Source organism: Acomys russatus, chromosome 11, assembly GCF_903995435.1.
Source record: "Acomys russatus chromosome 11, mAcoRus1.1, whole genome shotgun sequence".
Lineage (NCBI taxonomy): Eukaryota > Metazoa > Chordata > Mammalia > Rodentia > Muridae > Acomys > Acomys russatus.
This window is the reverse complement of record NC_067147.1, coordinates 49,686,485-49,758,573: the sequence shown is the minus strand read 5'-3', so window position 1 is coordinate 49,758,573 and position 72,089 is coordinate 49,686,485. Positions and strand designations below refer to the sequence as shown.

Here is a 72,089-nt window from a genome sequence, read left to right as displayed (position 1 = left end):
ACTGAGCAAAAGGAAGGACCACAGAAGTGAGATAAAACTATGACTAATTTCTTAAAGAAAATGGGAAATGTAAACATCTTGGCTCTATTTTTAATCAATAAAAACATAAAAATTTAAGTATAAGTTAGCCTTTGTGAGCTAGAATCAGCTTAAATTGAAAAACAATGTGAACTTTAATGTTCAACTTCTATATCTGTGTTGATAGCAAAATGGAAAAATAATGCTTTAGCCACAGTTGGCAAAGGATAGACCTACATAGTGGCAAAGAAGTGAAAGTAAATACATGTAAAGGATTTGGGAGATTTCTCACTGTTTTATAGTAAGATTGGCACTCTTGCAGAATTTTAAATTAAAGCTATAGAAGTTCTTTGGAACATGACATTTTTTATATAAGCATGGCCAGTTCATATAATAAGTTTAAATAATATCACATTGTATTTTTATTATTTCATTTTCTTTTAAAAAGCTAACAAGCACTGTACCATGGATATAGAATATAGCTTTAAAGGACAATTGTGATACCATCTTCATTTGGAAGAATAATAGTAGTCACTTATGGGGCCTCTGAATGGCCAACTATGGGTTCTTGGCCAGATTTACAGAACCAGGCATGTTTCCTCCTGTGGAGCTGGCAATCACAAAGTGGTTGGTCACCTTGAGAAATCAACTTCCTGGGCCCTGATCTGGAAACTTCTTCCCTGTGGCCTAGCTTTCAGAGCATCTGTTCTAGTTACTTTCTGTTATTGTGATAAACACCATGGCCTAAAGCAGCCTGTAGAGGAAAGTGTTTATTCGGCTTACATTTACCCATCATGCTCTCTCACTGAAGTAGCCCAAGGGAGAGAAGCCTGGAGTCAGGAACTAAAGAAGAGACAGTGAAACTATGCAGCTCAGTGGCTTGCTTCTTGTGGCTTGCTCAGCTGGCTTGCTGTTTTAACAGCTCCCTGGATCACTGACCTGGGCACCACCCACAGTGGGCTGTACCCTCCCATGTCAATCAACAAGTTAAAAAAAAAAATGCCTCCCAGACATGCCTATAGGATGGAGGCATTCTCTCATGTTGGAGGTTTCCTCTTCCAACATGACCCTAGCTTGTGTCGAGGTGAAAAAAAAAAAATAAATAAATAATGATCACAATACTAGAAGTCATGGCTGAGGCAAAGTCATCCATTGTCTTAGGAGCTGTGAACTTCGTGAACTACAATAATGACCTTAGTGCCAAGGCATAGCCATGGGGCAACAGGGTCATGGATGGTATATGCCCTGTGGACATAGTGTGTGTTGTCTACAGCATTGGGTCTTAACATCACGATTTTTTGAGGGGGGGAACCAAGAGAAATACCAATAAGTTGTATTGATTATGGGTAGGGGGAGTCTCTGGAATATCCAACAACTCAAGGGGTGTTCTATACTTCCCTGGCCCTGGTCTATTTATTTGACAACTCATGACTTCTGGGAAAAGCGTTATTCCCTGACCTCGTCAAAGACATTTCTTTGTACAGCTGAGGGTGGACTCACAACTACTCAAAGTGAAGAGTGTGTGTCCAGGGAGCGCTCAATGCTTAGTCACAAGTGCAATAGCTATATCACACCTCTCCTTGTGAGGCTCAGCGGCCATCTTGGAAATGGGGACACAGAGACTCTGAGACCATAATACAGAGTAGACTGGAGTGAAACATGGACTTCCAGATATCTGCAGCAATCCTGTGCTCACAACTGTGGTGGCTAATCATGGACACCTCAATCAACATTCCAGCATGAAGAAGACAGACGCTCAGGGACGCCCAACTGTAGCAACTATTGACAGCTGGTGGGTCCCCTGGTAGGTTAACAATGCTTCAGTGGACAGCCCTACACATGTGACCACAGGGGCCGCACAAATCAGAATAGCTGAGTTATTAAAACAAAAAGATGCCCTCAGGAAGTTAGAAGAATAATAGAGACCTGGGAGGAGTTAGGGTATAGGATAGCAGGATGAATATACTCAAAGTATATTGGACTGTTTGCCTTTTTCAGAACATTAAAATATGCATTAAAACAAAATTTCAAAAAGTTAACATGAACATTTTTACTTTCTCTTGCATTACAGTCCCTATCAATCTTCTTTGATTATCTTTGCCATTATTTGGGGGTCAGTTTTTCTTTCTTTCTTTCTTTTTTATTTATTTATTTATTTATTTTGGTAATGAATTAATTTCAAACTTTATTAAGTAAATGATGTATCCATGAAAGAGGTTGATGTAAGAGACAATGAAGTATGCGTGGGTTATGTCATGTAGAACAAGAATGTGGGAGACAAGCCATTAAAACTCTCAAGCGATGAGTTCTTAACAATATCGCCCTACGTGTTGATGTGTATAGGAGACTCAGCACGGGTTCAGGAAAATGTCTGCCAGCACTTTGCAGAACAGAATATGGGTGTCAGCTACAGAAAGTCCTGTACTCCCTGGTTCAAATCTTCCAGTGTTACTCTGTGCTCAGGCTTTTATTCTAAGGACCTGATTTCCAGTGAGAATGTAGTTAATTTCAAGGACTTACTGTGTCTCCTCAGCCTTATTAATAAGATCCACTGACAGATAAACGGTCAACCTTCCTGAATATTTCCATATTTATCACTTGTTATTTTGTGATTGAAAAACACATTTCCATACCGATGAAATTAAGACACTTACACTTAGGGGGAAATGCTTTCTTTGTCTAAATACTGGTTAGACGTTTAGTGGCGCTGCTGTGGCTAAGGGTAACCATGTGGATCTACTTGGTGCTCCCGTCTAAATCTTGCTCCAGCTGAGAACCCTGATGCAAATGCCTTTTACAGGAGAATTTGATCCCTGGGCATGGAGAAAGAATGGAAAAGGTCAGCCCCAACCGTTCCATCTAAAACTCGAATCCAAAACCACACAAAAGCCAGCAAATGTCACTGTTTAGAGTGCTGGTGGTAGGGTCCTTCTTACTCAGCTGTGATCACTTGTAGGCTACTTTTATACACGATGTATATTCTCAGCTTCTGCCGTGCAGTATCCAACCATGAATGCTGTTTGTTGTATTCTACACCCCAACATCTCCAACAGTGGCCCACAATGATCATTTAAATGCATCAGTACTTTACAAAAGGCAACAGCAATTTTCTTCTTCAGTTGCTTACTTGGGGTGAAAGCATTGCTTAGCAAAGAGCAAATGAGAAAAGAAAAAGATACGCAAAGATTGGAACTGAATATTAACATTTCAGATCAAATAAACAGTTAAAATACTTTCAGATTTCCACAGACCTCATAAATAAAATAAGTAGTAATTCAAAATCAAATGACTGTCCTTAATGTTTTGTTCATTGGAAATCTTGGAGTGCTGGTACTGAGTCTATTTATATTATGGAAAAGTGGGTATTCAGCAGTTATCTGAATTCACGTGTAATATTTGCAAATAACAATACCATTTTAAACTAGCTCAAGGATTTGAATTGTTTGAATAAAATTTTGGTAGCTTATTTTTTTCTATTCAAGTAGATATTTATGACATAAATAACCACTATAAGGTAGGTACGGAGTTCTGTTTGGAGTATCAACAGTAATAGTTTAAAGAAGTCACATTTTTCATTTAATTCCAGATGTGATATAATTCTGCCTGAGGTTCAGTATATTTGTGAGAAGGGAGGAGCCCTGCTGAGACTTCACAGAATGGAAAACACAACAAACTATGCTCATAGAACTTGAGCACTCACAAGTGGATAGCTTTTCACTTCATTTAATTTTTCTTTAACAGATTTTAGTCTTAGCATCCTCCTCTGGAGGTGTTGCTAGAAGCAGGCCTCAGCCTGTCATGAGGCAAATCAGCTGCAAAGTCCAGCATCCTGTGGGGAAACTTCATATCCACATGACTTAGGAGTTTTGTATGCCAGCTTCTAAGGCATGATGGGATCTGAAACTTGACACCCGTGTGTCACCCGACCACACCCGGTTACCAATACCCGAGTTGGTAAAAGGAGTTGGGGAAGGAGTGCTTTGTATCTGTGGGATGGTATTCCCCCAAAATAAGCCCCGATTTCTCCTTGTTCCAGTTGCTTACCTAAAAATAGAGTTAGACATATAATTGACAACGTGGTTATCATAGAGATTTATGGTTCTTGGATCCAGTAGGTGAACCTTTATAAGCCGATGGGGATGAAAACTCAAAGGGGCAGGGGCAGCAGGTCACGTGATTGGAGTTTGGAGATACAAGTTGCAGAAGGCAGGGTGTAGCCTGAGCTCCAGGAAGCGTCCCTCTTTCCTTGTCAGAGCCTGCAGAGGGCGCCTGCTTCAACCTACACTTTGGCTTCAGGTTTTATTTGGTTGTTGTTGTTTTTGTTGTTGTTTTACTTCTAAAAAATAAATCACATAAAAAATAATTGTGTTTTTTTGTGGTACTTTCTTCTATCTTGTGCTTCCCTCACATGCCGAGAGAACTAACAAATGACGAGAATACTCTCCCACACGGAGAATATTGTCCGATGTTATGAAAACAACGCATATCGTGTTCATTGTATCGAGCATGCAGCTTATTGCCCACGTGCAGTTTTCAACTAACACAAGCCTATTGTCAAATTGATACCTACATTACGGATCCCCAAGCCTTAAGTGGATCTGGTTTACTGAGCATCGCCCTAAGTGTTATGAATGTTTTTGTCTCTCAGTTTTTATCTTGAAGTCCTAAAACTTAGTACCGTGGAATTAGAAGGTAGGGTTTTGGAGGTGATGGTTTTCAAATAAACTCTTTGGGAGTGGTCTCAGCAATAGGAAAGCAGGGGACTACACTTCTCTTTACAGGTTTTTGAAAGCTATAGGTCAGATTTTACTTTGAAATAAGTCTATTAGCACCTTGGTCTTAGAACCCAAGCTTTGAGAACTTTAAGAAATAAATGACTGTCATTAGAGCTACCTGGTATTTAATATTTCATTACACAAGCCCAGATGATTAATGTAGTTCTGAAAAGAGAGAAAGTAGAAATTCAGCACACTACAACTAGTAAAAGTGGGAAGACCTCATCCAAAAATCATTAACTATTTTCATCTTCTCCATTTACCTTATTAAATTAAGGAAGTGTGTATTTTAATCAAGCCTTCTAAATGAGCACATTCTCCCCGAAGAAGTAATTAATAACCCATGAATGTTAATTATGCTCGCCAGGTTAATTTTCATCCAGGATTGCATTGCACAAGAGATCTGAGGTTGATGTATCATCTTCCACTTGGAGTGCCACCTGCACTAACTGAGTGAATCTTGGGGATGGATCCCAAGGCTAGGCTGCCATCTTGTGATGCTTTCCAATCTTAAGATTAGAGTTCATAGCCAGTCAGACATGCAGGAGTGAGCCTGCTTGAGAGTGAGTTCCAGCCTATGTCATTCTAACCAGTCTTTAAGGAGACTTTGTTGGGGGTATCGGGGGCTGGATCTCTGCTCCATAAACGTCATTAAATAATATCCATAATGACTACTTAATGTTGTCATCAACCTTAATCAAACATTTCCCAATTCACGGCTAAGTTAGATTAAGCTTCATAACTAGCAGAGGGGTAGACAGACTGATGCATGAAGTAACTCAAACCATGATGCGCCTTAGACACCTATAGAAAACCCTGGCTGGCAATCGCTATTTTGGTGGTTAGCCTGTTCAAGGAAGGAAAGGTTGAGACAGTCCTGGCAAACGATATCATTTGGAGATTTCTGGGAAGGCATACCCTGTCTGTCTGCCACTCATTGTGAGCAAGGATTTTGCCGCCAAAGTACTGCTACCAACCAGGTCCCATGTATGTGAAGCTAGCATTAGTAGGAAGCCATGGCTGATTTAAATGGGCAGAACAATGGAGCAAAGCTGGCTCACTGATGACATCATTCAATGTCTCTTCATGGTGTAATGATGTGTTATCTATTCAACTCAAGTCTGTTACAGCAATAGAAAAGCTTAATTCCTTGGGATGGCTGGATAATAACATTACATCACATCTATCTACTGTACTCCAAAAAGTCTGGATTTGCTCTTCCCTACGGTCCTCTAAATTTCTCATCAAGATCTCAATACATTTAATTTTTAAAACTGAACATAGGATTTAAAGATAATTGTCACTTCCATTTCAGCAAGAAGCCAAGTGTTCAAGGTCATACGAGTTATTTTAAGTGGTTCACATAGTCATATTGCAATCATATTAGGCAGAAATATGGTTTCAATACATTCAGCATTAGAAGACGGCCATGGTTTTCTACTCAATATTTGAACAGATTAATTAATACTAAGCAAAAATTTAGTGGTGTTTTTTTTTCCAAAAGATATTTTAAATTCACCATGTTGAAAAATAATGAATAAATTACTTAGAAACAGAGCTAGGTCAAACATTTCCTTGTGTTGCTGTATAACTGTGTAGTTTTAAGCAAACCAAGTAAAATCGTGGAACTTTAATTTAAAATGAGGGCTGACATTACTGAAGTAAAATTTACATGCAAGGCTATTAATCACTTATTACTAACTTATACAACTTTAAATTTATGGTGAGTGTTAAAAGAAATACTTAATCTTAAAGCACAAGGACTTTTGTTAGAAAATGTAAATATAAGTTATCATTCATATTTCAATAAACATAAATAGTGAATTATAGACTCAATAAAGGGTGTTAGAAGTAAGTTATTAAGACTAAATTTATAAAACTATAAATCATAAGTGCTGTTGATTAACTTTATGTGTGTATAGTGTACACGGTCCCCACACTTCCCCTGGCAGGTCAAGTGATGCAGTGATAGAAGCCCTTTCTCCTGCCTCTAGGTGTTGTCCCAAGCTTCACCCCGTTAACAGCCATCGGTGATAATACTGTTCAGACCTCTGTGATCCTGGTGTGTTTCTTTTCTAGCCTATTTCTGAACATGTTTTAATCAGTGGGTTCTGTGATACTTAGATTTATTGTGGCTGAAAGTTTGCTCAAGATAATTTTAAGATCTATCATCTTTCTATCTATCTACATGTATGTATGTATGTATGTATGTATGTATGTATGTATGTATTTTGTTTTTATTTCTTTGTCATGGTGGTGGGAATTTATCTCAGGGCTTTATGCTTACACATGAAGACACTGTTAATGAGACAGATTCCTTTCTGTTATTATGTACTTACAATAGGTATAAGTCAGAGAAAACATGAAGACCTAATATCATCCTAGGAGAAAGCTAGTGTTTGTGATTGTGTAGAAGTCCCTAACAATACAACACTATAACTCGCATGGTATATAGAAGTTCCTAACCATATGACCCTATAACTCACATGGTACAAGTAGCTGTCACTTGTGCATTACCATCACAGATCACTGCTCTCTACTGAAAACATCACCTATTCCTACTGGTTATCTTGATGCTGATAAATGCAGAGAGAGAGAGGTACACACTAATTGCACATCCCAATTTATCACTGAGGCTTGATCGACAGGTGTTGAGAGGATGTTAGATGACTTTAATTACTAGGTCAGTGCTCAGCCGCACCCCACACTAAGTATTTCCTGCTCAAAGAAAACATGGCATGTTTCTGTTCATCCATCATCGTTAACCCACTAAATCCGGAGGGTGCATCCTTGAGATCGTTCCATTATGACGGAAGAAAGACTACACGTAAACAATCAGAAGATTTACCTGCTCAGTGCTTAATACAGAGGGGGAGAGCGGGTGGGGAGGAAGGAGGAGAGAGCGGGAGAAAGGGAGGAACAGAGAGAGAGAGAGAGAGAGAGAGAGAGAGAGAGAGAGAGAGAGAGAGAGAGAAACGTGTCTGGATCTTTGAAAGTTTTAAAAAAAGAAATCCATTGGCCTAAGCTTAGTATACGACTTACATCAACCACAGAAGAAATAAGTTACCGAGCAAGTGAAACAGAATGTTTCCAGATGTACATGTGCCTTCTCCTTGGAGCTTTCTGAAGATGCCTGTCAAACAGCAGGACTGAAGCTGGCCCCATGGCCTCTCTCTAGACTCAATGCTTGGTGTTGCAAGCATGCTAATAATGGGTATTCCTTGGGAACCTAATGAGTCATTAGAACAGTCCATCAGACACCCACAGGCAGCCCGCCAAGCGCTCGGCTGTGGCTGACAATCACGCTGATGTAAAGAAAAAAGAAAGATGATTTTTCAGCAGGCTTCTATTGATGGTAAAGTTCAAAACCCAGAAAATCTTCATTCATCACTAAAAATGAAAGGGGGGACACCACAGACCATATGGCCTTGTACCTGCGTGTTTGAGCAAGTACATTCAAGACAGAAAAGAACCAGACAACTAGCTGCAAAGGACCAAGCTCTCCAGGGGAGGTTTTGCTGCTGAGCCATTCCCTGTCATTTAGTGTCCTGACAAGAACACACATGGTTTCTCTCAGTTAAGTTTCCTTTCTTTTTCTCTGTTTCTAATCTATTTTGTTCTTGTCCACCAGAGAAGTAACATTTAAGATGATTTATGGAAAGTTTATGCAAACAAACCATATATAATATTTGACATAGGTGAATAGATGTAATATTAATTTGGGGTGAGGGGTTGTCTCTTTTAGGGACACAGATAGGTAGATTCTATTATATGCCAAACTTTACATCTAAAAGGCATTTTCTTCTAAATGTTTTAAATATTATTGTGAATTTACCTTCCTGGGATGTTTTTTTTTTTTTCTATGCAAGGATGTTGAAGATGAGTCTGGATGAATGGTGCAGTTTGATTATAATTCAGGATCTGATCCAGTTTTAATCCAGCATAGTCTTTGGGGCTCCACACAAGCTTAGACATGCTCTGTAAGAGGGACTCTCAACAGGTTCCAACAGTATGCCCTGTAGACATATTTGTGGGACATTTTCCAATGGATGTGGGTGGATCCAAACCACTGGGGCAGTAGCATCCTGGGATAACTGGTCCTGGGTTGTATTAGAAAGTAGGCTGAGCAAGGCACGGGCAGCAAGCTGGTAAGCAGCACTCCTCCATTGCCTCTCCTTCAGTGCCGGCCTCCAGCTTTCTGCCTTGTCCTCTACTGTTGACAGTCTATAGCCCAAAAGCCAAACGAACCCCTTTCTCCAACATATTGGGTTGACTCAGCATTTATCACAGCAACATAGAAACCTAACTGCGTTAAAATGGTGACAGGGAGGGGCTGGAGATATGACACAGATGACAGAACATTTGCCTACAATACAGAAAGCCTTAAATTTGGTCTGCAGCATTGTGACAGGCCTGCAAAGTAGAGGACTATAATTGTAACACTTGGGAGTTGGGAGGAGAAGGATGGGACTTCAGAGTTATCCTCGGGTACCTAGAGAATTCATGGCCAAGTTGAGACACATGAGAAAGCTGTTTCGTATAGATAGATAGACAGATAGATAGATGGATAGATAGATAGATAGACAGATAGATAACTTAAAAGAAAGAAGAGCTTGGATGTGAAAGTAACAAAGAGAAGCAAATGTGTGGGCTGCTTATCGTGTGTCTTGTACCCCACACACTTCTGAAGGTCTGTGACCATTTTAGTTGATGGCGTTGTCATCACCCTTTGGAATTCTGACATAAGGATGTAAAATAGTCTGTACAGAACAGCTACATCAGCACAGGACATGTAACTGATTAGCTTCACACTGTACTAAGCCCGTGACCTTGACCCCTTTGGTTGGAAGGTCCCAGAGAGAAAATGGCATATCCATCAGACCATATTTTATCTTCCACCCCCAAGAGCTTACATTATCTATTAAATGCAAAGGCAGATACAGCAGGAGAAAAATATGTATCTGAAAAGCATGATCCAAGGAGAAGGTGCCAATCTCAGGTCAGAATTCTGTTTAAAGAGCCTGGCTTTCAGAAAACAAAGGTGGTGAGACAATGTAATTTCAGGGGGGAAAATGTTGAGAATCGCCAATGACCTTGAAAAATACAAGGATCTTAGTGAAAGGACATGGTGTTTGTTTCAGCTGTCGGTGGAACAAATTGTTTATTCTACCTTGAGTCACAGGCCTAAGAGACAATCACAGCTGCTTTAATGGCTTTATTGTATTCAGGAAGAGAGGATGGGCTGCCCTTCAGAGCGAGTAAGGAAACCTAAGAGAAATGGGCTGCGCCTTTTTAAATGCTAATGGTGCATCTGCAAGCATCATGCTTAAACATTATTTACCTCTTAATAACTACAGTTTTCCAGACTAAACTGAAAGAAAATTAGTTTAGTGTGGCAAAAAACAAAACCAGTGCCTAGTCTGAATAATCAGTTATTTTCATAAGCACAAAGACGTTTGTACGCAGCAGCGTTTGTAGTATATAATAAAGGTGTGAACACTCCCAGATAAGGCTGAGCGCCACAGTTCCAAAATACGGAAAGATTGTATTGTCTTCAAGGAGCACTTTGCATGCGGAAGAAAGTCCAACCCTCGGCAGAAAACTGAAGGAGAGAAATAAACACTGAGGAGAAGGGGGCACAGTACAGAACAGACTGATAAACGTTGATATAAACACTGCTTTGTTACTCTATTGAGAAAATCCACGCAGTAAATTCAAAATGGATACGGATGACAGAGTGGTATGGATGGCGACATCTGTGCTTAAATAAATGCTATGGCCTCCTAAACTAATCAAATTAGTTACCAGATACAAACGTGGAACATTTTACATCAATGTCTTCAGACTACACAAAAATCCAGCCAGGTGTTATCCCTACTCCACCAAACAGTGCCCTCTGCTGGCGAGTGTCATTCACTGCATGCTGCACCAAACATTTCCAGAGCCCAGTTAGCAAACTTCATTGGTTAAGTTTCTTGGTTTGCTGTTGCAATTCCATCCTACTTATTCTCTTGTAGATGCAAACAAATCTTATTGCATAAAGAAATTTCTTCTCTTTCCACTATTAGCAAAAACATTCCTTCTAGATGAACAAAGCCAAATTAATAGCCCTGAACTTACACGTCTACACTCAATCATGGTTTGGAAAACAATACATATCAATTAAGAAAGAATAAAGCAATAAACAATGACCTCAAACTCATATCTAATGAATTAAGTAAAATTTTTGACCTCTCACCACTGGCTGTAGCCCCAAGGAAGTGGAATCAGTTGACAAAATTAGGTTATTTTAATAATTATGGCAAATAGATTAATATGCAAATATTATTTATATACTTTAATATCTAAATTAGCTATGATATAATAAAATTACTTCAGCTTTAGCTCCATTTGGGAGTGAAGTGTTTCTGTGTGTGCATTTTATTTTTACTATGGTGGTAGATCTTTTATAAAGACATTGCCACCTAAACCTAGATAGAATTTTGAAATGTAAAGTGTCATTGATCTATTCAGGGGTTATATTTGGTAATATATGTTATCAATTTAAAATACCATTGTTGTGGGAAGCTTTAGGAAGAGCTCTATCTGAACATACTGTGCATAGTATTATGAGGGCAAACGTGAGTTAAGGACATATACGTAACCCTCAGAAAACACCAATAGCTCATCAAACACTTTAGATCCTTTTATTCAATGAACTTATCACGAATATTGTAGGGCTACAGGTTTTCTTGTTGTGGAACTGAGTGTGAGGTTAACAGGATTTAGGACTCATGAGAAGATAATTTTCTAGGCATGATTGGGTTAACTGATATAGAAAGGCATGCCCTCAGCAAGAGCAGCAGCATCTTATGGCCCCTGGGTCTGTGAAAGAATAAAAAGATGATGACAAGCATCCATTGTATCTTGCTTATTGACTTTATCTCAGGGTCCTGTCTCTTTACTTGCTCCTCCATGATGCAAAGTACCTTCTGTGAACCCAAACAAACCCCTTCTTAATTTCTTCATGACAGGTATGTGGTTATAGAAATAAGAAAATTTATCAATACACTGAACCTTTCACGAGATTAAGCAAAATTTCCAAAATCAACAATTAATAAGGTTCCAACCTTTCCATATTTATAAACTAATTGTGTTTCAGTTTGGTCTGCTGTAACACATTATCACAGACTTGTCAAATTAAAAAAAAAAATCTACTTCTTCAGGTTTATCATACTGTAAAACCAAAGTCAAAATGCCTTCATAGATCCTTTCAGGAGAGTCTGCTTCCAGGCTTAGTGATCACCATGATGCCCTTTGTACTCTTGTAGAGAAGAAAAGAGAAGCAAAGCTGCCCCCCCCCCCAAGATGTACACACACTTCCTGATCTCTTCATCTTCCCTGAGGACTTCATCTTCATGACTTCCCTCCCTGCAAAGGTCAGCATTCAGAACTACATCAGGAATGGAGGATTGTATTTTATGACGTCACAGCAACTGGTAGAATGAGCCTTATGCCACCCTTTTGATCAAGCACTTCCTTTCAATAGATTCCTGAATGGAAGCAGGCAGATTATTCTCAAATACCCACTAGGGAGTATTAGTGAGAAAGGTTGGACAGAATTTGAAAAGTGGGTCCTCCTGGTTAAAATCTGAATGGTAGCTCCCAAGCTAATATGTCAGTAGGATTAACATAGTAAAACTGGCCATCACACCAGAAGCTTTCTACAGATTCAACGAAATCAAAATTCCAATACAACCCTTCATAGATTTTGAAAAGACAATTTTGAGCTTCATATTTAAAAAAAAAAAAGACAAAAATAACAAAGCAAGCAAGCAAAGAAACAAACAAAACAAGATAGTTAAAACAATCATGAACCATGGAAAAACTGCTGTAGGTTTCACCAATTTTTGACTGGAAATTATACAACAAAGCTAAAGTTTTTTAAAAATCATAGCATTGGCATAAAAATAAATATATTGATCAATGGAATCAAACTGAAGACACAGACACAAATTCATACACCTATGGGCATCTGAGTTTGTTTGTTTGTTTGTTTGTTTTTTAACAAAGAAGCCAGAAATAAAAGTGGAATAGAAAACTGCACTTTTAACAGGTGGTGCTAGTCAAACCAGATAGCTGTGTGTAGAAGAACGCAAATAGATCCATATTTACCTACCTGGACAAAACTCAATTCCAAATGAATCAAAGACCTTTAAAATAAATTTTAAAAAAACAAAAAGAAAAGGATACACTGAGCCTGATAAACGAGAACATGGGGAATAGCCTTGAACTCATCCGCACAACAGAAGGCTTTCTGAACACAACACCATTAGCACAAACACTAAGATCAACAATGAATAAATGGGATCTCATGAAACAGAAGCTTCTGGAAGGCAACAGATCAGTAAGACAAAACGAAAAACCTACAAAACGGGAAGCACTATTTTCCAAGTCCACATCACTTAAGGAACTCAAGAAACTAGCTATTAAAACTCTAAGTGATCCAATTTAAATGGGGTACAGATTTAAACAGCACCTTCTCAACGATCTGAACACTTGTATGGGTCACTTTCCAGTTGTTCTGACAGGGCACCCTGACAAACTGCAACTTAGAGAAGAAAAGGGTTGACTTTGGTTTACAGTTCCAGGGGGTTAGAGTCCATCATGGCATGGACATCAAAGCAACAGAAGCTTGAGGTAGACAGGAAGCAGAAAGATTACAAACGCACACAGGAAGCAGACACAGAACAGGAAGCTGAACCTCAAAGCCCGTCCCCAGTGATGTCTGACTCTACCTCCTAAAACTTTCCATATTCTTTCCAGTCAGCACCACCAATAGCATGCCATGTATTCAAATACACACGCCTTTCGAGGAGATGCCTCAGTCAAACCACCACACCAGTGTTTTGTGATGTTAAGTTAGGATGTGAGCTGCTCCTGTGCTTTTAGTCTTGGTTTTCATTTCTAAAAGTCTTAGGGACAGGAAGACCGGGTCTTAGCTAACCTGAGTCCAGAGAAAGAAAAAGTGAGTGTAAAATACTCTTCTAAGAGCCATTCACCCATGTGTGCACATGCAGGTATCACTGTGAAGGAATTTAATTGAACACATTCACCTCTGAAGTTCAAAACTCAGTGTGTTTTTGCACATGTGTGGTTACTGGCACTGTCAGTGGGCTTTGATAGCACATTCAAATATGGAAATACTGTATTGACACCGATATTGCATAAACAACCAACAAGTCACTTAAATAACTTTGGCAGAAATGTTGGAAATCAGTTCAGAGAATTAGAATTATATTTAGAAAGGGAATGCGTGAGTGCCTTACAGTACTGAAAAAAAGTAATTAAGTGAAGAAATTTGCTTTCAGAGCTTGGAAGGATTTGAAGTATCACCATTGGATTTTTGCTCCATTAACAAAACATGTCCTAGCATGCAGCAGTCCCAAGCAGTCAGTCATGGCTACTGCATATTTGAAGGACAGGTTTCCATCTTGGAATTATTACTGCTAAGAAATGTTTCAGTTCTCACTTATGAGCAGCTTGCACTGGAACCCTTTGGTAATAAAGTGATTGAGTCTTTGTGCAGTTTAGATAAGTGTATTTCCATAAGAGAATGACTATTTTGCTTAAAAAATTAAAATTGCTCCATGTCAAGTTTCATAGGCACATATATATGTGTAACAAAGTTTTATAGAGGATATATATCTTATATATATCCAAATATATAATATATGTAATTTCATTGATTATATATTATATTATATAATTTTGTTGATTTTATCATAATTATATAAATATAATTTTAATAGTTTTATTGTAATTATATATAATTTTGTTGATTTTATTATAAGTATATCTCTTACATATACAATTTTGTTGATTTTACTGTAACGATTCTTTCTGCCTTTCACTAATCTATCAACTCTCTCCAATATCTGTCATTTATCTCACTCATTTATCCATCCATTAATCCCTGCCTCTATTTTCTCTTCCTTGGATTCAATTTTCTATTGCTTTTAATTTTTACTGCACAGGCTGCTGCCTTGATTTGTGTTGGTGTAGACCTGGTGTGTGGTTGAAGGTACGGACTAACATTTCTTCACGTGGAATCTACTAAGATTTTTTACTGGAAATGTCTATCTGAGGTTGTGATCTGTGATCAGGCAGAACTCTTTCATCCTTGCTCTTGCCTTCAGTTGACTATGATTTAGGTTGGATATACTGTGTTTCCTCAGTTATAAACAGTATGAATAATGACTGGCTTTAGCAAATGTTGCACTATCTCAACTTCTTCAGGTACTCAAAGAAACAAACAGATAGCCATTATGTTGGACCTTTCTAATAGAAACTTGTGATCTCATGAGGATACAAATTCAGTGATGCTTATGTGGCTGCTGGGGAGCCAGGCTGCTGGGTGGTCATGTGACACTGACTCCCTCCTGGCCATGTTCTTTCTAGGCACTAAAGGCAGACTGCCTAGCTGCGAATGTCACGTGACTTATGTGTAACAGCTTCAACAGTATGACATAAACTAGGGAGAAAATAACTTCCTACTGATATCTGTTCCTCAGATTTATGAACAGCAGGAAGCCTCCAACTATGAATGAAGCTCATGAATAATGAGAGGTTGAGGAGTCAGTCGTAGCCACTCATGTCTCAGGATTATGTGTAACGCACTTGTCAGGCCTACCATTGTGGCTTAATTATGGAAGCCACCAGGAACCCACAGAATTCATCTTTCATACAGACACATTCAAGAACACATCCATCCATCTTCCTTTTAAATCAATAGTTCATCTTACAAACTATTGTTTCAATGGTTGTTCTGCCACATCGCTCCGTCGACCCTTTCTCTTCTCTCCTTAGTGGTAGGAAGTGTCAATATCCCTAGCCTCTGATGACTGAGTCATTTCATGTTTCCAAGAGTCATTTTGTGAGGCCAATAGGGACACTTATTACTAGAGTGATTATGGGACACATTCGAATTGTAAACTTCCAAATCTCCATTTTCTACAAATTAATTCTTCTGCAGAAAGTAAGGTAGAGTGGATGCATTCGATGTTAAGTTTTCCTTAGAATCTTCAGGGTCAATCTCAGCAGTGATTCTGGATTTTCAAACTAGATTTTGGAAGTTTTGAAGGTACTTTTGATATAAGTTTTCTTGTGAGAGTTAATCATCTGGCCTTAGATTAAAACTAGACAAAATAAAATTATTCTCTAGTGTATTGCTTTTTAAAATTGTATGAATAGTATTTATGAAGGCCTATGAAATCCTGGGGGATCCATATCTGCACAAAACTGTAGATACATACATTTATTTACTTTAACTCTTTAGGATTCAAATAACTCAGTGGCAACATAGTAAATAATAGTAGAGCTGTGATATCCTAATAGCATTTTATGCCCACAACCAATGGTAATTATAAACCAAGTCCCTTGTGATGTCAATTTCACCCAAAATGTATGTTTAAATTGATTAGAACTTTTCCTTCAGATCTATGTTTAAATATTTTCTCTAGGGCTGCCCTAAGCCAATTCTGAGCTTTCACAAGAACAAGATCTTTTTTCCTATTTAATTAATTAATTAATCACTTTACAGCCTGATCCCAGCCTCCTCCTTTCTCTCCTCCCAGTCTCACCCTCATGTTTCCCTCCCCCCATTCCTGTTTCTCCTTCTTCTCAGAGAAGGGGAGGCCCCCAAGAGGTACTAGCCCACCCTGGCACTTCAAGTTGCAGCTGGACTAAGCTCGTCTCTCCCACTGAGTCCCTTAATGTTTCAAAAGTAATAATGTAGAGGCGGACACTCATGGAATTTGACCATGTAATCAGAACAGCAAAAGCCTAAAAATGGTCTTCTAATAGAAATCTTTAATATACACCTTTAATCACCCATAGTGTATGTCAGCAAGCCTCCTGTAATAGACTAGGGGTGTGTGTGTGTGTATGTATGTATGTATGTGTATACTTCATGGGCTTTACAATACTTGGATAATTCAACTCATCATAACCTAAGAGTAATACTAAACTACAAGTAAAGTAGTTGGCACTAAAAGAAAGGAAATAAATTAAAAATACATAAAATGAAAATAAAACAAATAGGACTGTAGATGCCTGAAACCAAAGATTACACTTGAATTGTACAAAAGACATCTAAGATATAGGAGGAGAGCATGATGTATTTACTTGAAGTGTATAACAACTGAAATGATAAAAACCTGTTAAAATATTAAAATAAAACACATTAAGCAAAATAATTAAAAAATGAAAAGCCTAGGATCATTGTAAACTTCCTTCCTCAGAGCCAGCCTACCTAGTACTCAAGGAGTATACCAGTGAACCAAGCAATAGCCAGGGAGAAGGTGGATAGTTGGATGCTTGGTTTTATTTAGCTCTTGGTGGTCAAGCATTACTCAAACACTAATCTAGGCAAGCAAATAGCAAAGAAACTCCATTAGCCTCATAGAATGAGAAATTCACACTCTATAAAAACCAATAAATAACACCATTTTGGGAACACACTCGTACTTCACAATTTTAAATTTTTCTAAAAGGCTATAGCCATCAAATAACTACTGATAAAATGAGAGGTAAAGAGTTGGATATGATTCCCTGAGCTCTGTCAAATGTTTTGTCTGTGGGTCTCTGCATCTGCTCCTATTGGTTGCTGGATGAAGCCTCGCTGATGACAATTATGTTAGGCTCCAGTCTATGAGTATAGCAAAATACCATCAGGAGTCATTTCATTGCTCCTGTTCACCCCCTTTGCCAGTCACTTTTGGATGTACTCTAGGTCTCTCAAACTACCCAGCCTCTCGTCACTGGCCTTCCAAGCAGTGTCAGGCATGGGCTGCCTTTTGTGGCAACATGTTGGTCTCAAGTTGATTGGTTGGCCATCCCACAAGTTCTGGGTCACCCTTATCCCAGCACATCTCGCAGCCAGAACAAATTGTAGATTGAAGGTTTTTCGGATTGGGTTGGTGTCCCAGTCCCTCCACTGGAAGCCTTGGCTTGTCACAGAAGATGGCTGGTTCAGTTCTGTATCTTCCACTACTGAGTCATAACTGGGATCACTCTCTTAGATTCAAGGATACCAAAGAACATGGCCCACAGAATCAACTGACCAGGGCTCACAGGGGCTCATAGGGGCTTATAGGGGACTGAAGCAACAAATAGGGAGTCTATATGGTACGACCTAAGTCCTCTGTACATATGTTACGGTTATGTAGCTTGGTGTCCTTGTGGGACTTCTAACAGTGGGAACCAGGGCTGCTTCTGATTCTTTTCCCTGCTTCTGATTCTTTTCCCTGCTTCTGAGACCCTTTTCCTCCTACTAGATTGCCTCGCCGGGCCTTGTGGGTTTGTGCCTGGTTTTATTTCAGTGTTTGGTTGCTATCTCTGGGAGGCCTGCCCTTTTCTGAAGGGAATGGAGTAAGAGCAGATCTGGGGGATATCCAAGGCAATAGGAGGACTGAAAGGAGAGGAGGGAAGAGAAGCTGCAGCCACAGTGTAATCTATGAGAGAAGAATGAATGAATGAATGAATGAATAAATAAATAAATAAATAATAAGCAGCTCTTCCCGTCACCACCACACAGGAGTAATGACCAGAGGAGCATCTCTCATTGATGATATGGCGATGGGCCACTAAACCTTAATTCAAATAATTTCTACCATATCTAAAAGTGAATGGCATTGGCTTATTAAGTATTCATTTAACAAAAATAACAAAAAGATTTTACTCTAAGAAACTTAGCATTTCCTTATGCTAAATACTGTTTTGTTTTGTTTTTTTTAACACATTGGAATAAATACTTTTGCCTTTAAAGGGGAAGAAAGTGTTATTTTCCTTTGGGTTCTTTGCTGCTATTTCAGCTTCTACGCGTAAGTTTCCCATATGCCAAGCCACCCACAGCTGCGCGGGGGGGGGGGGGGGGGGGGGGGGGTAAAAGAGACTCATAATGGTAATTATGCAAATGTTCCTAAGAGAATCTCTCTCTTTACAAATATTGTAATTGTGCTACTCTCTACTCAATGAATGACTTCAAGTGTGTGGGTTTCTCTCCCTTTGCTAGACCACCTTGTTTCCTGTCACTCTCCTTTCTTATCTATAAGAAAGTTAACCTGTTCCCTTACTTCCTTTTCTGCTCTGCTGTTAGTAATAAAATGCTGCTACCACTACTGATGATGATGATGACGACGACGACGACGACGACGATGACGATGACAATGACAATGATGACGACGACGACGACGACGACGATGATGACGACGACGACGACGATGACGATGACAATAATGATGATGACGACGACGACGATGACGACGACGACGACGACGACGATGATGATGACGACGACGATGACGATATGAATGGGATTGAATTAGCCCAGAAATAAACTAGTATGTCTATATTTAATGTTTAAACGAGGATAGCAGGTATAGTGGGAAAAGACAGAGTTTAGCAAATGCTGGACAGGATTCACACAGAAAAAGGACAGAAGCTGTTCTCACACTGTATAGTGACAGCAAGTTCCACCCCCTGCAAGAAATAACTCAAGATTTACAAAGGTTCAGGCAAAGAATTAAAACTCTCCCACAGGAAAATAGGAAGCTTGACTTGTCATGATGACTTTTGATAGTTGAAATAAAACAGACCAAACCCAAAGTCTTGCATGATTCCACAGAGATGCAATACTTAGACCAGGGAATTCCACAGAGGCAGAACATGTTAATAAGGTTAACGAGCATTGAAGAGAGGGCTAAACTGGAGTTCTCTCCTCAGGAGCAGGGCTACACAGGAAACTCGCATCTACAGAAGGTGGTTGCCATGGCAGCATTCAGAGTGACCAGCCTGATTGCAAGCAGGGTTGCATATGCACTCTTGTTTCCATCACCATAAAGTTTAAGACTAGAATGATCTGGCACAGCTAAAATGTTTGTTATATTCACACAGTGGTTGAGAAAATAAAGAAAAAATGCACAAAAAAAAAAAAAAAAAAAAAAGACAGTCTGGGTGTACTCATTTTCTTCCTTTTTAAAAAAAAATGTATTTAAGTAATTTATTCAGATTACATCTCAGTTGTTATCCCCTCACTTGTATCCTCCTGCTCCCCCCTCCCTCCCTCTTTCATCCTATTCCTCTCCTTAGGTCTGTGACAGAAGGGGACCTCCTCCCCCACCATATGATCACAGTCTATCAGGCCTCATCCTAGTATCCTGTTTCTCCTTCCTCTGAGTGCCACCAGGCCCTCGCCACCAGGGGAAATAGTCAAATAGGGGGCAGCAGAGTGCATGTCGGAGTCAGTCCCTACTTTCCACACAACTGTGGAGAATGTGCTGTCCTTTGGCTAGATCTGGACAGGTGCTCTAGGTTTTCCGCATGCATTGTCGTTGGTTGGTGCAGTGGTTTGAGCAGATCCCCTTGGGTCCAGATCCTCTAGGCTTAATGGTCTTCTTGTAAGTTTCTAGGAGGGAAAATGGGGAAATAGAAGGTGTACTCATTTCCAATCTGTCTTAGAGCTGAAGCTTGCATATTTTGGGACTCATACATGTTCCATCCAAAGGTCTCCAATTCAATAAGATTTGTGGGATGGGACCTACAAAGGACAGTTTGAGATCTACTAGACTCCATACAGAACTACCCTACTCTTCGGAGGAGAAATTGCTTATTTTCTACAAATGACCTGGTTATGCATTCCTACTACAGTCTAATCGAGTCCAATCTCATCTTGGTACCAGATGGTCATAAGAAAACATTATTTAACATCTCCCTGCCTAGGGAGAACCCATGTCCCCAAGTTCAAAGGTGAGTTTGTATGTCTGCCTTGGATTAAATCCATTTCTGTCCCTTTTCTCTTTCTTGACCATTAGAGAGTGAGGAACACTTGCCCAAGCCTCATCATCTGAATCCACCCTCCAAGAAGACATCACAAATATTAAATGAAAGGCTCACAAAAACAACAACAACAACAACAAAAAAAAACTTCCAGTACAATTGCTGGCACACAGACATCCTGAGGACCATTCACAGAAAGAGTGAAGAATAATTCAAAGTCAGTCTGGACAATGACGACAGACCTCTCCTCTAGAATTCCTATGATCCCTTCCCAGTTTTGGTGTGTTCACATCAGCTCAGCCTAGACTCTTAGGTCTAAATCTTAAAAATGGGGGAGCCAGCAAAGGACTAACAGGCAGTAACTAGTAAACATTGAGTTTCAGATTATCAGCCTGTACAATCTGGGCTTATTAACCAAAATGGCTTAAGAAAGAGTCAGGCTTTTCTCAGTAAAAATGCTACGAAGGCAAATAGCTGTAAACTACGAAGGGATGAAGAAGTGTGGGTTTTTGTTGTTGTTGTTGTTGTTGTAAAACTGTGGGTGTGCACACCCACACCCACAACAAGTGAAGATGATCAAGAGGAAAACAGAGATACCGGACAAAGGATAAAAATGGACCTTTCTCAAGAAAGCAAAGTAGAAAGTGAATCTTGTTCAGGAGCTACGTTATTTTGGGAAGAAGTGAGCCACAGGAGAGACAGGTGCATATGTTAACAGAAAGACTCTGTGTTTTAATTAAGCAGCATTTCCCCACAGAATAATTACACGTGTTGTTTACTCAAGTATTTTCTAAGGGGCATTAACACTTCTGTAATGTACTTTCTTCCCTACAACATAAATGTTTTAAGAACATTTGCTTCCATTATAAAGGGAATACCTAATAGGATCTTTGCTTGTTGAAAATACTCACTCCCTGAAAAACAGTGTTCAAAAGAATTAAGGTAAACATATGTATAACATTCCTTTCATCATCTGATGATCCTTGCTCCCTAAAAAAACAGTGCGCCAAAGGATGAAGATGTACATTACAATCTTCCATTTGTCATTTAGAAAGCCTGTTGTGATTTTATCCTGAGGAATTTTACCTCAGAATGTATCCGTGAAGATCCGTGTATTCTTGCAGATGCACTAATGGACACAGAGCACTGAAGGAAATCTTGAAGCCACTGTTCATCCTTATGACTGCTGCCTGGAAGAGAAGAGGCAAGGAAAGCTGGGCACGCATAGCTGGAGACTGTCCGTGCATGCGCCTTTGAAATAGGTCTCTCTCAACAGAACACTAGGCTCCCATAAGAAAACAGCCAGAATGGAAGGAGCCGTGCTTCTTCGGAAAGCCTCTTGAGAAACCATTGCAGGATTTTCTTATAAACAGAAGAAACCCAAGATGCTTTAAAGCTGTGTAAAGGGCTTGACAGAGAGCAGAACAATTTTCTAACCCTGACCATTAAGACACCTACAGCGCGTTTGAGAGAGACTTCTTGAGATTGTCAGAAGGGACGGTGATTTGATTTTCCAAAAGACAATGTATAAAAAGTCCATTGGAAAAAGGCCTGTAATACCGAGCATGTGTTTGGTATACATATTTGCATTGTTTTGGGGTTTCTGATTTAAGTTTCATGCCGAGCTAGTGAAACAGCTGAATAATTCAGTATATTCACTGTTGGCCAAAGGGTCTTATGGACAAAAGGAAAAGTAATTTATTGGATTTAATTGGGAGATGGAAAAGAGATGTGTGTATATTTTTGTCTCTTCCTATAATTATTTATCAATACTTGTCAAAATAGTCATGACTAGAGGAAAATGCTGGGTACAGAGGCAGGAAGCTGTCCTCAATAACCTGCTTCATGTGTCTTTTTTAATCCTGTTGGTATATCAGTGTGTGTAGCAGGAATTAACTGTCACCCATTTTGCCTTTCAATAGCAGAATGAGACAAACACCTGGGCCCAGGTTGGGAACCGCTGGGGTAGAGAGTGTAATGACCCAAGAATAGAGTGACCACAGTGCTTTGTATACAAGTGAGAAGTATCTCCCCAAACATAAAGCTTGTTAACATTTTAATATTTGGTGATTTATTCTCACTTCAAGTGCATATTATTATATAAAAATTGTTTTGAAGATGTCATTTTAAACTAATACTTTATTGTTAGTTGCTCTAGGGTAAATCTGTCTGTGCATCACAGATTAGTAGTATAAAGCAATTTCTGAAAAGTTGACTTTCAGGATAATGAAATAATCTATTATTATTTATAAATTAATATTAGACATTCCAGTCTATCAATACAAGACATCGGGTCCTGAGAAAACATTTAGGAGTTTACACCACCATATATCTACATGAGTGGCTTATGAAAGGATTGTTCTACTTTGGCTTCCTTGGTTGTGATTTAAATAAATAAATAAATAACATGGGGAGGAAAGGGTTAATTTTAACTTCCAGGGTTCCTCATCAAGGAAGCCAAGGCAGGGGTGTGGGAGCAACTGCTGGAGGAAGTAGAGGAATGCTGCTCTGTGTCTTGCTCCCAGCTCTATGCAGCTTCCTTCCTTACACAATCCAGGCACATTGCTTAGGGATGGCACCGCTCACAGTGGGCTGCAGCCTCCTACATGAACTAGCAAGTAAGAAAATGCCCCACAGACATGTCCACAGGCTAATCTGGTGAATGTGCTTCCTCAACTGGGTACACCACTTTGATCAGGAAGTGAGCTATTTTAAGGATAACTTGAATATTGTTTACCAATAGTAAAAGTATTCCATGTGTTCCACCCCAAGAATTCTCCATTTGTGCCACTGGACAGTTTAGGAACTGAACCAGTTTTAAGTCACATATCGTATTTTATGTACATTTGAATCATGGGATCTTACTACAGGGCCTAGGTTGGCTTTGAACTTAATCTCTTGTCCGCAGTGTCTATGAACTTGTGACCACCTGCTTCAGCCTCCTGAGTTCCCTGGATCACAATGAATAGTCACAGGCATGCACATGTTACGATGCATGTTCACTTCCTTTTTGTTCCTTCAGTGATGTTAAGACTCTCACAACTTGCTTTTCTTTATGTGTGGCATGATAAGTACAGACTAAATGAACAAAAAGGGTAGACAAGACACAACATGAGGTCAGCAGTTTGCAGGACTTATTATTTCTTATTTAGGTCAAACGTTGCTTTATATTCGCCCCACTGGACATAGTTGTAAAAGGCTGCTGCAAATGAATGTGTAATTTGGTGTGGGAGCAATCTTCTACAATAAAGTCTTTCTAAATTCATGGAAACAAGTCTTGTGTATTATAAGTACACACACAAAAAATGTTAAAACAAAGCAAATAATAAAAACCAAGTATCTGAATAAAGTATTGAATAAAAAATTTAAATGAGAGTCAGGAGACCCTGGATCATGGTTTTCTTTTGAATGTATGTATGTTGCATGCTCTGAAGTAGAATACTGTTACTTGAAAAAGGTTTTCTATATGTCTCCACTACACTGAGGTTCCTTCCAGAACACTATTTTCTTCATGTGAGAACAGGATAGGAATTCATCAACTCCCTGCAAATCAAGCATTGAACAGGGGAAGTAGCTGGAAGGACTGGGTGGTCGACGAGGGCGGGGAAGCTTGGCCTTGTAATTTAGTTCAAGTAGCTTCAAAACCCAGCTCACAGCGGGAGCCCAATCCTCTATGAAATCTTCTAGACATAAACGCAAACCAAATTTAATTGGAAAAGCCTTGAATTTGGGAGCCAGTCTTCCAGAAAACGCCAAATTAAATGGAAAAGTGGTCTGGTTTATCTTGGCGACAGCCTCACACTTCAGGAAATCGCCTTGAAAGGCAGCTTCCTCCTGAAGAGATAAGGCAAACTCCATGGCTGTAATAGCAGGGACTACCATTATATCCCCCACTTACAATAATAAAATATTGCTGCATGCTGTAGCCACAGAAGGAAGTATAAGAAAAGCTTGAGTAAACCCAATGCGTTTTTCCTCAAATATGAAATTACAGAAATGTAAGCATCCTTCCATTCCAGAATAGGCAGCTACAACAGTGTTGCTGGTTTGTTTTGTCTCTTAATGAAACACCTTTACAAACTCCAGTACCAACTGTGTATGAATGGAGCAGAGGGCACGGTTGAACCATTTTTTCATTTTTGGGGACACACAGAAGTTTGACCTGTCCATGAATTGACTAGTTTATAAGAAAGAAAAAAAAAAAAAAAAAAAAAAGAGTTTTCTTCCCACTGGCATATCCCAGTTATCTGTTCTTCATAGAAATTTGAGATAGCATGCCTTCTCTGAAGCAATCTTTTGTTCCTCCACAGAATCTTCTACTTCTCCCCCACCCTATTTCCATGACCTGTCAATAAGGTTTTTATAACACACATATTTATCCATACAGGCTCTGCAGTCGCTTGGACAACGTAGATGGGAGTCTTCCATCCCAGTTCCAGGTGAGAAAACAGCTGTTTATAAAGCAGTAGACTCTCTGTAGACCAAGAATCACATGTCTCCTTTTGATTCCCGTGCTTCCCCACACACACCCCTCTTCCTTCCCCCAAACATCCTTCCTGGTAGGAACATGACATTTTATAGTCCCTCCATATTGCTATGTATTTGAGAGAATCTGTGGTCCTGCCTCTGGCAGCAGAGGGCCTGGGCCCCACGTCCAGCGAGTCAGTCCATGTGCTGCTTGTCTCAGAACGAGAATGGATGGACCTCAAGATCAAAGGTCTCAAGGCCCCATTTCTTGCTCAGGGGTAGATTAAAGCACTCATGGCCTGGACACTAAGCCAGGTTCCCAGCCTCCTGGAGGAGGTGGAAAATGAGTTTCCACGCAGTGTGATTACAGTTACCTCTTTTTAGAGGGAGACTGCAAGTCTTGAAAGGGAGTGGGGACAAGGGAGCTCCACACGTGTTGCAGCTCCTTGTTTGAGCCACTGTGCCAAGCACAGCAGCGGAAGCAGGCAAGTGCCTGAACCCCACTGGCAGACAGGTTGAGACGCAGGCCCAGTGGTGCTTCACAGGGTCAGCACCAGGCTATCGGTAGTGGTGGAGTAGGCCCCAGACGCTGCAAAAGCATATCTGCCATTGCTGCCTGACCACGAGGTGTCCAATAGCGGTTCCACCTGGAATAAATGGAGTTCCAGACAGTCACGGCGGAGGAATGGCAAGCAAGAAAGCATGAGCCCAAGCATGCATGCACGAGCAAGCACAAGTGTAAGCCACAAGCCAGCCAGCCTTTATTTATAAGCCTTGGGCAGTGAGGAGGGTTTTTGAAGGTGAGTGTGTCTAATTCGATGGGGCTAAGGGTGCCAGGATACTTAATCTACATAAGGCGGCACAGTAGCTTGTTTAATGCAGTAACATGGGGCCCTATCACAAGAAGGAGAAAGCAGTAATTATCCTATGCATAAGAGATGACTTCTAGGACTATGTGACGCCCCTTATAAAATCTGGGCTTACCAGATCAGGTAGAGTGACAACCCGGCTAAGAAATGGAATCCATCTTCATAGATTGAGGGGGGAAACAGCTATCCAGAGCAGCCAGACTTCAACCTTATCCAGCAGAGTCTCACAAGAATCAACTTTACAATTAATTCATCTTTGTCTATCTAGGGCAACACAGTAGATAACGCAGGAAAGTTGCTAGGATGTCATTGTAAGATAATTGAAGAAGACCAAGAGAGCCCACAAATCTGAGCCCAGGAGCACTGGAGGAAACTGACACATGGAGAGGACCTAGGCTCCACTGAGCCCAAAGGCTTATATAAGTCTCCATAGGGGTCACCTAGTTAGAGAAGCAGGGGCTGTCTTTCCACGTCCTCTATTGCCTGCTCATTGATCACTCTCACCTCCAGGTGGGGAGTCAAGAGGATGCTGACAGTCCTGATGAGGCTTGGTAGGCTGGGGTCAGTTGATAGGGAAGGGCTACCCCCCACCCCACTCTGAGGACTACGGGAGGGGCATGGGGGGAAGAGGGAGAGAGGGTAGGACTGGGAGGAAATGAGAGAGAGAGGACTTTGATTGGGATGTAAAGTGAATAAATTTTTAAAAATAAATCTAAATTTAAAAACAAAAGCAAAAAAGACAGTTGATACAACAGACTAAAGTTTTCAAAATGGAAATAAGAAAGCATAGCTTCACCTTACATAAACACAGAAATAACTGACAATTAAAGCAGGGAAATTAATACAAGAAATTAAATAAAATGTATGGGCTAGAGAAATGGCTAGTGGATAAAGGTGCTTGCTACATAAGCCTTGCCAACCTGAGTTTGACTCATGAGACCCAGTTAGAGGGGTAGGAAGAGAAAGATACGTCCAAAAGCTGTCCTCAACAATCTACATATATACTGTGGCATGTGCATGCACTCCAATAAATATAAATGATAATTAAAATATATAAAGGCAGTAAGTAAATAAAATATAAGAAGATATTATGAATCAAACACACAAGTCATTTATGAAATAATATAACAATGAGTAAATTAAGAAAGGATGTAACAGAAATGTTTGAATCTCTTAGCTGCTGAGAGGCCTGTGAGCAGCCATTCAACATAAACACTGAAGCGATCGTGCCTCCTTCTCATTGGAATCTAGACCTGACACAGGAGTGGTTATGCTCAACATTTCATCATAAACACAAGATTAATAAACACGTATGATTAATTAACCACAAACACAAGAAAGCAGGTTTTGAGAGACATAGCACTTTGCTTCTGTCATGATGAAGAAGAGAACTCAGGCCATGATTACATGCCTGCCAAGTCTCAAGCTGAACCACACAGCAGATAGGTCTCAGGACAAAAACCAACAACAACAAAAAAAACCCCTCACAATGCAAATCATTTCTGAAGATGTCTTTAAGTTAATGAGGCAAAGGTGTAGAATTTTTCTAGAGACCAAAATGTGCTGTAAGGAGAAAAACTCAAGAAAATGTTAAAGAATTATTTTATTATGGAGTTGGCCTAGAGTAAAACATTACACAAGTATGCAGCACAAATACCTGGTAAATTATGAGAATTATGGTGAGAAAAAGTGACTCGTGGGTTTAATATACACATTTTATTTATACAAAACAATTTGTGTGACCTATATACAATTGCTTTTTGAAAAGAAAATGATTTTTAAAATTAAAAATATCTGAATAGAAGAAATATGAGGCATGGCAGAGACTTTAGCTTGAATATTTTAAGACTGGGTTTTATATCTATCTATCATCTATCTATCTATCTATCTATCTATCTATCATTTATCTCTATAGATTATATTATCTATATATAAAGATAGATAGATAGATATATGTACATATTTATATATAATACCTCTAATGATTCATATCATATGCATTGTGCTATCATTGTTAGACAGTGTATCATTACTACAATGGGCTTAATTATATTCCACTTCAATTCATATGCTATTTGTTTATGCTTAATGTTTCTATATTTGGAGATAGAGCCTTCAGAAGGTAAGAATAAAACATGTCACAATACCAATCTGATAGGAATAGTGTCTATACAAGAGGAAAAATCACTCATAATCTCTTCTGCACACAGTTTGCCTTGAAGACACAGCCAGAGGTCACCTTCTTTAAGCCAAGCTATATTTCCTAGGAAAGGGACTTTGATCTTAATCTTCCAGCATATAGAAACTAAGTTCTTATCTGACAACCTATTGTTTCTGGGAGAAGCATTGTCCCCTGTATAAGGTAATTCCAATTAAAACCTTTCATGTAAATAAAAACTCTCTCTTTCTCTCTCTGTCTCTGTCTCTGTCTCTCTCTCTTTCTCTCTCTCTCTCTCTCTCTCTCTCTCTCTCTCTCTCTCTCTCTCTCTCTCTCTCTCTCTGTGTGTGTGTGTGTGTGTGTGTGTGTGTGTCTCTCTCTCTCTCTGTCTGTCTCTCTGTCTCTCTCGTATGTATATACGTATGTGTATATGATCTATATGTATCCATATGGTTTTCCAAAAGTCCTTACTGCTAGTTATCTCCTCCAATCCTTTCTTCTGCCCTACCCGACTCTTCTCACTTAACTTCCCTCCCTATTACAGAGTTGAAGGCTTCTGGGAGAGCCAAAGTAGACATTTTTAAAGGGTATGGTCCCTAGTAGGTTTACCATGCTCCAGTGGTTGGCACCAGAAGTATACAGATAGCAGAAATTAGAGCCAATGAGTTATTAAATTAAAATAGTAAAAAGAGCACTAAAGATGGGGAGGCAGGAAGGTGGGGTGAAGAGGATCAAAACTTGTGTGGAATTATCAGAATTAATACAGTATTTCTTTTAAAGGGAATTGAAAGGAATTAAAAAATAACTTTAATTAAACTTGGCATGGGGTAAAATAGATTAATTTACCAAAGAAAATTATCAATGTCCTGATAAATATAATATTAAACACAGCAGGCTAAAAAGATTTATAATGCTTTTCAAAGATATTGCAAGCCAACAACTCATATTGAATGACACTCATTTAGGAAAAAGTCGACTTCTCAATAGAAACCATTATCAGAAGACTCAAGAAACAGAACTACAGATTTATAACGCACACACAAAAAAAATCTCAAAAGTCAAATTAGCTTTGTGGAATGTTGTTAAGGAGACAGGGCTGTATTTGAGTTGAGTCAAATGACAAAATTTGCTTAAAAAAGGAAAGAATGCACTCAAGGGAGGTATCATGCAAAAAGCTGACAACTGTATCCCATGACAACGTATGACACCCTTGTCAAACGCTGACAGTGAGCTTACGTGTGCTAATTATCTGCAGTTAGAAGTTCTACAATGTATGTGACCATATTTCATAAGTTTATGTTGAACATAGTATATACATGCAATTTTGCCTACTGCTGTGGAATAATTTAAAAGGCCAAGGTCACACTACAACTTTGATTAATTTATTGTTTGATAAGTTGCTTGAGCATCTTTTTTATAAACTCACAGTTTTATGTATTGTTAACCTGTTTGTCAATTATTTTTGACACCTTAATCAGCTATGAAGTAAAAAAGTAACAGGATTTCAAATATTTTCTTCTTGAACATGACCCAAATCTATGAAAATATCTATTAATTCATTCATTACTAGAAATAATTCATGTACCGGGAATTATTAAAAATCAAGTGGATGAATAGTCTTTGTAGGCTTTTTTTTTTTTTATATTACCCAGTTTATTTTGGGACCTATACATTGCTGATCAACTACAAAATAAGGGTCTGAGCTACCATTTATTGGATAGTCACTTGGAGCTTAGTGTAATGCTGGACTTGGATTTTACTCATAACTTGAAGAGCTCAATAGCCAGAGAATAAATTTGGAGCCAAGAGTATCTACATGGGAAGCCAGATTTAAAACATAACATGTAATGATACAAATGGCCCTATATTTTAATAATATTTTAAATGTAGGCTTCTCTTAATATTCCATATAATTCTGATGATGTGTCAATGGCTGATAACACCTTAGTTTCTGTGTGAAAAAAAAGTTATAAAGGGGCATGCACAGCATTTATCTTCTTTAAGATATAGCTCTTATTCAAAGACTCAAAACTAACCTTATGTTTTTAACTTAGAGAAAAGTTGGAACACAGCAGCATGGCTACGTTGGCACCCATCTGTCGGCTAATGCCATTTGTTCTTGGCTTGTCTAGAGCAGCCATAAGCTCAGACATTCACAGCCTGTTTACTCTGGATCCACAAGACAGTGTTTAATTCTCATCTTATTTTTAGGAACATGTTTATACTCTACCAGTAACATTAGTTTTCAGATTATAAAAATGAAATTTAGAAGGTGTGAGGGAAAAAAGCATTTTGAAATTTAAAAAGTGCTCCAATTAAAACAAGCAATTAAATAATAAGATGGATTGTACTCACATATGCCAAGTACTGAGTGACATGTTTCAATAAATACTGTCACTGTTATTTTTAGATGTCAACTTGACACAGCTGTGACAAAGGAGCCTCAATTGAGGAACCGCCAATATTGGCTTTTGTGGTCATGTCTTTGAGGCACTTGCTTAACTGCTTATTGGTGTAAGAGCTCCACCCCTAGGCAGGTAGACCAGGCTATATAAGAAAACAGGCTGAACAAGAGGGAGGAAGCAAACCAAGTAAGCAGCATTCCTCCACAGTCTGGCCTTCAAATCCCGACTCTAGGTTTTCACCTTTGAGTCTCTGCCTCACCGTCTCCCAGTGAGAGACTGTAACTTGTAAGGCAAAGAAACCTGGCCCTCCCCAAATTAATTTTGGGTGTGGACATTTATTGCAGCAAAAAAACCCCAAGCCGATGGAAACACTAAGTTAAACGTAAAATGCAGACACCTTGTGTGCATTGTTGCTGTGGTTCAGATGTGTCTTCAACTGTGTGGCCTATTGTATAAATGTCATTTTCTACCACATCCGTGTACATAACAATTTTGTTCAAAGACATTCAGGAATGGTCTGCAATGTGGAGGTATGCCCGGGATGAAGGAAGTAATTAAGTATATACAGTGGTTTGCTGATTTTTTTTTTACCTAGTGAGTTTGAGAGTTCTTCATTAACATTCAGGCTCTTTGAAAGTTTGGTCTAGAATCCATTTTCTCCTTTTGCACTTTAAGGGAGGGGGAAGAAATTATGGTCCTTGGGAATTTCTATGTCTCTTTCCCTCCCCCCAACCCCAGAAATAAAACATGAATGAGAGCAATAGCACATACCACCCCTGCTTTTCTCCTAATGCTATTGTCCTTCAACCCGGCCATTTGCATTTAAGACAATCAACTTTTCTTATCTCTAAACTTTGCTAACCTTCTTTACATAAGGGAAGTCCACTGATGTCTATGGTGCTGGGACATCCTGACACTCTGACTCCAGGGACACTGTCTTCTAGCCACATCTTTTCAGTGCTGGTCTCTCTGCTCTGTGAATGCTATTTCCCCAGACTGTTCGGGAATATGGAAAAAATATTTCACAAAGTGCAAGAACGAATTAAGTGCTATGGAAAAAATATTTTGCCAAGTCCAAGAATGAATTAAGTGCAGCTTTTGAGATTTATTTATTTTTTTAATAAACACAGCATATATCTTCCCACCGTTATCTACTTTTATTTTTTTTCCTACTTATTTTTTTTATTAATTTATTCTTGTTACATCTCAATGGTTATCCCATCCCTTGTATCCTCCCATTCTTCCCTCCCTCCCATTTTCCCCTTATTCCCCTCCCCTATGACTGTGACTGAGGGGGATTACCTCCCCCTGTATATGCTCATAGGGTATCAAGTCTCCGCTTGGTAGCCTGCTGTCCTTCCTCTGAGTGCCACCAGGTCTCCCCCTCCAGGGGACATGGTCAAATGTGAGGCGAGGCACCAGAGTACGTGAGAAAGTCATATCCCACTCTCCACTCAACTGTTGATTATATTAATTTATTGTGTTATTATCATCGTTTTGAGGTTGGACTTCATGTGTTCTAGGCTGGCCTCAGAATCGGTGTGTAATCACGAGCAGCTGATGCCCACTGCCTCTCCCTCCTAAGTGTGAGGATGGTGGGAACGGACCACCAGGCTCAGCTGATGCAGTGGCGAGGACTTAGTTTAGCTTCCTGCGTACTACCAACTGACTAGATCGGGAGCTCTCTCTTTACATGCTTCTGTAACACTGTGCTTCAAGTATCACAGGTAGGCGTGAAGTAGGTTCTTTAATCTTGAAATGCAAGATTGGAAATCATTAATGTCGTTAATAACTGTGTGGAGACTTAGACGTTTTCCAAACTGTGTGACAAAAATTATCAAAGTATGGGAACACCCTGCTTGTTCTCCCAGAACACTTTTAAGGACAGGTTCGTGGGCCTCTTGTGATGATAAGCTGGGACTGGAGTGTAAAAGCAGAACTAGTGAAGCAATTAAATTTACATAAGATAATTCATAGAGCTCGAATTGTGGAAAATAGTACCTTCTTAGATATATCTGTTTATCTATTTTATTATCTGTCTATCTATCTGTTTGTTTATTTATGGAGAGCTGCATGAGTTTATGCACACTATGTTTCTGCAGGAGCCCTCAGAGGTTAGAAGATGTTGTCGGATCCCCTGAGAGCGAAGTTACAGGCACTTGTGATCCACCTCTTATGACTGCGAGAACTCTGGTCCTCTAACAGAGCAGGGAGCACTCTTCACTCTGGAGGCATCTCTCCAGTTCCCGGAGTGACCCTTAACACAACAGGAAACATGGGAACACCATTTGGAAAACTATGGGACATGGGAAGGCAAGCAGAGGAGTGTGAAAAACATTTCCCAGTGAACTCTGCAGCAATTTACTCCAGGCCAGCTCTCAGAAAGGCTCATCAGAGGCGCAGGGCTTAGCAAAGCTCTTTAGTATGTGGGTGACTTTACTTTGAGTTCCATGTCCTCTGGCATTAGCACAGATCCAGTTTCACTAACACTAATTGTAGGACACATTTTTGTAATTTTATTTTTTTTTACATGTACTTTCTAAGCTGTGACCTTTTTATAAGGTGCTTACAAACATTGGTAGGTTTCCGCATCCAGTGCTTTTCTTTGATGCCCTATGATTCTGACCATTTGTTTCTTGTTACCTCTTGATCTACTGAGATTCAGTATCTGAAAAACAACTTTGTGGCTCAGTCATTTGTGTTCACTGTTTCTGAAATGTCTTCTTTTCCAGTTACCTACCCCCTTGGGCCTTGTTGATCCCACGAGGAATTGCCAGGCACACAGCAGACAGCCCCTTTACTTTATTTTGAGAGGTTTAGGCAATGTCTAGTTATTAAGAGGGAACATTTTCTAACCCTTATAACTAGTGTTCGCTTTGTAAATTTTATGATAATAGCACGATATATCTTCACAGGTAGATTATATACCATCAAGAATAAGGCCAAGGAAAGCTATGGATTTGGGGATTTAATGGCTTGTCAAGCCTCATAAGTTGTAATAAGTGCACCACTGTGGTGAGGTATTTTGGAGCAAAGTTGTATATTAACGAGGGCAATAAGAATAAAAGCACTCTCAGTGCTTGTCAGTTTTACTATGAACCAGGAGGATCTTTAACGTAGTTTTACATACCAAGCTATATTGTAAACCATTTTCTCTTATGTAGGCTATTAGATCACACAGCAATTCCTTACGCCATGTTTGTGATATACCTCTTCTAGTTATTGTCAGTTGTTTCAAAAATGTGATTCCCAGAATCCTCTCAGAAAGAAGATATCTCACCGTGTTATCCCTTTCTATCTATAATCCAAATTCTAACCTACAACTTTGCATGGTCCAGGGCATATTTCAGGTGATGACAAACTGAATGCTAGCTCCTCCTGTCCACAAATGTAAGCTGACCGGTTTCACAAACCACTATTTTGAGTATTGGTTTTATATGAAGAATAAGAGTACACACAGAAATCCTTCTCTTTGGGGGAGTTTTTCTAATGAATTGACTTTTAAAAGCTAGAATAGTAACTACACACATGCCTACATCCCAGTTGAAAGAGTCTGATAAGGAATCCTGAGTCAGAAATGGTGCCTCATGACTGGACAGTGAGCTATCAAATTCTTCTGCGCCACATTTAAAGATAAATTACTATACTGAATTTCTTCTGTTTAATAGAGTTGGAAACTCATCAAATCAATAGTTTAGTATTTTAATTCAAAATTCCTCATTGTTCCTTGTTTTGTGGATTTGAGCAAGTCACTTAATTGGCTAGTTCAAGTTTATTAGAAATACTGAACTTCATAGTTCTGTGAGTAGAAACTTCCCCATAAGTTGGACATTTTTATCTAAGTAGTCAATGTCCTCAGATGTTTTCCCTTTAAATACATATTGCAGCAATACACACGCTACTCATTGTCAGAATAACATACATGTTACAAATGCTCGTGGCACATAAACAAGACATAATCTATTAAACTATTACAAAAATATGAAAAGTTCTTGTTTCACTCGTGTTTTAGTGTGTGTATGCCAGTGGGTGGTGAATGTGTTTGGGATAAAAGTATGTGTGTGAGTGTGTGTTTGTGTGTGTGTGTGTGTGTGTATGTGTGTGTGTGTGTGTGTGCATATGTACATGCACATGGGGTGGAGGGCATATGTAGCCAAAAAGCCCTTAGGCTCTACATGTCTCCCTCTTTCCAGCACTACAATTACAGATGTGCCTAACTTTGCTTTTCATGTGGATGCTCAGGATCAGAAGTCACGTACCCAAGATTTGTGCAACCTCACACAGCTGATTTGTTGTGCCATTCACATCAAGGACGTGGTGACGAATCTCAGTGGACAACATGATGGCATCTAGAACCGCCTATGAGTCAGCCCTCTGAGAATGTGAACGGTAAACCTGATTGATGCAGGAAGACTTGCCCATTATGCGTGACACCATTCCCTAGGCTGTTATTCTAGACAGTATAAATGGCGGTGATCTGAGCATAAACATCCAACTTGTGACTATAGATGTGATGTGAAAGGCTGCCTTGAGTTCCTGGTGCTGTGACTTTCCAGCATAACAGACTGTAACCTGTGAACCTGTTTTCCCATAAGTTGCTTTTGTCAGGGTAGCACAACAAAGGAAAAATAAATAATACGAAAGATGGAGAACATGCTGGGTGGTTTCGTTTTAAATTTGAAAAAATCCTTCAAAAATAATTCATAGTGAAAACAAATATATGTATATCCCTTAGAACTAGTAGATTTCTGAAACTGTAAGTTCAGTAATTAATTACCAGTATAGGGTGAATTTAATGAGGATACAGGTAGCATCTTATATGCTGGTGTATATGTGGATGCATACAAGCATATGTATATACACAATTTCTTGAGCATTTCCCATTTAATGGAAATTTCCGTTGTGTCCTACACACTCATCATTGTAACATTGTGCTGCTGCTGCTGCTGCTTGGTGAAACAGTATGTAGACCTCCAGGAATCTATTCTGGAGAAAGGCAGTGACTACTGCATTGATTTAAGCATAACTATTTTAACACGGAAGAGTTGGTTTGTTTGTAAGAAATAAAACAAACACAAAGACAAATAACAATGAAATTCCTTCTGAGGGTAAGCATTTCCTGGACCCCTGTGGCCAGAGTTGATATAGACAGACACTGTTTGATCATTGATACACCAGAGGAATCATTTTCATCACCAAGATGCCTGAGTAACAGCAATCTCTGAAGTTAGTTATTCTGGAAAACCCAAAAGCACTGGTTTTATCTGTCAGTGCTGAAACTTAGTTTATGACACCCACTAAGTGCACCTTGCATCAGTAGAACAGTGTGGAATTACTCAGTCTAGAGCTTATGGGGAAAATGTGACATCAAGTGTCTCAGGGAAAGGAGCTTAGTACTGTAGGTAAGGGTTGGAAAAGGACCTCGGACAGGGCAAACGGATTAGGAAAGCACAAGTGATTCCTAAAATGGATGAAATGTCTTTAGTATGAAACTCTAATCTGCTGGAGACTCTGGTGTGAATGCATCATTTATACCAAATGAAACAAGAGGAAATTAGCAGGGGAAAATGATCCTGAAATATTCATGGCTGAATCTCTAGCTGTGCTTTATTACATACTTTTGTGAGAGTTAATTTTATGGACAATGTTATTTATAAAATTACCTTATGAATAACCAGAAGCATAAAAAGCATATGTGTGTATGTATATGTGTGAGTGTATATGTGTATATAATAATTAATGTGTTACTTCAGTTTTATAGTTTGATCTGCTTAATTTCTTGTAGAGCATTGACGAAATAATTTATATATCTGATATCAGGGCTAATTATTGATACCTGTGATTTTTTTCTCTTAAAATACATATGCAGAAATCCAAAGAAGATAAGTATCAAGAAGGATCCAAGGGAGGATGCTTAAATCTCATTCAGAAGGGTAAATACAATAGACAGAGGTAGTGGTTGAAGAGGGAAGGGAGGGAGGGAGCACAGAAAGATATGAGAGTGGGCATCAGAGCTGGGGAGAGTGGAGATAGGAAGACCAAAGGCCTGTAGAAAAAAGAGAAACTATGGATCCAGGCATCTCTGTGACAAGCTGGAAATCAAAGTCAGACTAGGCCTCTGGGAGGATCTGGAGACAGAAGTGGACTCACCCTAACTAGACAAGACTCTTAGTAGAGGGAGGGGAACACCAACCCAGCCACAAAAACTTTGACCCAAATGTTACCCTGCCTACAAGACGTGCAGGGATAAAGATAAAACAGATAGATCAGAGATTGAGGGATTGTCCAACCAATACCTGGCCCAACCCAAGACACACTCCATGGGAGAGAGCCAACCCTTGACACTATTTATGAGAGTCTGCTATGCTTGCAGACAGGAGACTTTCAGTGTTGTCCTCTGAGAGGCTCCAGCCAGCACCACTTTTAAAACAAATGCTGAGACTCACAGCCAAACCGGGAAATGCACAGGGAGTCTTGTGGAAAAGTCGGGGGAAGGAGAAAAGGATCAGGAGGAGACAGGAGGCCCACAAGAAGCCCAGCAGAGCCAACTAACCAGGGCCCAGAGGGGCCTGCAGAGTCTGAAGCACCAACCAATGACCAGTCATAGGCTTGACCTAGACTCTACACTTATCTACCCAATGGGCAACTTAGCCTCCATGTGGAACCCCCAGAGAGGGGATAGGGGCTGCCTCTCATAGTTACATACCTTTTCATCACTTCACCCTGGTAGGGCTTCCTTTCTAGGACACTGTGAAAGAGGAAGTACACAGTCGTGGTGAGACTCGAAGTGCTGGGGTGGGTTTTTTTGGGGGGTCTCCTTTTTTCTGAGGGGCAGGGGAAGGGGGAATAAGGGAAGAATAGAGTGGAGGGACAGGGAGGCAAGGAGGGAGAGTGCTACAATTGAGATGTAAAGTGAATGACAAGTTAAAAAAAATTAAGTGAGGCAAATTCCAGGCCAGCCCGGACTACAAAAGTTATGTTAAAAGTGTATATTATCAAGTCATTAAGTCTTTATATCTCTCTTTTAATTGATAGCGCCTGAATTAGAACAAGTATAGTGATGAAGAATTCTTCCTAGAATTTAGAGTTAAAGGTCAAGGTCAGCAGGCAGCTCAGGGCAGCTGAACCTGTCCCAGGGCTGCAGGTGGGGCAGGGGTCTTAGAGGGAAGAGGGTCTAACTTAGATGAAGCAGGGGTATCCAGGGGACGGCGAGACAATGGAGGTCGGGGACAGTGCACAGCTCAGGGCAGCCTCTCAGGGCCACAGGAAAGCAGGGTGCTTAGAAGGGGAAGGGTCTAACCTGGATGACTCAGTGCAGCTGATCCTGTCCCAGGGCCACCACTGGGGAAGCCACCCAGCCTGATAGCCCAGCTTCATTCAGAAGCAGAGAACTACAGCCAAACAATAGGCCAAGTTTGGGGAGTGCCAGAGGGGTCAAGGACACCACTAGAAGACCTACAGAGTAAGCTAACCTGGTCCCATGGGGGCTCCCAGAGACTGAACCACCAAGCAAAGGGAATACTCAGACTGGGGTTATACCCCCTACATATATATAACAGATGTGCAATATAGTCATCAGGTGGGTCCCCTAAAAATACGAGTAGGGGCTGTCTCTGACTCTGTTGCCTGCCTCTAGACCCCTTTGTCCCAGCGGCCTTATCAGGCCCCAGTAAGAGAATATATGCTTAGTCCTCCTAGGGCTTGAGGTGCCAGGGTGGGTTGGTACCCCCCACCCCCCGTTCTCTGAGAAGGAGGACATGAGGGGTAGGGGGGATGGAAGGAGGGGGCTGTGAGGTAGAACTGGAAAGAGAAGAGGAAGGCTGCTGGGATCAGGCTGTAAAGTGATCAACTAAACAAACAAGGGGGTGGGGACACAATTGGCTTGCACGGAGTAGCAGAGTCAAGCCATCCTTCTTTACAATCAAAATGATTACGTTAAAAATCTAGGCGACCCTATGGCAAACCCAATCTGACTTTCAGTGAAAGTCCTCAGAGCCAAACACTCTGTGGAGGCTAATGAGGATTGTCAACACCACAGAGTCTAGAATCACCAAGGAGACAAACCTCTGAAGGGAGTTGCTAGATTGGATTAAACGGAGGGATAGGAGTCCTGGCACGTGTGAGTCAGGGGCGGTGGTCCAAGGCTAGAGAAAAAGAAGAAAAAGGAGCTGAGCACTCATTCTCCCTCACTATAGAAACAGTGTAGACAGCTTCTGCCAGCAAAGACAGACTGTAATCATAAGCTGCGACCTCGGTAAACTCTTTCTTCCTTATAACATCAGGTAGTTTGACAAAGCAATTAGAAAAGTAACTAATTTAATTATCTAAGACAAATTATGAGAGAGGAGGGGCCTATTCTGAGAGTAAGCCTCTATACAAGGCTTTGGGATAAAGAGGACGTGTTATACCCTTAGGACTAACCGTATGCAAGAATGGCCAGCTGTGCATAAGGGCTAGATTAGACTAACCTAAAAAGAGACTAGACTAAAACGGTTCTCAGGCAGCAGGGACAAAGTGCATACATCCTATGTAGTCTCTACTGTTGACAATGACAGGACTGAGATACACCTAGGATTAGTGGAGGCCCTGGGTGTGTCCATTGTGGGTTTCCAGAAAGGACTGATCTGTGTGAGGGTTCCAGAGTGGAAAAGCTCCCCTGAACGCATGCTGTAGCATCCAGTAGGATGGATGTATGGATGAAAAGAGGAGGAAAAGGAAGAGGGAGCCAGCTCATGATGGGAGTTCCGTTCTTGCTGAACAGGCCCACCTATCACTATGAAGCAAGGGCATGAAACAGCAGCTTCTTCAGTCTTTCACACACAAGTGACTAAGCGACAACCAGGGACTTTCCAGATCGGCAGCTTTGCACACGCGTGCGCGCGCGCGCGCGCGCACACACACACACACACACCAGACTATTGATTCTATTCCTCTAGAGAATCTCAACTGATGCATAAGCAGGCTCCCCAAATCACACCACACATGGAACACCCTGATAGCTTATAGCCCTTAGCATGACTGACTGACCTAGGAAAACACCAAGGTCATGTTTATCATGCTCACAATTTCCTTCCTTTTAGCTTCAATTCCTTTTATTATTTTTTTCCCATCTGTTGGGATAGAAGCAATAGCAGGAACTGAACCTAGGGCCTTGACCATGTTAGACAAGCACTCTCTTACTGAGCTACCCAGCCCCAGCTTTGTTGTTCCGGAAACCTATACTATAGGTTATCTGTGCTAACACTCACATAGGAAAGGCTGCAGCTTTCCCAAAATAAGACAGAGACAGAAATTTAAAAAGTTGACTGCACGTGGAAGTCTTTTTCACTCCAAAAACTGACTACTGTCTCCCTTCCACACCAAGGGAAAGTCATAGTCAGCTGCTGATTCAGGAGACAAATTTTTAAAAGCCTATTTAGAATCCAGTTTTGAAAAATAAACTTTACATCTTCTCAAAGAATATATGAATAATTAAAATTCACTGCATAGACATGCCTGTATGAAAATTCATACCAAGGATACCATCTGTGGTAGAGTAAGATTTAACCCTTATTATATGTTCATCTTGTCTCAAAATTAAATATCTTACATGGAAAGTGAAAAAAAAAATCAAACAAAAGAAATTTAGAGTTAGAAGGAGTGGGCTACAAAGGAGAAGCACAAGGGAATTTTGGAAGGTGATGGAACTGTACTGTGTCCCAGTTGCAGAAAATTATATTATGTGTTAAATTCATGGAAATGTAACTCCCTAGAGAAAGTCAATTTTAGTGCATGTTAATGAAAAAAAAAAAAAACAAAAAGGAAACTCTAAGTAAATAGGAGAACAAATGTCTTTGATAAAACTGGAATATTTAAGAAAAGTAACTTTCCAACCTATGCCAAGAAAATACTTGCATTAGCCATAGAGTTCAGAGTTCTGACCTCTATAATCCAACTATATCACTTGTAATCAGGAAAAAGGTCTAATTACATATTTTCTTAGTTATTTAAATTATATAATTATTCTGCTAGTCCCATGTGATTCTGAATTGTGTTCCTTTAGTCTAAAATAATAACTTTGATGTTCTAGTTACAATCCAAGAATAGTGGTTAAACATTAAAGAGAAAATTGTTAGTCCTAGTTGTTTTCTAAATTAATTGTAATGGACAATGCTGCTTTCAAATCTATGTTTTTTGTTATTCTAACTTATTAATGTTACTATATAATTAGATTCAACATTAAATTACTTATCTAAGAACTACAAATAAGAATCTGCAATTATTGCTGAAGAGAGAACTAATACATAATGTTTGAGACAATGTAGAATACCATAAACTAAACCACACCACTCACAACCTTGGAACCAGTAGAAATTCAGAATGACTAACATTAGTAAGAACCAAAATATAAGCTAAAGGCTGGTACACGCTACAAATGCTACATCTTTATAAAGAGGTGTGCCTCACAGAGTGACTGTTTGCTTTTGCCAGTTCATGATTTTAATTACAGTAGGTTCTGCCTTTTGAGGTCAGGCCTAGGTAGACTTTCACCAGTGTTTCTGCCGTGAACAGAGATTAAGAGCTTTTTGAGAGTAGATTTTTGTTAGAAACCCATATTGAAACAATGGATTTATATGGCCGGTCCCCACTGTGTATGTTCAAGTGGTCCTGAAATGTGCTTTTAGCGATAAAGGTCTTCAGGCACACAGCACACTGAAAGGGCCATATAACCCTATGTCCTCGAAGTTGAGATTTTTTTTCCTCCGTGTATTTGTTTTTTCAACACTGCTAGCCCAAGAACAGCCTATGCAGCTTAAGGTGGCACAGATAGTTTTCTACACACACACATACACACACACACACACACACACACACATACACACTCAAACTCCTGGGTCACTGCTACCTCCATGAGATGTTCTCACCCAATTTCTGGATCTCACTTACTGTACCACGACTTCTATCAGCATTCTCACAAAAATAACCCTTAATTTTGACATTCAGGAACTTCTGCCACATTGCTCTCAACTATAGGATGGACCACTGTTCTGTTTCAGGAAATACATACATGCTCTGGATGAGCCACAGTGCTGTGGAACTGCCCACTCTCAACACCATCTGTACTGATTGATTCTACACGGAGAGTACAAATGTAATTCTCTTTAAAGCTATTATCTACCGTAGACCTCTGGTGACATCATCCTCCTTCGCTCAATGTCAGCCTTTCTGTAGCAGACACGGAAATCTAGGTTTACAGGACTGTCTTTTGAAATTTCAGTTATCTCATAGTCTTTACCAGAATCTTCTTCATAGTTTTTTAAGGCCTGTATTTGAATATTGACACAAGTCAGAGTATTGGTTGTTTTTCACAGAAAGATCAGTTTCCAGATATTTTGATAGAGCGTCTGGGCATTTTTCCTACAATATGATAGATCTGAAGGTAACTGTCAGCAGTCAAATGTTTCAGAAGCTCTTTTCATTTAAGTTGCTGCAACATAGGACAGCAACAAGTTATTGCCAACTTCTGCACTCTGCAGACCAGGGATTCTGACGTCTTTTGGTTGCACGAAGAAAAACGATCCCTCATGAAAATGGATCAAGCTGCTCAAATCACCTTGTGCCCCTGGAACTCAGAATCGTTAATATAAATTGACGTAGCACAAAGTAAATTCTGCTGCCTCAGCATATCAATTTTCTGTAAGACTGTCTCTTTTTACTGTTTGAACCGGAAATGTAGAGCATCAGACTCAGTAGCTATGGTCACACTCACTAGCAAAACTGGATTTGAGGCTTCCTCAAAAATGGCAGCCTAGGCCAGAGGGAGGAAACTCGTCCAGTGTCAATTAGTTTTATTCTTTATGGAGCCTGACTGGATGCCCCAGAAGGACATCCTAGGACTCTCGTTTTCTTCATGTGTTTACCTCAGTAGTCTCACAATTGGCACCGAAGGCTTTGCTTTGGCTAGTTCCTGCCTTTGGCCTCAACTCCAGTACTTTTTACAAAATACCAGAGTCTGGCTTCATGGCCAGCCACCAGGCCCTAGATAGAAGGGACTGGGAGGTGGTCCCTGGGTTTTCCCAAGATTCCTCACTGTAGATTCAGGGAGGAGAAGAGGGTGGGGTGCAGCATGGGCCTATCTGGTCCAATAGCTCAAGTTCCCTGAATCCTAGACCAGCTCTTTAGCTCCCATCCTAGGCCAAAAAATAAACGATCCAGGTTCCCACGGGCGCTCCATCTCCAGAGATCCCACTCCTCAGCCCCACTCTCTGGTTGCCTTCAAATTTACAGACCCAGGTACAAGGCTACCATTTGGATCTCATTAATACATTCTTTTTATCTTGTAAAATATTTTGTATATTTTAGTTGTATAAATACATGTTGTATGAAAACTGTTTCATTATATTTTCAAGAACTTTAGCCAGTAGAGGCTAATATTTTCACAAATTGCTTCCATAAACATATTATTTTTATTGTCTAATTTCTCCAAGAGTCTTTTGAGTAGCTGTCTGAATATAGACAATGAGATAGAATATTAAAATTAACTTTGGAAATTTTGTTGTTTACATGTATAAAAAAGAAAAAATTAAAACTAACTTGACTCTGAAAATATCTCAAGTAATAAATCGTTTGGTGGAATTGTATATGTTCCATGGTTTTATATTGTATGCTTTTTAACTATTTTAAACAAAGTGATTATGTTATTGTTATATTCTATTATGATATAAAATGATTTAAAATTATTATATTATGATCTAAATAGATGATATCTCGTTATGATCTAAAATTAATTAAAATTTAATATTATATAGAGGTGAGAAATAGAGTGGGATCCTTAGACGACCATGACTTTTGAAAAGCAAAATAGAGGTGAATAGCAGGATAAATATAACTTGAATGGAAAAATCAGGGGAGCATTCCTTAATAAGAATTGGGGAGATAAATGAAGAAGGAGAGAGTGGGGGTAAAATAACAGTAAGGATGACTGACAAAGCCATACAGAATCATGCTTAAATACCTACCTAAAATACCTATAATTTATATAAGTTGGTGTATACCTATACATATATAGTTTAAATGAAAGTTTCCCATCTGCTGACAATGCACTCCCTTTAAAATTATTTACCTAAAAACATGTCAGAAAAAACAACAACAAAACTTCACATGTCATATTCTGCCTATGTCTAAGACACACTACAACACGACAGAGCCATGGCATGTTCCTGGCATAAAAATGTTAAACTTTCATTAATTTAAAAACATGAGGAATCTTTAAAATGAAAGGTTTTTTTTTTTTTCTGTCATAACCAAAGCTAATTCACACATGTAAGTGGAGGGGTGTAGACTTGGACTCTTAACCATTGGCCCTGGTTATCATTTCCCTCGATCTCAGCAGATGAAAATCAAAGGGTAAATCCCAGGTACAGGGCTCCCACACACCCATCTTCTCAACAGTGCTGCTTATCCATGAAATCATCCCCCAGGTGGTCCTTGGTTCAGATGAGAGAATACAACTGACTTCCCATAGCATCCAAGTTTTAAAATTACAATAACGCTTCCCTCAATTAAAAAAAAAAAGTTACATGCTATATACCACATTAGTCCATGTAAAAGACCTAAATTCCTCCTGGGCGGCATCCTACAATTACTCTTTTCACAGTTGATTAACTCAGGTGCAGAGACGTGAAACAACTATTTAAAATACAGAATAAATGGGTAACAAAGTGTGGAAATGGTCTCCATCTGATATGCTAAACTGGGGAAGTTCATTTGTGTTGATGTAGCCACTGGCCTCAGGGATGGATATCTACCATGTGTGCAAAAAGGTACCAGTAAAATCAACCCTGCACACAGAACACTTCGCAGACTTTGAGCACAGAATTCTTCCTAGATTACTGGGACACCAGAGAGAATGATTTGTTGATGTAAAAAAAATGCCGATGTTTCACATATTGACAATGGGAACCGTTCCACTTTTATGCCAACATTATCAGTAAAGCAGCCATGTGGAATGCTTCATCTTGGATCCAACTTTTTGTGAAAATTCACACTTCTACAAATCTTCGGTAGACCCATTTTTTCATGTGGGTAAGTGCTTGGGGCAGAAGCCTCTGAGCGGGAGAAAGTTTGGGCAATTTTATAAATGACTGGCAGCGCTTTTGCGTGGGTGGGACTACACGCAGTTTTTAAATACGTTTTCTGACGTGGCTGCGCCTCTAACTTCTTTCCCGACCAGCTCAATGCCAGACTCCTCTTGTTCTGGATTCATAACCACTGCCTGATCAGTTCCTGGTTTCCAGTTTAACCGTTGTAGTTCATTCATCTTAGAGAAACGCATGGGCGCTATTTTCTATTTGGGTGATGGTTGGGCCTCTCCTGTTCAGAGACGTGGGCAGAAAAGATAAAGAGCTATGGAACACTGTTCTGAGCTTAAAATTCATTTGCTCTAATCTTGGTCCAAATTCAGTCAGGTGAGAATACCCCCTTGATTAATCAGCACTAAGCCGTGCATCTCAGTACTTACATTGTTTTGGCATCCATGGACTTGGCATTCCTGATACATATAAAATAAAAAGAACAATTTCTGTAAAACACCTGCTACATTTTAACTAGAATCATATTGAATCTGTAAATTGTTTTGGGTTGAGTTAATATCTAAATAATGTTAGATATAAATGCAGCATAAGCAAGTCAGACCTTAATATAATTTAAAAGAAGAAAGAGAAAGGAATTTGATTCTAGTAATCAACGATAATTGCTGGAATATTTCAGTTTTAGAAAGGTGGTTAAATAATAGCTAAAATAAACTGAATTAGGTATTTGTTTTGCAAGTGAGCTTGTACATTTTTAAAATCAATGGTGATAGCAAATTTTCAAATGAGTTTTTGTTTTGTTTTGTCTGTTGGTTGAGCACGGCTGTTTAATGGCTAAGGAGGCTTGCTGCCCATCTCAACACCTGTGAAAGTTAACTATATAATCACTGCTTTTCCCTTTTTGGGTTTTCTGTATATGAATGTTTTGTCTGCATGAATGTACATGCACAATATATGTGCCCAGTGGATGAGGGAGTCATAAGTGGGCATCAGATCCCCTGGTACTGGCATTATGGATGACTGAGAGATGCCCTGTGGGTGCTGAGAACCATTTGCATGACCTGTACATGTCACCGTGTCACTCATGCACCTGATCCGTAACATATAAGAAGCATAAAGTCCCAGGTCATGTAAAATCCGTCATGGGATATAAACATCCGTCATGGGAAACATGTTGAGATGTTAGAATAAAGGTCAAGCAATATGAATATAGCTGTTGTGATAATGTAATTAAGAAAGGCATTTCCTTTAAAGTGAAAACAAAACAAAAAAATTTTTTTCCTTTTAATCTCACTTTGGTGACATAGCTTTACTGATAATCATGATTTTATAATGACCAAAAATAAATAAATAAATAAATAAATAAATAAATAAATAAATAAAACCAGCAACAGGGAAGACATTTCAGGGGTTCATTTTACATTTCTTTGGCTCTATACAAATGTTTCTGCAACAACAACTTTCACTTTGGCGAAAAGCAGCACCTCATCCAATCTCTCATTTCCAGCAATGACAAAACAAATGGAAAAATATTTTGGGGTGTAATTCAGCTATCACTGGCATCTTTAATACCACAGAGCCACAGAAAACATGCAATAGAGCTAATTTAAAAGTCTAAAGGAGAAAGATAGTTTTTTTTTTTCTTTTTAATTGTAACTGATAGGACAAATCTATTCAAAAGGTTAATAAGCACTTTAAAACTATTGAATCAAGGAAGAGGGATGTGCAGCTGTAATTATGTGTGGTGAAGGGGCAGGTTCACTTTTATATGTTAAAATCTATTTATTCATTATGCACAAAAGAGGTGTGGAAGATTATATTATAAAACTCTGAATTAAGGTTTTAATTTTATTAATTTTTCAAATTAATTTTATGGCTATATATATATTTATATAAATTCTTTTATGAATAACTTTTTAAAAATGGATCTTATACAGCAAACCCTGTATTAGACCCCCAGTGTCTAAGTCTATGACACTGTTTTCAAATGGATGCAATGTCAGTGATGATGTGGGGGGGATGTGGACATATATTTTTACATACTTATTTTATGATTAGTTTTCTAGGCTCATCTCTGCAAGCATGGCAGAGTATCACTAATAGTGTCAGGGGCTGGCTCTCTCCCATTGGATTTGTCTCAAGTTAGGGCCAATCATTGGTTGGCTATTCTCTCCATCTCTGCTCCATCTTTATCCCTGAACATCCTGCAGTCAGGACAAATTTTTGGTTGAAGGTTTTATGGAGGGTTTGTATCACCCTCCCTTCACTGGAAGTCCTGCCTGGCTACAGGAGGTGGTCACTTCAGTCTCCATATACCCCCACTGCTAGCAATCTCATCTGGAGACACCCCTCTAGACTCCCTGGAACCTTCCTCATCCCAGGTCTCTGGCTCATCCCAGAGATGTCCCCCCACTGATTTCCTTTTTCTCTTTAAGGCCTCCTCCTTCCCCACACCTGATTCCTACCCCCGTTTCCCTCCCCATTCTTCTCCACCCCAGTTATTTCCCTATGTCTACCTCCAATGTCCATTTTATTTCCCCTTCTGGGTGAGATTCAAGCATCCTCTCTTGGCCCCTCCTTGATACTTAGCTCTTTTGGATCTGTGGATTGCAGGATGGCTACCCTGTGCTTGATGGCTAATAATATCCACTTATAACTCAGTACATACTATCTTTCTGGAAAGGGTTACCTCACTCAAGATGTTCTTTTCTAGTTCCTTCCATTTGCCTGCAAACTGCATGGTGTCCTTGTATTTAACAGCTGAGTGGTATTCCATTGTGTACCACAGTTCTTTATTTATTCTGCATTTGAGGGATTTGAGGTTGTTTACAGCTTCTGGCTATGATAAATAAATCTGCTTTGAACATAGTTGAGCAAGTATCCTTGTGATATGGTGGAGTCTCTTTTGGGTATATGCTCAGAAATGGTATAGCTGCATCTTGAGATAGAACTATGACAGATGATATAATAATATACACAAGTGACCCCAAAAATTCTCTTAGAGGTCTCCTACAACTGATGAACACCTTCATCTAAGTGGCTAGATACAAAATTAACTGAAAAAAATCAGTAGCCCTCCTTTATACAACTGATAAGTGGGAAGAGAAAGAAATTAAGGAAAAACACCCTTCCCAATAGCCACAAATAATATGAAATATCATGGTGTAACTCAAACTAAGAAAATGAAAGACCTGTTTGACAAGAACTTCAAGTCTCTGGAGAAAGAAATTGAAGAAGATATCAGAATATGGAAAGATCTCCCATGCTCATGGATTCCTAGAATTAAAATAGTAAAAATGTCCATTTTACAAAAAGCAATCTACAGATTCAATGCAATTCCCATCAAATTCTAACACAGCTCTTTATAGATGTTGAAACAGTAATTCTCAACTTCATATGAAACAATTAAAGACCCAGGATAGCTAAAAACCATTCTGTACAATAAAAGAACTTCTGGAGGTATGACCATCCGTGATTGCAAGCTGCACTATGAAACAATAGCAACAAAAGCCACATTGTATTGGCATAAAAACAGACAGGCTGATTAATGGAATTGAATCAAAGACCCAGAAATAAGCCCACATTTTATTTTGACAAAAAATTATGCAATGGAAACAAGAAAGCATCTTCAACAAATGATGCTGACCTAATTGGATATATGCATGTGGAAGAATGAAAATAGATCCATATCTACTGCCCTGCACAAAACCTAAGTCCAAGCAGATCAATGACTTCAACATAAAGCCAGATACACCAAATATAATAGAAGAGAAAATGGGAAATACCTTGAATGAATTGGCACAGGAGACAACTTCCTGAACAGAACATCAATAGGTCAGGTACTAAGATCAACAAGTAATAAATATGACTTCATAAAACTGAAAAGTTTCTGCAAGGCAAAGCACACTGTCAAAAGGATAATAAGGCAGCCTACAGAATGGGAAGAAATCTTTACCCACCATACATCTGACAGAGAGCTAATATCCAAACTATATAAAGATCTCAAAAAATTAGACACCAACAAACCAAATAACCCAAGTGAAAATAGGGGACAGAGCTAAACAGAAAATTCTCAACAGAGGAATATCAAATGGCAAAGAAGCACTTAAAGAAGTGTTCAATGCCCTTAGGCATCAGGAAAATGCAACTCAAAAGGACTCTGAGATTCCATCTTATACCTGTCAGGATGACTATGATAAAAAAACTCAAGTGACAACACATGCTGAGGATGTGGAGCAAGGGGAACACTCCTCCATCACTGGTGGAAGCGCAAACTTGTACAACCACTTTTGATTGTGGTTTTACAGCCTGATCTTATGCAGGCATTTTTAAATAGAGTTCCCCTCCTATCCAATGACAGGAAGAGTCAATATGATATAAAACTAGCCAGCACAGGCATTGATTGATTGATTGATTCATTTGCATCCTATTTAGTTGAAAATGGTTTTTCATATAATATATTCTGATCATGGTTTTTTTTCTCTCCCAATTCCTTTCAGATCTTTCTCACCTTCCTACCCATCCAACTCCATACCTTCTTTCTCCTTCTCTTCACAAAACAAACAGGTAGACAAAAATAGCAAACGAACAAAAATTTAATGAAATAACAAATGTAACATAAGAAACACACACACAGCACATAAAAACACAAAATTAGAAACGGAAGACCAGTCAGACAAAAACCAAAACCAAGACCAAAACCAAAATCAAAACCAACAGCAACAACAAAAATACCTCGGACAAAGATATAACAAATGTCTACAAAAACACCACTGATGTTATTTTGTGTTGGGCATCTACTGTTGGTATGTGGTTAATATACCCAGTGGGTCTCCATTAGAGACTTTTCCTTTGCAAGCAGATTGTCAGGCGATATCTTCTTTGTTATCATGGGAGCTTGTGTCCAATTCCTACCCTCAGTGCTGGGGCAGCTTGGATCTATCCAGGCCTTTTACATATGGCCACAGTCTCTGTGAGTCCACATGTTCACCAGGCCTGTTATACCTGGAATACTGGAGTTTCTTGATGCTATCCATCCCATCTGGCTCTTACAATCTTCCATTACTTCAAAAGGAAGGCTGGACTGTCTACCAGTAACAAAGTCAAGTTGGATACTGTCTAGGAGGTTGGCTGCTTTGTCATTTAGGCAGAGAAATTCTTGGGCTATATTCTCAAAGCAGAGGAAGCTTTGAGGACCTGAAGTCACGAGAGAATATATATTGTTGACATGGATATGACAATGTCCAAAGCCTCAAAGCCATGGGGAATTGACAAAAGCCTTTCCAGATACGCATTAGGATTAAAATAAGCAAAGACTTCTTCCTCTGGTCCACGGATGGGTGTTTATGGACAACTGATCGATGTACACCAAACTAGCAACAGACGTTTCTTCCTCTAGGATGCTTACAGCCTGACACTGCTCACCTATAGACAACAGCTACTGAGATTAATTAAGCCCCTGCCACCTGCACATAAGAGACACACAGAGGTTCCTGGATGCAGTGGTGCAGCATGACCAGAGTTCACAGCCCACAGCCCTTGCTCTCCTGTGTGTGTGCCTGTCCTTCACACTGCCCCTAGTCAGGTTAAGGCACTAAACCATGAGGGGTGTCCACAGTACTCAACTCACAAGTAATAATAAATCAAAAGTCCTTGCAGTTTGTTAGAAAGAAAGCCATACAAAGATTTTTTTAAGGCAAAACACAAACCCCAAAGCAAACAAACAGAAAAAAAAAAAACCTTTAGTTACTGAACTAGTAAGATATTTTATAATATCCTCTAAGCTCAAACCACAATTATTTTATCTCCTTGTGAATTTAAGAGAAATGGGTGTGAAGTGTTAGCAATTGCTTGTTGGTTTATCTAATGCCTACTTATGAGTAAGAACTTAGCAGCCAGGGTATTTTTAGTTTCTAGGGTCTAGAGAATAAACATGGGAGCTGCTCTGAAAGACACGGAGAAATAACCAAACAGGTGTAAGAGGATGAAAACATCTCAACAGAGAAAGAAGGCATTCATGATGCAGTGACAGGAAGGCGTAGAATGGACAACTACAAAGAAGTTAGAGCAAATGAAGTTTAATTTGGCACATAAATATTTGTAGGAGAGGCTAGCAAAAGAAAGGAGAGCTGCCTGACATGTATTTTAAGCAAAAGGAAGAACTCTGAATATAGCAAGGGTCTTACTCTAAGACACAGAAACCAAAACAACAGCACAGTTCTAAGGTAACAGAGACAAGCAGGGTGAGGCCGCAGGGATAAGTGGATTTGCAAAGTCCTCAAAGCCCCCTGTATGAGTAGACTACAGGCTAACAGATAACACAAACACAAAAAAATCTCTTCACATTAGTAGCTTCCAGCAGTGCCAACCAAGTATGGAAGTAGTGGCGATGTAGAAATTAATAGCTTGATGCATGTGTGCAAAGGCTTTTGCTGCATTTCCATGGGTCCCGAGGCATTTTTCCTGGTCATGGCCATGCCCATGTCAAGGATGCACACTCACTCAGGACTTCACTTACTCAGGGCTTCTTCCTCTCCCTACAGAATGTCATCCATCAGAGCTGGGAAGTAGCTTAGTTGGTGGAGTGTTTGCCTAGCATGCACGAAGCCCTGAGCTCGATCCTCAGCACCACATAACTAAACAGGGCAAGGTGTCTCAAGCCAGTAATCCAAGCACATGGTGGTGGAATCAGGAGGATTAGGAGTCTAAGGTCATGAATCAAATTCCCCTCTGGAATGGGAGACATAAGAATCAGAGGAGTGGGAAAACAGAAGGAAGCAGAGAGAAGAGGAGAGGCGGGAAGGGAGAAAAGAGATAAGTGAAATATGCCTGGTTGGGTATTGAATATAAAGAAGGTAATTCAAAATAAAATTTATGAATTCTAGCTATAAAGAAGAGAAAAAGAAGATTACAGTTGTGAGTTGGGCGGGGGTGGGGTGGGGGGGGGTGGGGTGGGGGGGCGGAGGTTAGAAGTGGAGAGATTTGATCTCAGTTCCAAGCAGACCGAAGACAGTTAATCCTGAGAAAGTTAGTATGGACCAGAACAGAAGGCTTGGAATTAATGTGGACATGGTTGCCTTGAGAGCAAAAAAATGTCATCAGGAACTTAGTTTAAGGATGTAGCTAAGAGGCCTGAGGCTCAATCCACATCATCACAGATGTCGTATAGGAATGAGAACCATTCTCAGTTTTATATAATTCTTGTTCTAAGAATTGATCATAGAGGTTAGAGAGACCAGGGCACTGAACTCATCTTGAGCCTCATGAGGAAAGGAACTGGTCATTCTCATAGGAATTTCAGGGAGGAACTGTTTGTAAAATCTCTCTCTGTGTGTGGCCTGTGTCTTTAGTGATCCAAGTGCAAAAAAAAAAAAAAAAAAAAAAAAAAAAAAAAAAAAGTCATTTGCTCTCAACTGCTATGCCAAATATCAAAAGCAAAGAAACCCAGGGAAGAAAAGGATCTATTTGGTTTACATGTCACTGAGAACAGTCCATCATTGGGGATGGAACTCGAGCAGGAAGCTGGAGGCAGGAACTGAAGTAGAGGCCGTGGAGGAGGACTGCTTGTCCTCATGGTTTGCTCAGCTTTCCTTCTTACACAACACAGGACCGCCTGGCCAGGAGAGGCACTACCTGTCATCGTGGACTGGGCCTTCCCATGGGAATCATCCAAGAAAGCACACCATACACTTGGCCACAGGCCAATCTTCTGGAGACATCTCCTCAGTTAAGATTCCCACTTTCTAAATGACTCTAGCTTGTGTCAAGTTGTCAAAAAAAAAAAAAAAAAAAAAATCAGCCAGGACAGAGATCCAGGAATTAGCCAGAAGAAACATAAGCAGAGTGGACTGAAGAAGAAATGTATACAATATGGAGCATAGTGATGGAATTGAAAGCGGGAGCCATATGTTATTAGCTACCTAACATTTGCGTCTTACCTGAAAACCATTAAGAACCTGAGAGCATAAGACTGGATGAGAGGCCAGTGCATATGGTGTCTGAGATGAAAGGGTCCTGGGGAGGAAGAAGTTGCCTGTGCAAATGGCCCTCCCCAAGAACTGAGAGATAATTATTTGAAAATGGATTTGCTATGAGGGAAAACAAGACAAACCATGGCCCTCTTTCATTCCCAGGAGATAACAGGAGGGATTAGATATCATTAACTGCCTCAAAGTCAAGCACCTGTTTAATTGAGGGCTTCAAGAGTCCTCACTTCAAAAGCAAGGCAGTTCCCCTCGCTTCTCTTCAGGTGGCATTTTCCAGGCATGTGAATCCTGATTACCAGTTTACTTTCATGCCATAAAAACTGTGGTGGCTTGTATGATATACCAATGGATGTGTGGATTATTTCCACACTTGACTATTACAAATATGCACTGGTCATTGCACATATTTGAATCCCCATTTTTGTTTTGTTTATTAAACTCCTTTTGAAATATACCTAGGAGGATAAGACCACTGTCTGCTCTTCCGAAGGTCCTAAGTCCAAATCCCAGCAACCACATGGTGGCTCACAACAATCTATAATGAGATCTGGCATTCAGGCGCACATGTGGGCAGAATACTGTATAAATAAATAAATAAATGTTTGAAAAAATACCTAGGAATGCATTTGATGGCTCGGGGTAAGTCTGTGTCTAGTTTGTGGGTAAATCCACATTGCTTTCCATGTGGCTGTGTAACTCTCAGTAGGGGCCCCATTCTGACTCCCTGTACCTTTGTAACACTTGCCCTCCCTTTGCTTATTTTTAATTTGATCATCCTATGAAGTGTGGAGTAGTTTCTAAATGGTTTGGATTTTAATTTCCGTCATGACTCCTGATGTTCAGTAACTCTATAGGATGATGGGCTATTTGGATGCCTCATTTGAAGAAATGCCTTTGACAGTTCTGTACCTTTTATAGAGATATTTGCTTTTCATGATAAAATTGTCCTCTGATTATAAAATTTTTAAATGGAGTGCAACTTTTAAAAGTTTTTGTGTCTACGAGTGTGAATACATGTGTGCATCTTTCTGTGCATGTGTGTGCATGTATCTGTGCATATGTATGTGCATGCATGTACAGGCCAGCAGTCTTCTTCTAGGGATCTCCATGCTTTTGATTCTTGAGATATGGTTCTCACTGACCTGGAAACATGAGGTGTCTCAGCTACCTAGCAGGTAAAATCCTACAATCTGCTTGTCCTCAGCCATCTAGGTGGGATTACATTCATGTTCATTGCAAATGTAAGCTAATGTTAACGTTAGTTTTTGATTCATTCTTCTGACTTCTGCATTTTCATTGGAGATTTCAATCTACTCACATTTAAAGCACATATGAATGAGGACAGACTGGATGAAATCCTTTCTCTTACCTGCTCTGTGGGTGTCTCAGAAATGTCCATCTCGTTCCTCTCATCGATGCCCTCACTGATCATAAGCTGCTTTTTACAGAAGTGAACTGTTTCATTTCATCCCTTTATTTTCTCTTACGTCTCTTACCAAGCACCGTATAAATTTAATATAACAATGTAAATTCATTACATTCCAATACCTTTTGGATGTTTAGGGCACATTTGTCTTCCTATGTAAGTATTTTAACTAGTGAAGGCTTCTGTTCATGGTTTCAGATAAGAAATCTGCTGTTACTGTCATTAAGGGCCCCTTGTGTGTAAGGGGTCACTGTACTCTCGCTGCATTTAGGAAGCTTGGTTGCTAGTACCTAATCAGAACAGTGTGGTGCGCTGAGGTCCAGTGAGTGCTGATGAGGGGATTCATACTGTTCATCAGATTTGGCAGCTGGGTGACCACTGCCTACTGGATAGCCCCTCAAGTTGCTCCTTCCTTCCAGAAGCTTCTCCAGCAGAGAGAATCCTGTGCTGCCTGATGATCCAGGAGTCTTCCAAGCTCATTTATGAGATTTCATTCTTCTTCATCCTGTCCTGTTGGTGCGAATGTATTTGTCTGATCTTCAATTGTCTGGTTTTCCGCTACTGATGCCATGGTGTCCTTATTTTATGACAGTCCATGGGTTTTAAATGTGATGGTCACATGGTATATTTAAATGCACCCAAATAAACTGACATGCCATGTTTTGGTCTCCTTCCTGGCCTTTGTGTTTCCTGCTTAAGCCAGGTCACCCTCTATACCACTGTCTTTTTGGCTTTGAGAAGACAATATTGACCCCACTGTAAGAGTTTCTACCGATGAACAGGCTAAAGAAAACCAGGAGCAGATATTCATGACTTTATTAACTATACTCTGTTTAAGAAAAGGTGGACAGCATATTCATTGCATTCAGATTTGAGATCAACCTAAGGAAAAGAAAGTGCCTGTGTATATTTTAAAAATTTGTATCCTCCAATACAAAGAGAAGAATCTGACAAATAAAAGCCATTAAAACTGCATGAGAATAAGCTAACTCCTGTTCACAATCATCTTTTCTCATTATTTTTTGCATCAAGACAACAGATGCATTCTCAAACCGAACAGATTGCATCTCCTTAGCAATTAAATATATAAAAATCTATTATGCCAAAGTGTACTCTGATAATTATTCCAATACCTTTTTTGTTTGAAATTAACAAACACATGAGCATAAAACAAACACCTTCATTCAAAAATGGAAAGAAATGAGATTAAACCAGCATATGTAAAAGAGTTGGCAGAAGACATCAAACGCTTTTAATGTTATTTTTATTTTACGTTATGGGCGCTCACATGCTCAGGCTTTCATAAATGCCATGTGTGTGGGTCACTCAAGCTGCCTTCTTAGCAATAGCCTTTTGCCTATTAACATTCACCCTGGTATAAACACACACTCACAACAATCTCCTGATAGTCCTGGGGTTTTCTTGTTTCTCAGTTTTCTAAATGAACAAGTAAATCCATAACAAAAAATGCTACATAAAAGTAACTGTATGCTCCAAATTTTCCAAAACACTTTCTCCTTCGCCCTTTGCCCTGGTGTGAGTTCTCACAACAAGCAGGTCTCAGGATAAGTCAGCGGTTGGTTAACAACAGCTTTTGCAGGTTAGTTGTGCATGCAATGAGCCCCCGTAATTTAAAATACAATGGAATCTGAAGATGTTGATGCTTTCAGCTGAACTTTACTTCTCAGAGATAATCTATGGCTAATAAACAATTGAAAGCATGGCAAGAACGTCAGTCATCATGTCCCTTGACGTTACACAGAAAGGGTTGAGAAGTCCCATCCACCAGAGGCACGTAGGGTTATTTTGTGAGTCTGCCAGCAGATGCAGGAGGTTGGAAGGAAATGTACTGTATGCATGTGAACTATAGACACATCCTCTCTTAAGTTTATCATTGCTGTGATGAAACACCATGATCAAAAGCAACTTGGGGAGGGAAAAATTTATTTGGCTTATGCTTCCACACCACTGTTCATCATCAAAAGGAGTCAGAACAGGAACTCAATCAGGTCCAGGACCTGGCGGCAGGACCTAATGTGGAGGATGTGGAGGGGTGCTGCTTACTGGCTTGCTCCAACTGCTTTTTAAAAAAATAGAACTCAGGACACACACACCCCCAGCCCAGGGATGACATCACCCATAATGGACTGGACCCACCCATATCAATCGGTAATTAAGAAAATGCCTTAAAGGCTTTCCAGAGCCTGATCTTATGTAGGCATTTTCTCAACTGAGGCGCCCTACTCTCTGATGACTGAAGCGCCTGTTAAGTTGGCATATAACTAGCCAGCTCAATTGACCCCTTGTCAATTTGACATACAAATACATCACTGTTAAGCCACCTGTTCTTTCCTTTTTATCCCTGAGATCACACATTAATATGAACATCACAGTATAAAACATTTTAACAAACTTAAGAAGTCCCGCTTTTTAAAAGAAAATTAGTTCAAACACTTTAAAATTCAATCTCTTAAAAAAAAAAAAAAAAACCCAAAGTTTCTTTTCAACCCTAAAATCTCTTTAAAAATTCAGTGTTGCAACTGTGGGATCTTGTAAAATCAAAAATGAGTTAAATACTTCCTTACTTTAAGAGGGAAGTACCGGGGTACAGCCGCAATCAGATGAAAGCAAAATAAAATTCTGACTATGGACCATTCAATACTCAATACCTGTGATCCACTGGTGCTCTTCTGTCCTTTTCCTGTGGGCTTGGGTCACCTCTCTGGCTCCACTCTCTGCAGCACCATGGACCCTGACTAGGTCCTGGCTGGGTTTACTCCACTGCCATTGCTGTTCCTGGTGGCCCTTGCATGGTATTGGCGTCTCCAGAATGCTAAGGTCTCTTGTAATCCTGGGCTGCACTTTCACCAGTAGGCCTTCCCAGGCTCTCTACAGGGACTCTCGCCCTGCCACACAGTGTCCTCCACGACCTCTTCATGCTTTCAAAACCAGTACCATCTAGGTGACTCTTGCACTACCAAGGTCAGCTGCCAGTGTGAGGTACAACTTTGGTCACCTCTGAAACACAGGTCAGTATGCTCACCCGATAGAAACACTGCCCAAAGATCTCATCTCAGGAATACTGGTCTCTTTTTAATCACCGCTAGTTTCTTAGCACCAGCTGACCGGCATCAAGTATTCCAGTGCAGCAAAGGTTTCAGGTCAGTGGTCCTGGTTCCTTGTTAATCACAGCTGATTCTTCAGGCAGAGCTGACCAGAACCACAGATTCTCAACTCAAAATAGCAAGCAGCCCCAAGAGAGTCTTGTTTTGTTGTTTTGTTTTTGAGACAGGGTTTCTCTGTGTAGCCTTGGCTGTCCTGGACTCACTTTGCAGACCAGACTGGACTCGAAACTCAAAGCAATCCGCCTGCGTCTGCCTCCTGAGTGCTGGGATCAAAGGCGTGCACCACCACACCTGGCCTAAGAGAGTCTTTAAGTGACTCTCAAACTTCCCCCTGAAATGTCCCAAGCCAGGCCTCTAACATCTATATTGCTCTCAGCATTCTTGTCTTCCAAGCTCCCACAGAATAGCTTACCAAGCCTTGAACACCCAACAGCTTTTTACCTCAAATTTCCAAAGTCCTCCTATACTCCTCTGCAAAACAACATGCTCATGTCCGTTATAGCAATCCCCCATAATCCAAATACCAGTTGTCTTAGTTACAGTTTATAATATGGCTTCCACTTTCACTTCAATGTTCATCATTGAAGAACGTCAGAGCAGGAACTCAAACAGGATGGGAACTGGGAGGTATAAGCTGAGGCAGAGGCCGTGGAGGGGTGCTGCTTACTAGCTCGCGCAGCCTGCTTTCTCACAGAATCCAGGGCTATGAGCTCAGGAGTGGTCCTACCCACAATGGGCTGGGTCCTCCCAAGTCAATCACTAATTAAGAAAATGCCCCACAGGCTTGCCTACATCCTGATCTTAGGAAGGCATTTTCTTAACTGAAGTTCCGTCTTTTCAGATGACTTTAGCTTATGCCTAGTTGACATAAAACCACCCAGGACACACACTTTCATTGTTTGTACCTTTGATTAATGTTTGCATCAGCACACGCTTGACTCTGAAAAATAAGAAGGTAATAACTCGAGCACCTACTTATAGGGTCTGTCGGTCTCTGCACTTTATCAAATCCTACTTACATTAAAGTAAAATAGGACGCAATGAACGGATCAATACAAACAATCTGTATTTAAATCAATCCTCCATAATCCCTTGAGATTTTCCTTCTCTTTATCCCAACATCCTCCTGTGACCATGGATACACGTTTTCGGTCGGCAACGCTGCTAGGCTTTAGCCAACACTTAAAAAGTTCAAAAGCTTATCTTCTGTTCTCTCAAGTACTGAATATTCATGAGTGTAATTTTGAGGATAAAGACAAATGTGGAGATGGTAGCTCTAATTGGGCAGTGGATTCTGTATGTGCGAGGTTACTATTTTTAATCTTTAATTTGTCCTACAGAGCTTTCCTATGGCATGGCAGGATTTTGTGAATTCGTTGAATGTGGCAGCTATTAGAAAATAATGAAGCAGAAAGCTGATTGATTCAAGGCTACTTTGCATATTCCTTCTCCAGAGAAATTTCTCTTCAAAAACATCCTGTGACTCAAAATGTGTCTTGCTTTACCCAAGAGTATCATCACTGTGACAGGAATCCAAGAGCAATACAATGCAAGGAGATGGGGTGGAAATGTGTTGTCTATCTGGATGGGAAGCTGAAGTCTTCAGAGGAAAACACGAGGAAGGAAGGTTCATTTTAACAGCGCATACAGTGACCACCGAAGCCCAACAGAATTCAGGTCTGGACTCAAGCTTGAATCCCCATCCAACCAAATGGAGCAGTGCAACACTGCATGTCCAGGCACCCTGTCCTAGAAAACTGTGGAGCTACATTATGCTGTCATGTAAGTCTTTGTCACTTAAAGTATTGTTATTAGCTGGGCATAGTGGCACATGCTTTTAATCCCAACACTCAGGGAGGGAGAGGCAGGCACATCTCTGTGAGTTCGAGGCCAGCCTGGTTTACAAAGCAACCCTAGGACAGCCAAGGCTACAGGGAGAAACGCTATCAAAAAACTAAAAAATCCATTGCTATTAATTATTTGAATTATTCGTGTGTGTGTGTGTGTGTGTGTGTGTGTGTGTGTGTGTGTGTGTGTGTGTGTTATTCAACACATCCACCCTTCGCACCTTCCAACCAAATTCTGCTTCCAGTAATCCCATCACACCCACCCACCCCCAACTTTATGTTATCTCTTTAAAATAATTTGTTTCTTTTGTTTGTTTGAATCCAGTGGTCTGATTAGTGTTGCTCTTATTCATATGGGCATGGAGCCATCTGGTGAGGCAAGAATAACCTTCCAATGGCTACAGTACTGAAGAAAGTGACTCTCTCTCTCTCTCTCTCTCTCTCTCTCTCTCTCTCTCTCTCTCTCTCTCTCTCTCTCTCTCAGCAGCTCTACACTGCCCCTAGCTCCTCACCTAGAGGTGGCACTCCATGATCAAATATCTAACTGGGTTGGTCCTGTGTAGATAGTGTGTCCCTAGTCACAGCTACTGTGAGTTAATGATGCAGCAGACATGTTGTAAACAGGGTATATTTTATAACGTCCTTCTTCATCATCCCACCACCCTCCCCTTCATCTCTCCCGAGATGTTCCCTCTATCTCTGTGTATAGGGGTGTGGGATAGTAATACAGATTTCTCATCTACAGCTGAGAGCTCACAGTACCTCATTCGGGAAGTCTGAGCAATAGTGACTCTGCATTAACCACTACTTTCTGCAGTAAGATGCTTCTCTGACCAAGGGTGAGCACAGCACCAATCTATGGATATAAACATGAGTATTTAGAAGGCAGTTTGACATGACTATTTAGAAAAGCATCAATAGGTTCTCCCCTACAACATGTCTCTTCCCTAGCCATGAGTTTTGACAGTGTATATAGTACCAGATAAGAATCTTCTCTTGTGGGAAAGACATCAAATCCAATCAAGAGAGAGGCTAGTTACCTCTGTAACTATTATGTTATTATGGTAGCAGTGAGCGTATTGCCTGGAGGGTCAGTATTATAGCACCAATGTGCCAGATAAAACCATCCTTGTGTTTCCTCCACTAGAGGGTTCAGAACACCTTCCAGCACTGGGAAAGCCATTCAACAGGGAGAGAGTTCTGGGCATTTCAATACTGAGTTCTCTGTGTCCTGCAACTGACGTGTGGATTGCCATCAGTTAAAGTAGGCAAGCAAGGGCAGAGACAATAGCCTGTAGTGGGGGGACAAGGGTCCTCCTGGGTCCTCTCTAACCAGTAATTCCTAGGGAAGTTAATCTTTCCTTGGGTTCTCAAGTACTAATCCATGTCCTCTGGGAGCAGCATGGTTCACTAACATGCAATACATCTGTTAATATTACTTTAAAATATGGTTTAATTACCTTTCAAACAAGTGGGCTATGATAAGGCTTCTTCACCTTCCGTGGGTTTTGTTAATCCACATTACCTCTTCTTTCATTACCGCCTGTCTCCATTCATACATGAACCTTTAACTTCCAGGATTCTTTCTCTCCTTGTATTCTAATATTTCCCATTTGTTGCCTCCCTCCAGACTGGAATGTAAGATCATAGCCTCCAAAATAGCTTGTCCAGGAATATTTCATTTTGGATAAAAAACCTTCCCTTGGCCTCTCATTTTCCCATTTCTACCATTCAACTACCTGCTTGAACTCATCTGGCCCCAGAATTACCCCTCCCTACAATTAACTTCATTTGTATTCCACTAAGCTCCACCCCCTAAGTGTATCCACTATGGCCTGTTTGCAGTTTCCTAGCTTCCACACGTCAAACACACACACACACACACACACACACACACACACACACACACACACACACACATACACACACACCTGAAGGTAGAACCTCCATAGACAAAAGAATATGCAATGTTTGTTTCTTTTGAGCCTGGGTGACCTCATTCAATATAATTTCACAGTTATATCCACTGTCTTGTAAATTCCATCCTTCTTTGTGTCTGTGTAACTATCCCACTGTGTGTATATGCCAAGTTTCATTATCTAATTATCCACTGATGGGAATCTAGGCTGATCCATTTCCTGGCTATTGTGACTAAAGCAGCAGTGAATTTGAGTGTGTAGTCATTTCTGTACTATTACATAATGTGTTTTGGGGTGTGTGTCCAGCAGTGGCATATCGGGTTCACGTGCTTGTTGTCTTGTTGTCTGGGAGACCTCCAGACTGATTTGCAGCGTTGCTGTGTCAGTTCACACTCTCCGTACAGTATATAAGGGTTTCCCTCTCTACACATTTGGCCAGAATTTGCTGTCACTCCTGCTCATGATAATGACCATTCTGACTACTCGTTTCTCATGCACATTGCAAGAGGGTGCCGCTGACCTTAATGTAGTTCTTCCTTCCCAGACACATTCCACATACTCCAGGGGAGTCTATCCTATATTTGCACACTTAAAGCCTGGCCCTGGAGAACTTGCACTGAGTGGCTCCATTATAAAGTATGTTCCAAAAGAGGTCTCCATAGCCGTCTGCAGTTTGTGGGCACCCAGGCATGCTGTGTACAGCAGAGGAATGAAGTGAAAATTCACCTGATGTTAGAGACAAAGGAACTGAACAAAGAAAACCATGTGCTTTGCTTTCTCCAAGTGAGCCAAATACTTGGAAAGAGCTTTCAAGCCCCTTTAATGGTCTATCGGTTGATGCAGAAGCGTTTATAGCAGCTATGTTACAGGATGGACGCCTTCTTAGAAGTTGAGACTAACCAATGAAGAGCTATACACTGAATTAGACCAAAATATTTACTAGCTTTTTACGAATAAATGCCAGATACATCATTTGTTTCCCAACAAATAGAATTATTTATATCTGAAATGGATTGCATGAGCTGTTTCACGGTTTGTATAACCTATCAGGACTTCCGCATAGAAATTTGCACATTCTCCTTTTACTCATTTGCTTTATACATAATGTTAATTCTATTCACTTTAGAAAATATTCAGAGAACTATTTTTCAATGTTTATACTCAATATTTATATATAAAATATAATATTTATATATTTTAGTGGGAAAAGCATTTCTCAGATCCCTCATACGGAGAGTTTTGAAACTCGGAGGCTAACAGACAAGGGGATGCTATTGCCATGCCACAGTGAGACCTCTTCTTGAGTACAGTCTCCTCAGTGACAAACCGCATTTTACAGTATCTAGGCATACACTTCCAGTCAGGCTTCAGCATGTTATATTTAAGTTTAATTCAAATAATTATACTCAATTGATCTGAGCTTAAATATGTTAGCAATTGACTTTATAAAACATTGAATCTTTGAAAACATGTAGCTAAGAAGACAGATAATATCTATGCAGATTTTTGCTACCTATCATTTTCTCAAAGCAGTAAAACAAAATATGGCTTTCATGCAAGATTGGAATATCCTCCTACACGTAAAATTGGCTTCAATTTGCTAGAAGTGGAGATGTGACTCACAGACAAATTTACAGGGCATGTCTAAAAACACAATGAAGCTGTCCGAAACAGTTAGGAAGGATGTGTGAGACTCTTAGAGGGAATGCGAAGACATGGAATATCTTTTGTTAAGCAAAATTTTATCAATGAGGACGCCACTCATGCCAATATCAAGGTTGCTCCTTTGGGTCTTCCTAACCAACATAACACTTATAAACATAAAGCTGATTTGTATGAAATTAAGACTTTCTCAGCAGCAATATCACTGTGACATTTTGGTAGTGGATAATCTGACTCTCCACGATCTGAACTTTATCCAACTCCATCATCAAATATTGAATATACTCTTGTTTTTTCTCCAGCTAGACATATATAACAGACGTAAAAATATTTCTGTCTTCAGTCTATCATTTCAAATTGAAACATGTGCCAACCTGCTGTGCAAATGCATTGAGCCCCTGGATAAAAGAATACTGACTCTTAGAGAATCAGGAAGTGTGCTGGATAGTTTTCTGTCAACTCAACACAAGCTAAAATATTCTGGGAGGAGAGAAGCTCAGTTAAATAAATTTCTCCATAAGATCAGGGCATAGGCAAGCCTGTACAGCATTTTCTTAATTCCAGATTAGTGAGCAGGGCCCAGCCCTTTGTGAGTCGTCCTGGGTTCTGCAAGAAAGCAACCTGTTCAAGCCAAGGGGAGCAAGTCAGTAAGCAACACCCCTCCATGGACTCTTCATCAGCTCCTACCTCCAGGTTCCTGCCATGTTTCGGTTCCTTTCCTGACTTCCTTCAGTGATGAACAGTAATATGGAAGTGTAAGTCGAATAAACCCTTTCCTTACCAATAGAAGCTCACAATAGTTTTCTCTTGCAGCAATCGAAACCCCAACTAAGATGGGGAGGATGCTATTATTCCGATGTTCCTATGGGATATGTGTCTTTCCACAAGATGAGCACAGTCTGTATTCTCTGCTACAACTAAACACCATAAGCATTATTTAACACTTCCTTGTGGGGAGATGTCTCAGAGAAGCAGGATGGGTTAATCGTGATTTTTTTTCTCTGACACATGCAGATCACAGTGTAAGGGAGATGACTACTTCAGTGGAGCATCCTCACTGGGAAGGGAAAGTGTTAGAGGCAAGGTTCAAACAGCACCTGCATCCTTAGGGAAGCATGAGGCATCCCTGCACACAGACACACAGATGAAGTAAGCTCTTGAGTAGAAAATCTGCCCTTGTCTTTATTGCAGCGACAACCTTTGTAATCTTTGCATCTTCCCCGAAGTTGCCCTGCACAGACCTCATTGCATAATATGGACCGTGGAGACAGCATCTTTGCTGAAGGATAATGATGCTGCCCCCTCCCCCAGGCTATTCCCACTGTACAAACATCAGCACCACAGACGTTGCCTTCCAGCAGTTATCATGGCTTCTTGAACAAAACTCCTTCCTGGAAACAGTAAATACCTCGCTCACTTAGCTCTGGCTAATTTCTTCAATTAGTAGCCACAGATAAATATGTTGTCTTGGTAATGTCTCTTTTCCCCATCTGAAAAGCTCACTAGCTCTTGAGTAAATGGATCTTCCCTTGAGGAATTCAAAATGACAGTTTCTGGCTGGAGAGGCATCGTCATCTTATTTTATTACAGCTGGGACTCACTACAGTGACATCTCAGCAGGAAGCGCTAGGGAAGGACCTTTCACCAATTTAATGTGTCTCACTACAGCTGTTTATAACAACGTATCTTCTAATTCACAGGCAACATTTCCTGAACCAAGAGCATTCACAAATATTGGGAAGTTGGTTGAGTTTTACTGCACATTGAAGCCAAGACACTTAAAAACTGTTGTCTTCTCCACTCCCTCTGCTGCAAAGGAATGGGCTCTCATCCTATGTTAGTTCCTGTTTTAAGAAACACCTAATATGAAAGCAATTTTTTAAAGAGAAAGAAACCATTTCTGATATACTCTATTCTTTCTCCTTCCTAAGATAATGACCCAGTCAGCCTAGAGCCTTGAGCACAACGACCAGTGTCTGTTTTCTGAGTAGAGTGAGAGGCTGTGTGTGTACCCAAAAGCATGCCAGGAAAGTTCACAAATTACAGCTGCCAAATGTCCTAAAGACTTGTGACTCTGTCATTTAAATTATGTTACTTGCCACAGTACATTTCTGGGTAATTAAGTCTATGGTTTCTACAAATTTATTTGATACAAGAAATGGTTGACTTGCTTAATTGTTTTATTTTCTTGTCTTTCAGTATCACCTATACAGTCAAGGGCTGACTGTAGAGAGCTGTATGGTGACTCCACTTTACTAAAAGGTCCCCAGGTCTTGCTTTGCTTCTGTTCCAGGATTCTCAATGTGTGATTCCTCCCCATTATTATAGATACAGTGAATTATCTGTGACCATGGCCTTGAGGGGATTGCTAAACACTTACCTCTAAAAACCAAGTTTAATTCCTGGCATCCACATGGTTGGAGGAAAGAGCAGACCCTCAAATGTAGTGTTCTAAGTCCATATGCACTCAATGGCATGTTTACAATCATGTGCACATATATTAACACACATATACACACTAATACTAAATAAAATAAAATTATAAAAAAATAGCTGTGACTAGAGACTGAGGAGGCAGCTGAGAAGTGAGTGCTTTCTTAGACAGGATGAATTTCAGTGCACATGCACACACACACACATACACACACCCGTACACACACAGATACAGACACACATACTCACACATACACAAACTCACATATACACAAACATGCACATATATACACATATACAGACATATACGCATATACAGAAAAAAAGGGAGGGAGAGAGGGAGGAGGGAGAAAGAGAGAGAGAGAGAGACTATGCAAATGTCTTCCAACACAGAAAAAAATAGAGTTAATTTCTATCAATATCACACATGTCCCAAGTGTTCAATATACCAATTATATAATATTTAAAATTTGCTAATATTTTATATTCCCACTAGTCCAATACTATCATTTTTATAATGAGAACATTATACAATATAGTTACAGCACTTCCAGTCATGAGCTGAATTTAGAAATGTGTCTCATAGTAAATTCCATTGTGGCATCTACTTTAAAAAGTTTCCTAGTGTCAGTCTTACAAAACGGCACAGTTTCTATCTTATACATGTTTTTCTTTGAGACAGAGTCTCACTAGGTAAGCCCTAACTATTCCAACTCTTTCTACATACAGAGGCTGTCCTCAGACTCACAGAGATCCACCTGCCTTTGCCTCCCAGTGCTAAGGGTAAATGTGTGCACTAGTGCACTACCACGGAAGGATTCTCTCCCAGGCCCAAGCAAGCAAACAAGGAACTAGCAGGCCTTGCCTTTTGGCCTCCTCCCCTTTCCCATGCTAAGCCTTTAGATTTCATTCCTAAAGCTAGCCCCCAAGGTCTATTCCCTTCTTTGGCCACTTCCTTATGTCTGATTAAAAAATCCAAGGTATAGCTATCAAAACACTAAGGTCCAGCCATCAAAATTCATTATTTGTCTATATAGCTTGTCCAATCAAGACCACCAACTTTTCCTACCATTGGCTTCCCCTTTTCTCCTAAAACAACCAAACAAAAACCACTCTTGCAGAAACACCGGCTGATGTCTTTGTCCTATACGGAGGCAGCCCCTGGCACCCTGCCACTGTTTGTCTCTCTGGTGTAATAAATCTCCTTTGTGCCAAGAATTTGCTGTGTGGGTATGTTCTTTGGCTACTTTTAGGCCACTTAAAGCCACACCCTGCTGTCTTCTCTTTTACCTATTGAATCTTTACGTTATCTCAAAACCGATACACATGCAGCCTATGACTCTATTGATTATGATGAGTTCATGTATTGTTTCATTGTATGTAGTCAGAACACTAAGCTGTGGAGGGAAACACAGGACTAAGCCCCAAGCATGCTTTGTGCTTTAAGGTGCCTTCACAAGGACTGAGAGAATTTGCCACGGTCACATGTATGCATCTTTCCATTTAAGCATAAGATGAGCAAAGAATTAAGATCATCATAGATTTGAAATAAGGGTCCTCACTATGAATGATACCTTTCTATTAATGCTTTTCCTCAGGCCATTTATACATTGCTATCGGATGATATATAGCCAACTAGACCATGGCTTCATACATATTTATTTTAATAAATCTGCCTGCAGCAACTGTCTTATTAGTTTGAAGCACATTTCATGTGGGCATCACTATTTTGTCCTTTCGTCTGTTTTACACCACAGTGATTCTCACTAAACTTCCCAGAGTGATGTACAACGTCCTCTCATGAACTTCTTAGCTGGAGTAACTCTGAGAGGAGTTAACACCCTAAGATCACCTGGGAGTCAACTTATGAAATGGGGCAGGGTAAGGAGAAACTCATGGTACCATTTACACTTCAACACTCTTTCCTGATTGGCAGGACCTGCCAGGCCCATGGTGAGGGTAGCCAAGGACTTGAGTAAAAAGGATGGGATCCCTCTGACTGAGAACCCCAGAGGTTGATTGGGTCATAGGCTCTGTTCAACTTTTCAACTTTACTGTCTCCTTATAATCACTGCTGTGGTATTCTCTGCTCTGGATTTGAAGTTTCACTTTCAAAATCAAAGAAAAATATAGAAACCTGACACAATATTACATGTACACTATGTACACACACACACACACACAGAGAGAGAGAGAGAGAGAGAGAGAGAGAGAGAGAGAGAGAGAGAGAGAGAGAGAGAGATTAAGCTTTGTCACAAGTGGAAGCAGTCTTGGCGGGCTTTACCCTTGGGGCACCCCATGAATACCTTGTGACAGACTGAGTAGAGCCATCCTGGGTCTGGAATTCAGGAAGCAGACCTGGGAACCCCACCTGGACTATTGTCTTTCTAATTGACCCTCACCTGGAGAAGGAGCCGGCCCTTCCCACGTGACTCAGCAGTTGGGGAGGAGAGAACAACAAGTTCAGCCTGGGCAGTTGGGGAGGAGAGAACAACAAGTTCAGCCTGGGCGAGAGAGCATGGGGAGCAGCGGACCGGTTGGACCAGCACGTGGGCCAGAGAGATACCTAAGGACCCTTCCCGTGGAATGGATACCGGAAGTTCACTCTTTTGTCCCTTTAACCTTTTTTCCTTCTTGTGTAAGCTAGTTGGGTTGTATAATAAAGTTTAATTATTAAGAAACAGAGACGAGAGAGAGAGAGAGAGAGAGAGAGAGAGAGAGACATGACTACGAGAACACCATGAGGTGCAATCTCCAGCCCAAAGGGCAGCCAGCTGAAAGGCAATTCAGACAGGTGACTCACACTTAGGGACACGTGCTTTTAGCCCTGCTACTGTTTGCAGAAATACAGCTGAACTGTGGATGGTTTCACTTGGGTAAAGAGACAAATGTGGAGGAGGGGCCCTGAATTCAGAGAGTTGGCTCAGCTCTAGCAACTCTCTTTGGGATTAAAAGATAAACTAAATGGAACTCATCATTTGAAACCCATCAAAAATCAACCCTAAAATTCAATTCACATGGTCTCAGATTGCTACTGTTCTATGTGTCTCTATGAAATATAGAAAACTCCCTTTATATTTGGGGGGTTCCTATAGCCCAGAATTGAAACTAGACTGTTTTATGCATGCAGAAGCACACAACCCCTTTACCCAACATGCCAACACAAATATAAATATCTCACCACACAAGCTTCTATGCACCACACACACATACTAGACACCACACCTACAGTCCTTACACCAAGCGAAAATAAATACTCCCTCACACATACACACAACACAAGCAAATGTATATACACAACATTTAGCTCCATACCAACAGTAACATAAACAGATACAAATACGATGGATGGATACACACATCAGACAAACAACTCATCCCTCTACACCAGTACAAACATAAACTCCTCCACATACAAATACCACATTTCACATACACACACACACACACACACACACAGAGAGAGAGAGAGAGAGAGAGAGAGAGAGAGAGAGAGAGAGAGAGAGAGAGAGAGAGAGGAGAGAGAGAGAGAGAGAGAGAGAGGTTTTTAAGTGTCAAGACAAGGGCATTTAAAGTGGGATAGGAGAAGTTCAGGCCAATGTCTTGAGTAGAAGATGTGCCTCCAACACTGAGCATCAGAACTTCTTCCTGTCATGAGGCTTTAGCGCTAACTGCAGAGCTCCAAGAGATACCACTATTCAAATGCCAGGAATGAAAACAATTACTAGAAGGGTGAATACACAACTCAGAGTCAATGCCTGAGAGCCAGAAGAACTTGGTTTTTGAGCCACACACGGAAACTATCGTGATGTTCCAAGGCTGTACCCAGATGTGTGGATGTCCCGTCTATGTTTCTGACTAAAGGTGTAGATCTGGATGGAAAGATAAGTGAGGCCACTTTGTCCTGAGATAGAACTATGGTGTGAAATGGATTGTTTTCTGTGTGTTTATGTGTGTGTACATGTGCCATGGTAATGTGTATGAAGGTTAGAGAACAATTTTGGGTAGTTGGTTCTCTCCTTCCACTATGTAGGTCCTGAGGATTGAAGTTAAGTCATAGTGCAAGCATTTTTTAATTCCTATTTTTTCGTTAATATGGATATTAGACGTTTCAAGTTACAAAAGGGGTTCTCAACAGGAAAGTAGGAACTTAGACATTCTTATACCATATTCAATAGGAATACACTTCATCTGGGCATTCTTATTAATACTATGAACAAAACTTTTCCCAAGAAAAAGCACCAGAGTTTTAAGCATTAAGTCATTAGCATACATTAGGAAATGTAAACAGTGGGTCTTTATTCAATAAAGCAATAACAGCAAGGGTTATAAAATCTCAGATATTTAATACCCAGACTTATAAAATCAACCCCAGAGGATCTTCACAGCATCATTACTATTAATATTTCCCAATTGGCAACTTAACCATGAAATGAACATTGAAAGCATAAGTGTGGGGCTGGAGAGATGGCTCAGTAGTGAAGAGCATGGGGTTTTTCTAGAGGCCACGAATTTCCATCATTCATGTTGTGCAGCTTGCAACCGCCTGTAATTTCAGCTGCAGAAAATCCTACATCTTCTTCTAGGCTCTATGGGTGCCTACCCATATGCATGAATACATACATTTTCTCTCTCTCTCTCTCTCTGTCTCTCTCTCTCTCTGTCTCTCTCTCTCTCTCTCTCTCTCTCTCTCTCACACACACACACACACACACACAGAGAGAGAGAGAGAGAGAGAGAGAGAGAGAGAGAGAGAGAGAGAGAGAGAAATGCACACACATACCCCACACACATATGAAAAATAATATAAAGCATAAACACACAGTATTCATGTCAATCCCCTCTAAAACTGGAATATTTTTAATCAATCATATTAAACATGAGGTTCTATCATTGGATAATGTAATGAGAAAACAAGTATGATTTAGGGACATCACATCTGAACACCAAGCTTTTATTTTCAATGCCCCAAACCATGTCAATTTAAATTAAAATGGTTTTCTTTTAGTCTTCTGCAAAATAGTCTTATGAGGATAATTATCCTAATGTCAGAAAAATCTAAGAGCTTCCTTTTGGTTAGTTGGGGATTATTTTGTTAGTATTTTAACTTAGAATTATATTGTTACTTACAGCAGCTAACCAAATAAGCACTATTGTTTATCGTATTTTAGCAAAGTGTAGGAATTTATTCACTATGTCCCCTGGGATTTAAGGATGATCTAACTCCATAGTGTAAATGTAGCACAGTTTCTTTATCCATGAGTGAGTTTACCCAGATGCAGAAAGACTCACATGGCATATACTCACTTATAATTGGGCACTATCCCAAAAAGCATGTCCCATGAAGGTCTTCACATACCAAGAGATTGGGACAGATGTGAGGACATCATGCTGAGACTCTAGGTAAAAGAAATATAGGAGATGGGAAAATAGAAGAACCCAGAGGGTCCTAGGAACCTACAAGAAGAACATCATGACAGGTGGATTGGGGCCCAGGGGGGGTCTGCTCAAACTATTGCAGTAACCAAGGACAATATAAGTAGAAAACATTGAACCCCTACTCTGATCTACCCAATGGACAGGACATTCTCCACAGTTATGTGGAAAGCAGAGACTGACTCTGACATGAACTCTGGTGCTCCATATTTGACCACCTCCTCTTGGTAGGGAGGCCTGATGACACTCAAAGAAAGAATAAGCAGGCTACCAATATGAGACTTGATAGCCTATGACCATATAGTGGGGGAGGAGGTTCCTCTTGGTCATAGACCTACGGGAGGGGAATAGGGTGAAAGCAGGAGGGAGGGAGGAACGGAAAGATACAAGTGATGGGATAACAATTGAATTGTAATCTGAATAAATTAATAAAATAAAATAAAACAGGGTGATCTGACTGCTATACTTTCTAAAGAAAAAGCAAGTATAGTTACGTTGGCATATGTCCAGCAGATTTAGGATACTACTATACTCTTTTCAACAAAACATTATTTGCTTTATTCTTTCAGTGTCTGAGGTGCATTAGAAACCCTGAAATGCAACAGATTATCAAACAGGAAACTTTAATGCAAGGCATTTGGCATTTTTCTTTTATAATTTTATTACTTTATTTATTATGTTATTACTATTTATTTATTTACTTGGTGTGGGAGCATGTTCCATGAGACACATATGAAAATCAGAAGGCAACTTGTGGGAGCCTGTTGTGTCATTTCATCATGTGGATCCTGGGGATCAAAGTCAGATTATCAGCCTTGGTGACCACACTCTTTACCCACTGAGCCATCTCACTAGCCTAAATGTGTTCACTACTTTAAGATATTAAGATATTCAGTGCCGCCTTAGGTCCAAGGTGTGCCCAAGTCCACTAGGAAAAATGTGCATATCTTGATTCAGCCAAATGTATCATATATTGTTACACAGCCAGAGAAAATGACCACGCTATCTGGAAGGCTAAAGACACAAACTCAGCGAGATTATTGTTAACGCCTGGTGATTTGTCCCGATGCTCTTCAGGATGGAAGCTGACAAGGAGGAGAGATGAGACTAATGACTCTCACTACAGCGACTGCGACAGATCCAAAATCTCCCTCAACAATGTTCCAGCTGCTATAAAATGTCTTCTTCAGTGAGATCATTCCGCGATGTTCTATGCGTCCTTAATTCATTTGTCTTCTCATATGGCCCCTGTCCTGGTGCACCCCACACACCCTGTAATGGCTGTCTCCCTCCTATTGCCCCTTTCATCCATGTGAACAAACACTGTACAGGGTAAACTTAAGGGAGGCACGCTTTCTTCTCGAGGTCCATGACTTCAGAGGGGTCTTCGCACAGTCCAGTCCTTTGACTAGTTGTTTTTAACCTGAGTAGAGGCAGAAGTTCCTGGCAGTGAGAGCACATGACATACAGGAGAATCAAGAAAGAGCCACAGCAAAATACCACCTCCCAACTCCCATCTACTTTCTCCACCGAGGCCCCAGCTACCATTGCTTTCAGGGCTTCTTCAAAGGACATCCCCACTCCTGCAAATAGCACCTCTACTTCCCATTTCCCACACCCCTCCCCACTAAGGAGCATGTGTTAGCACAGGAAGCTGCAGGAGGCTCTCCCGTTCCAAT

At 40.2% G+C, this 72,089-nt stretch overlaps 1 pseudogene; it reads right to left on the bottom strand.

Moving 5' to 3' along the window:
- Window positions 1-40,991: 40,991 nt before the first annotated feature.
- On the bottom strand, window positions 40,992-44,822 carry LOC127195055 (zinc finger and BTB domain-containing protein 6-like; annotated as a pseudogene).
- Window positions 44,823-72,089: the final 27,267 nt, after the last annotated feature.